The sequence below is a fragment of the Phaenicophaeus curvirostris genome, chromosome 2, assembly GCF_032191515.1.
Source record: "Phaenicophaeus curvirostris isolate KB17595 chromosome 2, BPBGC_Pcur_1.0, whole genome shotgun sequence".
Classification (NCBI taxonomy): domain Eukaryota; kingdom Metazoa; phylum Chordata; class Aves; order Cuculiformes; family Cuculidae; genus Phaenicophaeus; species Phaenicophaeus curvirostris.
Window position 1 is genome coordinate 121,869,789 of NC_091393.1, and position 72,089 is coordinate 121,941,877.

Genomic DNA, 72,089 nt, shown 5'->3' on the forward strand with positions numbered 1-72,089 from the left:
TTAACTGACAGAGAAATCTTCCTTTGTTAACTTCTTCTCTGTGGGAAAATCCTTCAGGCTTTGCATGATCGATGGCCATTTTACTGGTAAAAAAAAAAAAACTACAAAAATTAAACCACTGGTTTACAGCTCTTAACTATTTTATCTTTGACCCACTCAAGATGTACACAAATCATTTGTAATGATTCTCTCAATTCGTTAGCGTGGTAGTTAGAATATAGTACATAGGGCGTGCAAGTTTTCCTTTAATCAGGGTGAGCAATTTATGTTCATGAGATTACAGCTGACTTTCAACCCCCCAGAAAAAACTTTCCACTGAGTAAATCTCCTTCTACATGAGCCAATCCATGTATTTGGACTGGAATTAGTGTCTGCTAGATACCAGTACGGAAAGACTATTTTAATCCATCTGTGACAGATGGCAGACCAGTCATTGGTCCACCTTGCTGTCATGTCTCTACACTTTGTTTTTAATCTGGTCAACAGCGTTTGCCAGGATAGCTCTCAAATCTGCTCCCAGACCCTGACATTTTGTAATAATCAACCTGGTTTACGAAAGAAAGGCATTTAGACAAATTAATCAAATTACTTTCATGAACATTTTCTAAGGTTTGTTCACCAAGAAATTCAGAGTAAGAAATATTATTGCTGACAGAAACCTCAGTAGATGAGCAGTTTTGAGATTCAGAATGCTGAGCAAGGATAAAAATCAGAAATACAGGGTTGTTTTTTTTTACCTGTAGCGAAAGAAGAAAAGGTCACTTGCCAAAAAGACAGCTGAAATGGAATTAGTTTTCAAATTATAAGATTAAAGAGTGTTTGCTTGAAGAGAGTGTTATTATAAAGTGTGTAAAGAAAGAGAAGAGATTAAAACATATGGAAGATCTAATCAGAGCAAAGATAAACTGTGTATCCTATAGGTTATAAGGGTTTCTGTGAGTTTTGTTTGCCAGTAGGGTTTCATAAGCCACAGAATGTCTGAAATCTTATTGTTAAATAAGAGCTTTATTCTCATGTGCAGGAAGCACTCACCTCTTCTTGATTTTGTGCGGGTGTTAAAGGAGTAAAGCAGCTACAAAACAGGAAAGAAAAATTACTTACAGAAATTTCTAAACATAAGTTGGGTACTTTTTAATGTCTAGGCCAGATTCTGCTGCCATTTCAGGTGGTGTAAATCCTCAGTATGGGTGACTAAGTGTTCTCCTTTGCTATTTACAGAGGAGTTTGTGTGACTATTTGCATTGCTTTTTAATAAAAGAAATTACTTATCATATGCAAATCCGGCATTTCATGGTAAACAATGTAGCCTTGGAACTAGAGGGCACCACACCTCCTGCTCTGTGTTGTCAAATGGCTTTCAAAACACATGGCAGGGCTTTCAATAATATTCAAGTGCATTAACCCTTCAATTTCCATTTTTTAATTTTTGTTTTCTCGATTTTGTTCTAGCTCTTAAACTGAGCGGTAAAAAAGGAAGAACTGAAAGGTTACATAAAAGAAAGGAAAAGTCTGGCCACAGTGTTTTGTTATGCTGCTAAAACACTTCCTTTTCTTCCTCTTCTCTCTGTGCTTCCAGTCCCTGCCTGCACTCCTGCATGGTGTGTTTCTATCTCAGATTCTGGAATTTCCATTTAATGTCCTATTATTTCTGCAGCCTGCCAAAATCCCTCTGAATGGCAGCACATTGACTTCTCCATCCAGATTTTGGAGGGTACCTTCTGTGCTGTTGTCCTACTATTAATGATGATATCAAACAGTATCACCTCCAGTACTCAGCCTGAGGAGGGCACTAGCAACTGGTCACCAGCTGGCCTTAACCCCTGCATTTCCATCTCAGTATTTCCTCTTTGTAAGGATGTGACAGCGAGTCTCCCCTAACAACAAATATTCTTTTACTTTATGTAGGCTTAGCTGCTCTCTTTTCCTTTCTTTCCCTGAAAAAAATACCTACAAAACCTAACCTGAACTTATTCTAATTCTTTTCCTTGTTTGTTAACTCATCCTCATCTATAGACTCAGAGTTCATGTTCTTTTTTCTTCTTTTCTTCTTATTTTCCCCCCTCCCCGCCCCCAGCATCTTGAGTGTTTGGACATGTTTTCTATTTAGGGACTTTTGTTTAAATTTTCAAAGCCACTTCTGAAACACAATTTGTGACTTTAACATGTGTGACTGTCGGTTCAGTTCTTCACTTGTGGGGATGTGTACAGAAATGAAGGACTGGCATGATTTCCAGATATGCAAATGCATTCAGTTCACTATTTTATTCTCTATCTCTCCCATCCCAGTTATGTATATTTCATAACTGCTATATGTAGATGTTACATAGTGTGATCCCCTTCAGGAAGAAAAAAAATGTCCTTGAAATACTAGCTACTACCTTTGGGCTTTACGCAGTGCTCCTTAGTCATTTGTTAGCCAGGGAAAATTCCCATTAAAATTAAATTTATTTATAGGAATATGTCAGTTAGATTGAGGTACTTGCATATTTCACCTATAACCTCATGACTGTCTATTTTTCACACTGATAAGATAACCCTAAGCCCCAAGCAGTCATATTTCACCTTCCTGTGTTTCAAAAAGTATTACATTGATTTCCTTGACACGAACCGAAGTAGCTTGATTCCCACTTAAACAGTCTTCAGGAAATTTTTCAAGATACTCATTCAACCCATTTTTCAATGAGAAAGTCTTTTCAATCCCAAGGACTATAGGAAGGGATTAAAAAAGAATGTATAATGTCTATCAGCAGAGAAGTGCAGAACACGCGTTTGATGCTCTCTGTAGATGTGAATTGACACAATGCGACTCTGTGAGATGCAGAGATGAGAAATAAAAGAGCTTGAGAGTGCCTGACCCACCATTTTACAGCTGCATGCTATTTATCACCCACTAGTCAGTGCACAGCATGTGGCCACCATGGTGGTGCTCAGCAGAGTTTTCCATCTGTCTTTAAGAGGACTATGTGATTTCTTTCCCCCTCCCCTCTTCCTCACAAACCACTTTTTTTTTTTTTTAGTACAATCCATTTTGAGAACAGTTGGCCTGCTATTTACAACAGGGATGGTTGTTATAGTCATTGCTGTTGGTCTTTTATTTTTTTTTCTTCAGTTAGGCAACAGTTCCATAGGCAGAAAGACAGCTGGAAATTCAGGATTGCAAATTTCCACCAGGCAAGGACATTTTATAGCCCATGTTCAGAACTTGATTTTAGAATCTGTAGAATATGCGTTAGAAGGGAAAATGTTGTTTTGGCTATTCATGAACTAGACTATCAGTCCAAAAATGCTTTTTATTCCTAATATCTGTGACTTGATCATGCTTTCTCACAGTATCTTAATTACTTGTTTCATCTCCCTCTGCCTCCTTTTTTCATCCAGTTCTTAACAAATGCTGTTCTCAACTTTTATTGAGCTTAGTAGATGTGATGCGCATTCAGTGTCTTTCATTATCAACCCAATAAATGCAAAATGATTCACATCGTCTATCTTAACTCTATTCTGCCTTTTGGGCACCACATTTGTCAATTGATTCCTTTTGAGAGTACACCATTCCTCTTCTCTGTTGCACTCTGTGCTCCTCCACTGATAATATTCAAACACTAATTCACTGATTCTTTTCGGTGGGAGATGAACATTACTGGGGGTTGAGAAAAAGCAAAGGCAAAGAAAGAAATGTGTGCATAAGTTGATCACTCAGGGCAGAGAAGGAAGAGAGGAAGTAGGCTAGACGACAGAAGGAAGTAAATTATTAGCAAGAATGTATTACTGCACAAGAGGCTGTATTAATTTCAGACCTAAACTGGTAATTCCATGGGATGTTGCTGTGAATCATGCAGGCAGACTAGCTTGTATTTCTTCTACCTCAGAGATCTCTGGACTGCACTTGCAATGGAAGGCAATATAGACATGTTCAGGAGAGCACAGCTTGGTTAACCTCTTAAAGGTTGAAAAGGGACATAATTGATTTTTATAAGCAAACTCAGGCAAATAAACCACAGGGAAGGGAAATAATTGTTTAAGTCAGAGGATAACGTTACTACAAGAATAAATAGCTATGGATCACCAAAGAATAAACTTAAGGCAGAAACTAGATTTTATTTTCTAAGTGTTAGAGAAGGAGGGTGATGCAATAAGCTATCTACAGGATTATTTGGGCATAAAGAAAAAGTAAAAGAAAGAGAAGTCACCTCTCAAATGTTTTTTTTCCTTGTTTTTTTTTTTTGTTTGTTTGTTTTCTTTATGGCTTAAAACCCTGTTCATTTTGGGTCAAGTTTATAGTTCTTGATTCCAAAAAGAAATCTCTCCTGCCATTATCAGAAATGCAAGTAAATTAGCTAATAAATACTCACTTTTTATGCCCTTCTCTGTCTTTTGGGTAAGTATCTTCATGTAAGGCTGACTATTTTTAAAAAGTTCTTATATGTAGAGGTGGAAAGATAGAAGGAATGATACAAAGGAGGTACATTGAGGTCGTGTATTATTATCTTCAGGGTTAGAGTGAGCAGATTTTTCCCTTTTTCCAGAGAAACTTTCTTTACTGGAAAATATAACTTTAAGGCTGCTAAGTGATTGACACATTTAGGCTATAGTCAACAAACATATCAGCAATTCAAGGAGAAGAGGAAGGATGGGTCAACATGTTTCATGTTAGCATTTTCATGAAAAGTTCACTTTTTCAGTCTGGTTTTTAAAAGGAGATGTAGGATGTGAGACTGTGGAGTAAAATTTGGGCCAGATACTTTCTTTCAAAGGAAAATGTTAATCTCTCCCGTCAAGTATATAAAGCCTGCCAAAAAGAAAAAGAGAGAGCAACAGGGAATGAGCGCGTGCTCATGCTTACTTTAACTACCTCGTATGATGAAAAATGAGTTCTATTATTTTCAGAAAATAATTAAGCCTGGAAGACCTTTAAAAATATGAAAATCACTATTGTTCTAATCCATAACTCAAATATTTTCTGCACTGTTTGCCTGCTCCTTTAGAAGAACTCTAGTCAAACATACATGGATCTTATGCACAGGGAAATCTTTTCTGTTCTTGAAACTTCCCTGCCTCTACTTCCTGATATTGATATACAAGAAGGAAAAAAAAACCCACAAAAAAACCCCAAATGAAAACTGAAAAAGCAGAGCCATTCTTAAGTCAAGCTTCAAACTTTTCACAGGGAATGGCGTCTCACAACAGTGATCTGTTTCATCGAAAGCAGTAAAGTTTTAAAGCTTTTTTGAAGTTTGAGGGTTGGTACTGCAGAAGGAACAAAAAATACTGTTTTAGACTTGGAAATGGTCTTGGTGGCTCAGTGTTAATGGTATGTGGGGATGTAACAGCTGGGCCACTCTCAATCTCTGTTCTGAGACTCCTAAACTTACCCTTTTCCTAGCATAAACAATGCTAGTGGGACAATTCAGTCACAATATTTTTCCCACTACAGTTGTTATGTTTGGATTTGAGTAGACTGGGCAATAATTTATCTTTGAGTGGGGGAAGGGAGCTGTAGTGCTTCATCAAAATTTTCTCTATATTCCATCAGTGCTTTGCTGGCTTGCACTTGATTCAGACCCTCTTTTAGTTTCACATAACTTCCCAGATTTCTGCTTCTGTCTTATTCCGTAGGGTTCTGTCTATAGCAGGTCATAACTTGGGTCATTACATTTCCCTCTGGGCAGTGGCGAGTGCTTTCTTCTATTTGTCTTATTCAACTGCTGTGAAGTCTGCCCATGGGTAGCAAGAGTTTATTACTTTTTTCCCCTAGTGGGTCTTTTTTTTTTTCCTCTTCTTCAGCTGCACCATGCCAGACTGTGCCTCTAAACTATCAGAACTCCTGCTTCATTGATTTCATTTAGAAGCCTTTTGTACATGTGTCTTTGCCAGAGCATCCACAGTATTATTCTCAGTCACATGCTGACTATAATCCTTTATATTAATGGCACACTATCTCTTCAGCTCTCTTCTGCTTGACCCTTGCCTTGAGCTCTGTGTATTTCTGATAAATATTTTCCAGCATACAATCTTAAAGCAAAAATTAGGTTAATGCTGATATTTTTCATAGTGTACATTTCCCACTTCTCCCTGTCTATTTAATGGGTTTTCCAATTAAAAGGGACCTTCCTGGCCATTCTGTCTGACCCCCTGCATTGCAAGGCTAAAGAAAGCTGCACAGCAATTGCATGATAATGCAATGACAACAGCCCATCTTTTGTGTCCTTCAGCTTTGGGGAAAACACATATACATGCAAATGTTCATAGATACACTCATTCTGTCACTTGAATAAAAGGACGTTGAGAATTTCAAAGACACTTGGAAAAAGATATACATTAAAAAGTTAATATTTATGAACAGGATAAAGTATGGTATGGACTGTCTTCTGAGCACCCACTATTTTCATGCTCAAGGCGAAGTCTTTAGAGGATGGTTTTGTTTTAGTACATATGAGATCTGAAGAATGATGTCTCATATAATCTCTAGTTCCTCCATGCAATAACTCTTAAGCTGCTCATACATTCAAAAGATGCAGCAGATGAAGACCACTGGTGTACTGTGTGCTGATTTACTTTATGTTTCTGTTCCTATCAATATCATCGTTTGTGGCAAGCATGTCCTAAAACATGTCCTTTCTCTGACCTTTGTCTGCCCTTGAGGGTACAGGCAGAGCTGATCATTTACAGATCTGCTTTCATATGGAACTTGGACAAACAGATTTCTATTCCCATCTCACATAGGGTGCATGTTCAAGCAAATATCCAAAATGATAAAAAATATGTCAATTTATATGCAAATGCCAGTGTATTAAGTACTCAGGCCTCCAGGCTTCTGCCAAATTTGCATCAAAGGCTTGGTTTTACAAGGTCTGAGTCCCCTTCTTTTTTTTTCCAGTTGAAAGAATGATCTGGAACATATGCTGAAATTTCCAACCAAAAGTGTTTGTTCAAAATCCAGTTAAGGAAATGACAATTGTTTTTTTCAGTCTTTATTTTGTAATTAAATGCGGTGGAGATTTTTTTGTCTTCTTGCTTTGGAGCCTACATGCTTTACAGTTCTCATCGCTGAGTCTAAAATTACTTGTTTCTTCAAGGAAAGACTGATATTCTTGGGTATTCAGTTCTATCCAAGAGAAACACAAATTGCTGGAGCAATTGACCAAGTTAAACTTGAAATGAAACCTTTGAACAAAATAAAATAGAGTGAGAAATTGCTTTTAAGAAATTATTAGTTGTTTTTCATAGGGGCTAGATTTTTCCAGTTGATCAACAAGTAATTTAGGGAAATTCCATGCTGAGGTTCAGAGACTGTCAGAAAAGCAGATAACCCACAAGAAAAAGTTTCCAGTTTAGGGGACACATCTAAGATACCTTTATGGAGATATGTGAAACCATATCACTGGGGTTTGTGTCTGGATAATCTACTAAATATCTGGATATATGCTTTTGTAAATATATATAATCAGGGATCTAATTAAAGTTTGTCTCCTTTTTAATACTTTGCAACTGCTATTTATGCTATCATGTATAGTGACGAGGGTGGACGAGGTGCTAAGGGACATGGTTTAGTGTTTGATAGGAATGGTTGGACTTGATGATCCGGTGGGTCTCTTCCAACCTGGTGATTCTATGATTGTATGTAGAATGCCATGTTTTCATCCTCTAGGTATTGATTAGTTTGTGTGCAAATTTCTTTGCTAAGTAACCAGCTTTTGAAGCCTTAGACTCTTTAGTGGGGTAAAGATGCTGTATGTAAAAATAAACGTTGTGTGCAACAGGTTATTGTTATGATAGCGTCTGAACTGACTGCGAGAAGTAAAACCAGAGGATACTCCGAGTGTGAGTAGGTGTATATGTATTTTAGTACTGAGATAACCTTCTGTTTGGGACATACTAAATGTCCTATCAGCAGGGAAATCTCTTTGTGATTCTCATCAGGCTGGTAGGGTTTAGTCCCGTTCATGTTTGCACTGGGGATGAAAATGATTGCTTATAATTTAAAGATGCTGTCTTAGAGAAAAAGTGGGGATTCAGTGTATTGTCAGCAACAGATGGAGATCTGTCTGAAAAGGAAATAGATACGAAAACAACAGCAAGTAGAGAGTACACTTCTGTCTTTCTATATGTGGAGGTAAAAAGTGAATGGAATGTATCAGAGTCTGAAAAAAACCTGCACTAAAAAGGGAGATATTAACTGAGACTATAATATTTTTTGTTTTCCACTTTACATAGTATGCATCTTATGAAAATATGTATTTCTTCCTTTTATTTGGTGGGAAGATAATCACTTCAAAGTGAGATTTTTGAAGTTGCTGAAAAATATATAATATTTTGCAAATTTCTAACATAGTTATTTCATTATTTTTATTACTTCTTGACACTGTCCTTTAAGATTGATGGAACCAGACTGTGATGTGCAAAATTTCACAGCAAACTGAATACTTACAGACATCTTCTAAAACTGTGTGCTGCACATTATGTTGTATATTAAGTGGGAGAAGGGAGTAACCATATTCAATAACATTCCTGGGCTAGAAATTGGAATCCTGTAAATTGGAATTTGTTTCCTACAGCACAGTAATCTGCCATCACTTTTTAATAGCCATTAGAATAAGTAATTTTCAGTAGGAAAGGAGTTGCAGTGAATTAAAACTTAACTAATACCTGCAGAATTCACTGAGACTGAGGCTTCTGTGGCATCTGCTTTACTTGTGGATTTCAGAGGAGCAAATGCATGAGTCTGACAAACACAGTTTAATCCTGTTTGATTGTGTGTATGTAGATAAAGGGAAAATGCTGCTGGTGTTTTGAAAAATGAAATGCTTCGTATGTCTTCAAACATCAATGCTTTTCTGCAGATAATTCCTCTTACCTTTCATAAGTGTATCTTTGATTGTATGTTACCTCAATTGCCTATAATGTTTTGGTTTTTTTTTCCCTCGGGATATCATGGCAAGCCATCTTCTGTGCTGATTTTTACCCTGGAGATATTTGAAGCACATAGTTGCATACAGAAAGTTACGTCTTTTGCAAGGGGAATTTTCTCCTTGTCCAAAAATTCTAGTGACCTTTTATGTTTTTCAGACTGACATGTTCTGATAAGATTCCCCATTCTTTTCAGCCATTAGATTTCTTTGTGGGCAGTGGAAAAGTTGGAAAGAATCTACGTTTCTAAGATCTTTGTAGGTCATAAGAATGTATAGAGAAAGAAGAAAAGTTGCAAACTGGTGTTAGATTGATCAAGAACAGTTCATCCCTGGGGTACACCCTGCCATTTCCTATTGTTATTTCTTTATTTTTTTCGCACTGTACTAGAGAGGACATTTATTTTTTGTGTTATTTATTCACCTGAATTCTACACACAGATTTTCCTTCTTCAGTAATTTAAAACCTATTTTTTTAAAAAACATGAATAGGGAATGGGCATATATTTTATGAATTGGATTTGGGGGTTTTTAAAGGCTGTGATCCTTATGTAGATTGTCTCCTAGGAAGAGAGAGGTATCTTGCTCTGTTATGCTTAGAATTTGGGAATCAGAATGAGCAGCGGAAGAGGAGCAATGATTGTCTATGGCTGTATTTTCTTGACAGAAATTTTTGAAAAGTGAAAACAAATTATGTCTATGACTGAAACAGGGATAGTTTTAAGAAGTTTGATAAGGTTTTTTAAAGATCTTAAAAATAAAATATAATAGCAAGTAATAACTTTTCTAGTAAACACTTACATAACCAGTATCACCAGCCTAAGATCTACTAACAGATTGAGATGAAACCTGGCTTCTGTCTAGAAACTAGCAGAATTTATTTTTCCCTTTTTCTATTAGATGTGTCCTTAGAATGCCGAACTGTCACGTTAGCTGTACATGGGATGACAAACAAAAGTGGATTTACTGAGGATTTGTTCATTCCTTCCTGTGCAACTAGAATAATATTAAAAATGTAGAGTAATTTTTTTGCAGAACAATTCCCAGAACGATTCTTTGGGTAAGAACTGGAGGACATGTGATGATGTCAGTGAGAGAAACAGCCTGGGATGTTGGTGGAGAAAGTACCGAGATGGAACATGGTCCCAAGAATGGAATTAAATTGCTGCAACATGTGAGTCTGATTCTCTTTACAAGGAGAAAAAGACACTTCATTCAGTAATTCATCCTTCCTTAGAACAGAAACCTAAAAGATATTAGATACATTGGTCCCTAGAAAAGCCTACTTTCCCCTGTTGAACATTAAAGGTCATCATTCATGGCTCAGACAGAAATTTTCATTTTGCAGATGCTGTCTAAAGGCATATGGGATATTTTCCTACCCTGTCCACATTGAACTTAACACCCAAGCCAGTTAAGTTTTCTCCCCAGTTCTATATTGCAATACTTAGCCTTTTTCTCAGCATAATTGAGAAACAGACTGGTGAGCAGTCCTGAAAACCCCAAATAGGTTTTTGGCTTTTCCATCCTCCCTCTGCAGAAATCAACTCTGCTGTAATCACATTTATGATGGAATAGGTACTTCACAGTCTTATGAATTAAATTATTTATCTCTTTAAAAATATCAGCAGACAAATCTTGAGTTTTAAATGTTGACACATCTCTTGGGAAGCAGGAAGGAAGAGATCAGGAGGATATCACAGTGCCAATTAATGAGGCCAAGCCTTCAAGTAGAACATTCATTAGGTTATGTGGTAGTCTCTGCAAGCTGTTCAGAAATGCAGTCCAAAGCATATTTAACTGTACAGCAATACTTTCCAAAACTTTGAGTATAACTGGAGGAAAAGGAAAATTAAGTAATAGAAATGCTGCACTTTCAAACAGCCTCTCCCCTTTTCTTTGTAGAATAATAGAGAGTCTGAAGTCAGCGCAGGAGCTGTAGGGTCAGGATGAGTTCGACCTCTGTCGAGTTTCCCACATTATTAGCAGAGCAACAGGCATGGACAGAAAAGACATTAATGAAAGGTTGTCCTTTCATTATGTTGTTTCCACTATTACAAACAGATGAGTAATAACCTGATTTGCTATCAGTCTAGTATATGGAGCAGAAAAGAACAAGTGAAGTAAATGATGGAGGGAGTATGAGAAATATGTATGAAAGCAGTGATGGAAAGAAATCAGTGCACTCTACATTATCTTCTGAATTCTACATTTGGGAAAAATATTCTTGTCAGATGAATTCCTATCTTCATTGGCAAGACATGAGCTGGAGAAATGTTTTGCTTTAGAAAGTATGTGATGTTACAGGTTATGGAAGTATTTCACTATATCTTACAAGGAATTTAAAGCCATAAGGGACAGGTTGTGAAATATGTTCCTATACTGAACTCAGTAACCTCAGTTATAAGCTAAAGCACTTAATTCTCAATAGATATAAATATGGATGCGCCATAGGTAAAGATCAGGTGAAACTGAAATACCAAGCATGCCAGAGGCCACTGCAATAGTAGGGAATCAATTGGATAAAATACATCTAGATGAGCTTACAGGGCACATGTATCATATACTGCTGAGTCCCAATCAACCTTATCTAAGGGCAATTCTGAACTGGCACTAAATCTGGAAATGTTTGATCGTGGACATGTGACCAAGAGACAGGACCCAAGGATGCAAGAAACAAAATGTTCATTTCACCCTATTGGAGAGCTGATCCACCCAACTAGTGTCTCATTTCTATGTCAAAAAGTTTTGAGGCGAAATATGTGTGTGTATGTTCATTGGTTCAGTATATAATCTAGACTGCAGCAGGTCAGCTTTGGTTGCAGATGGGACAAAGGAAGATGGAATGTCACGTAAACCTCCTTATACGGAGGGGTCTTGAGGATTATGAATGATAGTTATCACCCTTACAGATCTTACCTACCTGGCTTATTATAGTATTTCTGACAACATTGTGATTGCCTCCAATTTTTCAGTTGTCTTCTTTGGTTTCTTCATAGAAACCTTTTTATCAATATTTTCTTGTCAGGAAATGTGCATTATTGACAGAATTCTTCATAAAAATATGAATGATTCTGTAACTGGTGCTTGAAAGAAACAGATCCACCTTCTGGCTAGATCCAATTGGAGGGGAAAAATTGTTCCTGATCATTGTTGGTATAATACCAACCAGAACCAGAGCAAACTCTTACTACTATTAAGTGCTTGGTACTGAATTCTTTGGCACTTACTGAGTTCTCAGTAATCGATCACGTATCAATTAATCATATAATTGTGGATGGATTTAAATGATTTCAATCTGGTTTATACGAAAATTTGTGGTTGTGCACTTAAGGACATTTTCCCCCCTCCGTTTGGGAGAGATAAGACATTTTCATTGTTTATTTTGTTGAAAGAAACCCAAAATATCAAAGTAAAACCAAATTGATGTGTATAAAAATCCTTTTCCACAGAAATGGAACAAGACGTCTTGTATTTTGCCTGGTTTGCTCAAGATGCTGTTTGCATCCTGCTCTGGCACCTGGAAGTGACTCAGATCTCAGTCCAAGTTTGTGGAAGGCCTCATGAACCTTAACGGACCTCTCAGTAAACATGTCCTCAGCTTAGGGTTCATAGCAGAGCCAATTTATGCATGGCTGCTTCTGAAATACGGCAGTGAAAGAAAACACACTGACCTTTGCTTTATTTATTAAAAAGATCAATCATTGTTCTAATTTTTTTAATGGTATATCCAGGAAAAAAAAACCCAAACTTTTCTAACTAGATTCTAGGTCAGGTACGAGTTTATATGCTTCCTCTGCTGAACGTGGGGAAATGTTTATTCCTCTTCTGCTCAACTGTGAAGACTTCCAGTTAGGTACAGGAGGATGCCATTCTACAAGTAGTGCTTCATTCACTTGGGCTTCAGGGATTTTTATTTATATCACACTATAAATGCATTTATTCATTTATTTGCATTTCCCAAAACTGACTGTTGCTTAAAACAGATAACGTGAAGAGTGTGGAAGACAGATATGTATCTTTGGTGTTCATCCAGCCATTGTGCTTCATCCCAGTGATGGTGGCAATTAGCACCTTAGGTTAAGAATTATAAAGTGCTTGAGGATCCCTCAACATAAAAAAAAATAATGAAAAAGTGCAAAAAGCTATCATTGAAGATAATGTGGCCTTCCTGAATACATGCTCTGCATCACCAATAATAATATAAAAAAAAATGTTCTAAAATTTGGCTTAATGCAAGAATTAATTAGCTTTCAAAATCAATTTCTGGCCAAGGAGAACACTTGGGGGTTCCAGGCAAGGCCGCTCACTAGAGACTGACAGAGAAGCTCCCTATATGCTTAATTGGAAACACTTTGCCAACTCTTCGCTGTTTGCCTCTTATGCTCAGGTTGAAAAAGCAGAGCAGGAAAGCTGTCAAAACATAAACACTTATATATCTAAGCCAGTCACTTTATTTTAGAGTGAGGCTAGTCAGGGAGAAAGAGTTCATGACCCCATAATAAAAAATATCCAACAGGAACAAGCCTAATTGTTTGTTTTCTCCTACCCCTCCAGTACTCAGTCTCAGCCAGGATGTCACATTGGAGAATATTGTACCTTATTAGAAAAGAAATCAAAGTAAGGAGTCTGTTTATAGTATGCAGGGATTTTTTTTTCCACTCCTGAAGCTGTAGTATAATCTGTAGATTGTTTTATTCACAGTAAGTATTTGAATTAATAACAAACCTAGATGATGTAGGAGTCTGCCCTTGATATACCGCACTGGAGGGTTGACTTGGGCAGTTTCCATATATGTTAGTGGAAATGATGTTCATGAATCACCCACACATCAGTAGGGAAATAGACACTTTTGTCTATCAAATGCTTAATGTTCCAGTATCACAAATTCAAATCTGATCTTTTAATATCTGAAGTTATTTCTTCTTCTTAAATATTCAGAATATGAATTATTTGCTCGCTAATTTTCAGTTTGATGTAGTTTCTGTTGGGAGACAGGGTTGTATGGTTTGGTTTTGGGTTTGCTTTTGTTTAGTGAGACTGTTGAAAGTGAAACTGAACCATTGTTCTTGTAAAGGACACCACTGGAATTCTGGAGGGCTCCGGCTACAACTGTATTAATAAAGGATAGAGTGCTAGTCATCCTTCGCAGACACTGCAATTCAATTGTGCATGCTATTAAATAGTTGGAAGGGTTTCTGGCATGCTGGAAAGCTATGCCATCTAGCACTCTACCAAATAATTTCTGGGCTTATTTTGAGAGCTAGCATGAGCTAAGGACCATTCTCAAACAGTTGTCTGGGTGCAAACATTTTGTTTTGAAGCATGGAAGAGTTTAAGAATATTGACTCCAGCTGTTTCTTGACACGTGAATATTTGGGAGAAAGTTTAATTTTGCTAGCATAGACTTAGTCTCTGTTGCATTACACAACCTACGTAGTTCCTAAGCTTCACAAAAGTGGGTACATTCTGTTTCCATTAATAACATCTTAATTCGTGAACCTTTTACAGAGGCTGGAATTGTCTTCCCACAATAAATACGAGTAGGAATAAAGCAAGAGTTCTTACAGGCTCTTCACTGTGCTGAATCTCCTTCCTAAACCCTAAATCGACCAATTAGTGATAAACGTCACAAGTGAATGAAATTGGTGCTTTTCTATAAGCACGGGACTGAGAAAATGGTTGGACTCGATGATCCGGTGGGTCTCTTCCAACCTGGTTATTCTATGATTCTATGATTCTATGAAAAGCAATTTATTTCAGTCCCTCCCCAAGAGGCATAGAAGGACAGGATTCTGTATAACTGATGAATAGACAACCCTTCTCTTCAATTTCTTGAATTTGTGTTCTAGATGAACCATAAAGATGATATTTACTGCTTGTGTACAACAATGGCTATGGTTACTTTCAAAACACTGACTAAGAAATAATTGGCTCTGTGTTACCCTCCAAAGTCGTAGTCTCTACACTGTTCATTTTAGCAAAACTTTACTTGAAGGCTTGGCTACCAGTGACGGTCTGGGCAGTTGTGGCTTTGTACTCTAGGGGATCCATCTGGTGCTGCTGCCAATTTATTTGTTAATGCTTTACTCTCAACAGGAACTAAATATTTAAAGTTTGTGACCTGCTCTATCTCCAGCAGCCTGAGTCTTCTAATTTTGATATTATTTTTTGTACATACTGCAGCAAAAGAAAACACGTTTCTAAATAGTTTTTTCCCCTTTCCTTTTTTCCCCTCTGTGGTTCTCCAAAAGGTTAGGTTTGACAATAGGAATATAGTCACAGATACTCTAGGCAACAAATGAGAAATGTTCTTTTGTGACCTTAATGTTGGCAAGTGATAATAACCAGTGAACCATGAAATACTGCTGCAATATTGTTCATGACTTTTCTGTTTTCTAAGATTAATTTTACATTCTGAAATGAAGTGACAATCATTTATTATTCTCTTTTACATAGCTTCCACCGGGAAGCAAATATGAAAAGCTTAATTTTCTAGTCCACTTGCAGCAGTGTTCCTAGTGAAGAATCAGATATATGTTTAAATATCCCTTGTTTAATGTATACAATATAATCCTTTTGTTTAGGCGTAGTCAGAAATGTCTGGTTTAGGAAAGAGAAGGCTAATGTTTAGAAGCGGAAATTACTTTTCTCTCCTAGGGGTTAAATAGTTATAGTGCTAATTATTAATACACTACGGGTGTGAACTTTGCAAGAATATTTAATTTTGAGCTAATGTTTTCTGAGAACATATCGTACTTTCCTAAATAAATATTTTCCCTTTTCTCCAAACTATGGTCTCTTTAAAATGCTGCAAATGGGAATTTAGACACCAAAAACTTCTTGCTGCCAGCAATTTCTATTCTACAAGTAGATTAGAGTAACATTTTCATCAGAGGAAGCATATATGGTTCTCATATCAAACCTAGTCCAGCTTTCCACGTACACCATTATCTTTTCGTCCATAGGCTGTTGGTAAGCAAACAATTTTAGGCTTTGATAGTTCAAGTCTTACTCATCTTGAGTAGCACTTACCCATATCAATGCTTCTATTGACTGCAGTACTATTGCTGCTCTGAAATAAATCAGGCGAGTAAAGCTAAGAAAAAGAAAACTCTTTAATTTCAAAGTCAAATGGGTGGGAGAAAGTAGATAGCAATATTTTTAAAGTTAATGTGGTTTGTTTTTTTCCTTCAAAACATGTGTGTGGTTAGGTATTAGGATATAGTTATTTAAATAGTTAAGGGCTTGATCCTCAGAGGAGCTGACTACCAATCATTTCTAGTAGTGTTAAATTTCTCAGAAAAGTATTTCAAGAAGCATAGCACCGGCCAAAGATTGTTTATCTGGAATGGGATCCATTCAGAATGCAATCAGTACCCTTTCTTCTGGAAAACTAGATAGTTTCCAGATCTGGGTGCATAAAATTGCACACTGGATCTTTGGTCATCTCAGTTAAATCAGGCTGATTTCAAGAGGGAGTGGATGGATTCAAAAGGAAACTTTGCATTTTGAACATTGGATCAGAACTAGGGGAATTACTTAAGCACAGAACTAGGTGCTTGGCATCGAGAACTGCCAGCAGAAGGATGCTGATCTATGTACACTGTGAGTTAGGGGCCAAAGATAAGGGCCCAAAGGTAAGGGGCTGTGGTGCAACCACATAGAATCATAGAATCACCACGTTGGAAAAGACCCACTGAATCATCAAGTCCAACCATTCCTATCAAACACTAAACCATGTCCCTCAGCGCCTTGTCCATCCATCCCTTAAACACCTTAAGGGAAAGTGACTCAGCCCCCTCCCTGAGCAGCCTCTGCCAGTACCCAATTACCCTTTCTGTGAAAAATTTTTTCCTAATGTTCAGCCTAATACTATGCTTCCAGTGTCTCTTGCACTGACTAGTAATAACTGGTAGATCAAACAATTGCTAATAATTTTGGAGTCTTAAAACAAACAGATTAAAGAGAAATCCTGTGTGTTAATATTCTGATAAGTAGCCTAAACTCCAAGGTGATGTGCTGCAACATGACTCCGGTGGGATCCAGCTGTTCACACATTGCAGGATGTTGTTTCCTGGTTTAACAATAATCCCTTTTCTGGAGTGTTCTGATTAGATAATTATTAAAAGCAAGAGTGAAATGTTAGATTCACTATTATTAGTTACCAAAGAATCAACTGCCAGGAATTAGATACAGTGCTGCTGCCACTAGATGTGCAATAAATAGTGTTTGTGTTAAGAGTCAGAGATTACTCTTGTTCGAGACAGCTCTGCTCATTATAACTCTACTTGAGGAGCCTTCTTGAAGATTCACAGCAAAGCCCAAGCTAAGACTAAATATAAAGCCAGCATCCTAGCGGGATTTAAAACAAATAGGAGATAAAGGACCCTTCTTTTATCTACTGAAATGGCCACAACTTGAAGTGGATAATTTACTGAATTGCATTTCATTTCCTTGTAATATAGTACATGACATACAAGCAAGATTAGGCACTGAGATTCAGAAGCAATGAAACAGAAGTCTGTGGGTGCTCAGTGGATATTTATATATTTCTTTAAAACATGTTTTATCTAAGGAAATTAAAATGAAGGCTATATGCTGTTATTCAGAAAACAGTTTTATGGCATGATCATGGATTATGTAATCAAGACATGCAGTGGCTATATCTGAACTACTCAATTTTCACTATGCAATTCAGTAAGACTGCCAGAAAGGAGGTGTATACAAGTGTGACTAGAAAATGTATTTTCCATATGGGGAATACAGAATTTTCCTCTAAAGTTATTAAAATTGGCAGAGCTAGAAATGGAGTGCACAGGACAGTTTTGGAGGCTTAGTAAGAGCTCAGTAAGGAAGAGACACTAATCAAAATGACGGGAAGTATTGGCTTGTCTAGCTACATTTTCCCATTCCTATTAAGACAGTATTGTCCCTTGTTTCTCTATTTCACAACAGTTTATGTTGACATGAGATGTTCCAGGTGTTCAGCATATGTTGTTCCACGTATGCTTTAAGGGAAACTTTCAGGCTAGAGTCATATGATAATTAGCTTTGTATGAAAGTGTTTAAGTCTTCAGGTAGGTTCTCAAATGCCCCATGTCTGCTTTGGGGGTGGGTCTCACTCCTAAGCTGTTGAATCATTTGGACACTTTGAAACTTTCATCCTACAGTGCTCTATAACAGCCATCCACATGCACTATCCCCTAACTCATATACATTTCAGCAGGAATTTTGGACATACAATCCTGTTTAAAAACAATCTTCAGTTGCAGGACATTTACAAAATGTGCAGATATCATTTGAGTGCTCATGGATGGCAAAGAACAACACCCTGCATAAGGTTAGCAGAGAAAGGATAGCAGCTTTTTTATTTGAAGATCCATTTCTTTGCTACTGGTTGTAACCGGCTCTGCACTGTACATTCTCTGTATGAAAACTCCCAGCAAACAAGAGATGAAAACTAATTGAAGGATCAATTTCCTGCTCCAATTCTAATGATTCATATAGATTTTTTCTGATATATAAAGAAGCTATACCTAGACCTGAACAAAATGTAAAATCAGGAAATTATTGCATTTCCTCAGCTGGAGATAATTTTTTTCCTTTCTTCCTAGGAAGCAAGGAGTTATATTTTGCTGGAAATAAACAGATTTCTCTGAGTGGCAAATGAAACTTGTTTGTCACAGCAGAGGGCAGCGCTGAAGGTCAGAGCAGAAACTCTGTTTGCTGTGACACATTTTCTTGAGCGGGATCATCTCTCTGTGATTGACAAAGCTGACACTTGCAAGAAAGGGACTTAAGGTGAAGGGGCAGCAGATTTCCTCATGGTTCTGGGAAGGTGGGGGGAGGTAAAAGAGGGACTGAGATTAAGGCCATCTAAACACGAATTTAGCATCATAAAAAATAAATACCTGGCTACGTGACAGAGCCCAAGGTTGAGCCCTTAGAGGGGCAGATAGAGGAACAGATGCTTTCCAATGGACTTTAATCAGCTGCTGCCCCAGTGGCTTTCTCTACCACTTGCTGAGGTTCAGGACTTTTATTTCTTTAATGGAAATGCACAGGGATCAAAGAGGTGTGTGATATCTGGGAATGAAAGAGAGGATTTTTTACCATTAAAATAAATATATTAAGAAAGGATTTTGCAGTTAGTTTCACTAAGATGAGACCATCCAGACTAAAATCTTACAGCAGAGTTCCAGTGTATCTTGAAATCATCAAACACTGACTTGAAAGGTCAGTTTCTTGGTATTTCTTTGATTTCGCAGCAAGAATTTCTCCTTCTCGTGATTTCTCTCCTATCTGCCATAAATTCCTCTCCATGTTTTCCCAACATCTTCTGTTTCAACATCATTATTTAGACATTTTTTGTTATATGCCAATTGTATATTCAAGCTGGAAAAAAAAGATCTAGAATAAACTACCAAAGGTCTGATAAAAAAATCTGCTTATAAAATCTTAATCAGAGAGGAGTCAATGTGTCATTGGCTGCATGGCTGCATTTATATACCAAGATGGGAGAAGGTGTAAGCACAATGAAGGACAGAATTAGAATTCAAAATTATAAGATGCCCCCATCACTCCCCAGCAGCATTTACTAGGATGCACTTCCACATCATCCTTTCTATGATCTCATACACTGACATTCAACATTTCCTTATACCAGAGACAGCAACTCTAAAATATATGACTTTGCCTATCACTATTACTGTGTCCTACCTGTTCTTTCAGAATGAAGATTTGCATCTTCTCCCAGGTCTGTTGATTCCATCACTGTCCTATTTAATTACTTCCCATTATGATATGTTTGAACAACCTTGGTTGCTTTCAGCCTTAACTTGTTGTTTCTTGAAGGATTTCAGGGGTGTAGGACTATGTGGTGTGAAGGGGTGGGTAACTTGATTTTTTCCTCCTTGAAATTATTACTTGAATGACTTTTCCTAGTGCTTCTTGAGTTCTGTATGAGTAATTCTCTGGAAGAAGGGTGATTCTAGAAGACTGCATTTGTTGAGGTTTGTGACCTGGTTTTGAGATCCACATGGCAGGATGGAACAAGGAATGGGAGTGAAGACGGAAGTGTTTTTCAGCATCTGTGAGTTCCACGTAGTGGTCATCAAAGCCTCTTACACATGGTCTGCTGCTATAGCTGTGTGCGGAGCTTGTTGAGCTCAATCTGTACATCCTTTTGACTTCGGTGAGGTTTGAATCAGGCCAATGCGCTTTTCAGTTTTATTCCTTTCTAGATTATTCTCCAGTTTTTCTTGTTATCCTCAGTTCATTTTTTTTTTTTGTCACTGTTATTTATCATTATTTATGAGCCCTAAGAAACAGCAGTTTCAGCAAAATAAGACTAACTTCTAAGACTGGGTGCTAGCTGTCTGGTGCAAATTCAGTTGGGAAATATGCTTCTACTGCTGTTCACCAATCTCAAACTCCTCCTGTAAATCTTAATAAGGTCTCAAATCTGGCAAGGAGGGATACCCGTGGGAGAGCTTTAATGATTTGACAGTACTAAACATGTGTAGAGGACAAGCAGGATGCTTTGTCTCCAGACTTGTAAAATGTAAAGCGCTACTGAATCTTGTCAAGTTACAGACTTTGCATACAATAAATAACAATAACAAGGCATTGGAAACAGAGGTGGAGAATGTGAAAACTCCTTATTATCAAGGCCAATATGTCTTTACGTCAAAATTGCACAGAATGACACTACAGCAGGGAATTTAGAAGTCAGAGGATTGCTATAAGAGAATGAAAGGTTGGGACTTTGTTTCTGTATTTACTTACATTTTGCTTTTGCAGGGACAAAGATTAACTTCTACATGACGACAGAGCTCCAGATTTGCTTATATACCAGACATTATGTTTCTTTCTCCACTTGTCAATTTGCTTTCTCAAATAACACACATAACAATATAATCTGAGTGCTTCCCTGGTGAACCAAACATTTTTATTACATTTTTTTTGGATGATTTGATAAGGACCTTGTTTTATCATCATTTAGTCTTTTTGTCAAGGAAGACTTATGCATGTTTCTCAGACAGCTTCTCTTTGCAACTCTGCTTCTTCACTGCAGTTGTGATAGCCCTAAACTAGAAATTTCTAAAATTGGAGAACAAGCTGATATGCTTCATCCAGCAGAGCTGCAGGATATTTTTCATGATTGCACATATATTGTGTTGATTATGATGAAGCCAAAAGATTTTTAAACAGGGAAAAAAAACAAGGTCAGAAAACAATAGTCCTCTGCTTTCAGCAGCCTGTCAGAAGCTCCTGAATGAGATTAAAGATGAACTTGTCTTACAAAATTGTTATTATTCTGAGTTATACTAGAGGAGGGTGAGTATTTTTCCTCTTTTACTGTGCAGTTGCTTTGATATTTACTGTTTTTAAAAAAAAATGTTGATTGTATCTTTATATTGCAAAATATGAAATATTTGATGCATACAACTATTTTTTGTATATTCATCGTATTTATTACAGAAAATCACTGCATTGTAAGTGCTGCAACTCTAGCTTATTGAACAGCACCTGCAATTCAGAGCTGTCCTGTTATAACGGCTCAGTAAGATGGGAACATGGAGAGAAACTCAGGTACAAAGCGGGACAGATGTATAATTAAGCAAACTAGAGGCAGAATAAACAAATGAACAGAGATCTTTTGGATTTCAAGGCAAGGACATCTCTGTTTGTTAACGGGAAAGAAGTCTTTGTTTAGACTTCATTTTCTTTGGGATTATCATTACAAGTGATTTATCCCACAAGACAAATAACTGTGTAACCACAGTTCCTTATGGTCTTCGTATTGGTAGGGATTGTGTCTACAATTTTATCCACAGCAAGCAAGGTTGGTTAAATCTTCAGCAAGAACTCCTCATCCTAATTTCCTGGGGTTCAGAGAAGAACATTATCATGGAATAGAATTCAGCTGCCAAGTCTGCCATTCATTCTTTATTCCATCAAATTATTGAATTTCCCCAGCTTCCATTTGTTACAGTTAGCATTTAACAAAAGAGATTTTCCACAGCCTCTGGCCTTCAAGAGAACTTTACACAAGATTTCCACTGCAGTTGCTGCAGAAGAAAGGCCCAAGGAAGATATTTGAAAGTTTGGATTTCTGATAAGCGTTTTTAAAATAGATGTCATTTACAAGGAATAACACCAACATTAACATGACTCAGCTTTGCAAATGATTCCATTAAACTGCATTAAATTCAACAGCCAACATCCTTTTAGAGAATAAAAATATATTAGTTGTAATTAGTTCTCTGATAAAAGTAAAACAAACTAAATAGAAACAAGGCCAATTTTATTCTTCCTAGGAGTGTTCACAAATGCACGTCAGCTAATCCACTTTCAAGTCACACTTTTAGTTAAGTCAGGTTCATTTTCCTGATTGCCCCTATTTAGACAAGTCTTTGGAAATGGGCTCCAGTTGCAAAGCTCAGGTTAGGATGTGAATGTAAATTAGTGAACTCTAAGCCTACTATTGGGATCCTGCCTGGGTCAGGCCAACATAGCTTTGCCCAGTTAACCTCTTTTACCTTTCAGCAGCAATGCCTTTAACATCATTTTGCTGTTATTAACGCTGCCCATTTTCTGTAGCTTCTTGAGCAAAAAGGCATTGGGCTCTACTGAGCTAAAGCCCAGCAGTGGCTAATAGCAAGGCTAGTGGCACTGCTGCTGAGGAAAATAGCAGTGACAGCAAGAAACACAGCTAAAATTGACACTGAGACTCTGACACAGTAAAGATTAGTTTCCAGTGAAAATTACTCCCTCATGTAAGCCAGCAGAGAGACCACGAAGGGGATCCTGCCACTAACATCCCCCATCATGGAAAGAGAAACCAGGGAGTTTTATTCACTTTATTTTTTTTTTTTCCTGGTAGTCTGTCTCTGCCTCCCAGAGGTTCAAATCTGCTGTTTCAAATCCTTTGTTTCATTACACTCCCTGCAAATGCACATCACTAGTGGCAGCAGCACCTTGCTCTTTCACAAACAGGTCTGCACTTTCTGCCAGGGAAATGCATACTCTGGGAGTGCCAACCACCACTTTGCAAGCCAAGACACCTCTTTACCTGCACTCAGCCTCAGCTCAATCTTTGTTCCTCATGTGCTTGTGTGGCATGCTATGGGCAGGCTTTTTTGAGAGAAGAGACTATCTGAAGCACTTCTAGAAGAATAAAGTCCTGACATATGTGTGAAAGAGAGGATCTGAGGACGGTTGTGCAAAGAATTGCATGAAGATGGGCAAGAAATAGCATAAGGATCCATTTTGGCTTGAAAAGGGAAAATTATGAATGGTACAAGGAGATTTTGTGTCTCCCATGAGAAATGGAGTGAGCAGCATTGCTGCTGTGGCTCTGAGCAATCTAGATTTTTGCTTATGATGTTTTTATTCCCATTTGCAGCCTCCAGGAATTCTGGTTGAATAGGCAACTTCAGATCAAAGCTGTTCTTTTCAGGGATAATGTGGTCTGAGCTCAGGAAACGAGATCTCCCATTCTAAATTCCGCTCAACTGCAAGCAATACCTCTCACAAAATGTGGACTTCTCAGATAGACTGTCCGAATCACACTCTAGCAGTGCTCTTTTTTTCCTCATTTAAATATAAAAGGGGTTTAGGATGACTAGCTCATAACCAGGCACAGACACCGCGGGTGAGATGACTCACGCTGCCTCTGATTAACTCTGGAGCCTTGGCAAGATCCAACCAATTCCCAGACTGAGCACAAGAACAGCAATGGAGAATCCTGTGATCACACACATATATAAGGTTACACAAGTACAGGATTATCTACCTCATGATTGAAGCCCCGTTCTGAAGCTGTGGGAAGGTCCCCACAACATATCGATATCATCTTGTATTACATCACACCACGTTCCTTTTGGTGAAGGCCAGAGCTGTGATGTCAGCATATTACTCCTTTGATTTCCTTGCCTTAATGTTGCTTTAGACCAGCAGAAAATGTTCTTTTGTGATGAGCATCTTTACTTGTCCTGATGTGTTCAGTTCACAGTTGCAAGTCTGAAAAAAGAACATGAGGTCCGTGAGAACTGAGGTTATTATTAGTGTGAGAAGCTTATGGTAGAGTTGAGCCTGAAAAATTTATAATCAGTAATTAGTTCTTGTTCTGATGACCTAGAAGCTGAATCTTCTTAAAATAAATCACAACGATGTAGCTGATACATTTTGATGCTAATATTAACTATCATTCTGGCTCAAAATACAAGACACAATAGGATTCAAAACACCTGCCCAAACATCTTTGTACTGCAATAATATACATAACTGCTTTCAGGGAGAGAATGAATGAGGTTTAATCTCTGGAGCCTACAGCATGGCCTAGCCAAGTTGAATGAGAAAAAAAAAATAGTACAGATACATCAATGTAAGCATGGATATAGATACATTATTTGCTTTTTCTCAGGGGTAAGGTAGCTGGGTTTTGACACTGATCTTTATATTTTTTATTTCTCAGGCAACTGTCTACATGCATTTTATTCAGCTCATTGGTGGACTTATTAAATTTCTTATTCCTTTCATACAGTCTCGGAATTCTAGCTTATCTCACTATCCATTACATACTGACATGAATACAAGTTTGCTTTTTCTGTTGCTGTTTGCTCCGCTGGATTTAGCCCTCCAAGTTTCATACTGAGAGCTACAGAAATTATGGGAGCAGGAGCTGATTTAAAGAATACATGGACAAAAAGACATAGCATTAATGCACTGATAAAAAGAAGATGTAAAGCAAAGCTAAAAGAAATCTTGAGAGATTTTCTTAGATAAAATGCCATAAACTAGGCTGGAAATTGCATCATAAATTTCATCTGTAAGAATGCCATTAAGAGTTTCTTCCTGAATTGGAAAAATACAAAGAAGTTTCCTGTTATATTAGGTGCAGTGGTTGAACCTTGAGAGATTTGAAAGCAAGATTTGGGCAGAAGGACCAGTTTCTTCTTAATAAGTCCTGAAATTCAGGATGGTCTTGTGCTTTAGTTACTAAATCCTCAGTGTTCATCTTAGGTTCTATTCTGTCTTAGTCATGTATTTCCTACACAGAAGCACTTTAATATCTTTCTGCTTATGTTTTTCATTTCTAAGATAGAGACAAAACATCTTATCTCTCACCTCCTTTTTAAGTCTAATTTAATCTGTATTGTGAACTCTTAGAGCAAGGAGTATCATTGACTATCAGTTTTATAATGCACATTATCTACCTGTGGTAAAACCTCAACATCCTTCCACAAAAGTAAAAATAGTCCTAGAAATGAGATGAGAAAACTTCAATAATTTGAGTTTTTTTCTGAAGCAGCCATTTAGGGCATCACATGACATCAGTGTGTGTCTTGTTAAAGATTTAATCATTGTGTTAAGTGTTTATGTATGAGTGAGAGAGGTATGTGTGCACGTATCTATCAAGACAGATAAATAAGATGTCTGAGTATGGATGTGCAAGTTCCCAGTCCTTATGGAGGAAGGCTGAAAAGATAGTTTCCATTTGCCCTGAAGACTCAAATATCAGAATGAATTGTAAATAATTTCCCAAATATATTTTTCCCAGTCTTACAAATTTAGAGCACATTACATTGTCTGAGGTCCCTGTATCAGTTCAGAGCACAACCTCTCTTAATACACATATGGCAGCCAAACCTATTGTCTTTTTCTTACATAACTGTAGAAGAAAGATTAGAAAGCATAATGAATAGGATTTCTCTGCATTTCTTTCTCCAGAAAGACTTATTGCTCAGTACTGTTCCTCTCAACTGAATTTGCCTTTTCCTAGACCATGCATACTTACTTTGCACTTACTTGAGTGTTTTCCAGAGGGAAATTAAATTATTATTTTCACAGGAATAGTTTTGTGAGAATTTATATATATATATGTGTGTGTATGTATATATATATACACACACAACTGATATAAAAGAAAATCTATCAGGTTTTTAATATTAACTATCATACTAAATAGAATTTGGTTACTATTTGGTGTATTAACGTTGATCCATGAGAATAAACTTAAGACAGTAGCTGTTGCCTCTTTCTGACACAAGAAATGCTTGTTTATGAAACTATTTTTAGTTACCTAGAAGTGATGATAACTTGGAATATGGCACCATAGGGGATTTTCTTTCCTGTGTGTCAAAAAACACTATGTAAACCAAATAATTTAATTGAAATATTGGAGAACTTAAGGACAAACAATTTTGGGTTTCAGTTTGGGGGGTTTTCTTTGCTGTTTTTATTTGTTTGTTTGTTTTATGAAAGGACTACAATATGTGGTCTTGCTTTCATGTAGCTTAGCAGAGTGTGTATCATGAAGGAGGGTGCATATATGAAAGGGTGAAAATGAAATCCTAAGTTAGAAGTAGTGAAGGTGAAGTTGGGTTGCAATTGGTTCTCATATCGAGGCTCTAATCCTTAAGGAAAATAATTACTTAGAAAAAGAAACATCATTTCAGATTGAGGCCTTTATTTTTTTCTCAAATCTCTTTTCTTGGGACAGCCCCACCTCTTTAAACAGATTTCAATTGCCCACAAAGAATTTCCTAAGTCTTAACTCAATATCAATCAAAATATCAATTTTTAATGCTTCTCCAAAGGGTTAATGGATCCTCCACTCTGGCTTTAGAAGTGCTGATGTCTCTTTAAGAAGACAAAAAAAGATTTATTTCTCAGACAGGAAATTAAAGCCTTTACTGAATGTGAATGTAAATTTAAAGTAGGAAGTTAGTATTCAACGACTAAGAAATCATTTACCTGTTGTGAGTGAAGAACTCCATGAGGAGTCGTAGGGCATAGTTCAAACCTTGGTACATAACCTTTTATGCACTGAAAAGGTATATTTCATACAAATAGGCACTATGAGAACCCATCTTTAAACACTTAATATGAGAACAATATGTGAACCTCACTCTTGACGGAGAGAGTACAATGAGATCCAATTAACTTTGGGGTGATGGTAGTTTTGACTTGCTGGGATCGAAGGACAGTATGATAACAATACAGAAATAAGGGCTTATCATTATCTTGAGGATTTGAACAGAAAGAAAAATGCATAGTGCTAACCACGGCCATTTTTGAGTACTATTATCAGTGTAGGAATTCCCTTTCATTCATTTTTTCTCATTCTTCTTAAAAATGGGTTTCACATGAGAGAGAACGAGATCTCTACAAAGATGTGCACCTAATTTGAAGAATAAAAAGGGCATCCATTTGAGCACTGTGTACAGACATGTCCATATGGTTGCGTTGTCAGTGTGGTTAACTGCATCTGGAATTACAAAAAGCTTGTGCCCAGCTGCCCTACATGTATGTGTAGAACACATATATTTGTATATACCCATAAAAGGAAGTTGTAGAGTGTGCATTTAGAATAACTTTGAGTTTATATCTATAATACCTGTGTAGGCGATTCGGAGTTCTTGCTCCTATCTCACTTTTAGTCCTTTTCAGCTGTATTAGCAACAAAATTTTTGTCCTAACTCATTACACCTATGCAGAAAAACAGTCTTTCCAATAAGTGGCAAACCCCAGCTTGTGTATAAAGCTACCTGATAAACTGTTCTCTTGTCACCAGCCTTCATTTTTTTGGCCTTTTTTTCCTGTCATAGTAATTTGATCTTTCAAATTAGATTAAGCATCCTTTAAACAGAATTAGTGTTTATTTCCAGATTTGTCTGGCTCTTGTAGAATAGGCCGTTATCACAAAATTAAGGCTTAACTTGAATGACAGAGGCTTTTACCTATCAAAGTTTCTCGACAAACTTACATCAACATGGAGATCACTTGCTTAGACTATGGATTTTCTCTCTGACATTATCCAGCTGTGCACTAGTCCATTCCAATAACTCAGATGTGCAGCCACTAAGCTGTGAAGCACACAATCGAGATCTCATAGAGGCAAAAATGAGAATCTCTAACAGTGTTTTTGAGGTGTTAAAAAGAGATTTTCTTTGATGACATCCATGTTGTTCCACAGCTAAAGTGTTGATGCCTCTTCACTTGTACTTAAAGTCTGTAGGTTTTAATCTCCCTGTCATTCTTGTCTTCAATCCATGCTTTGTTTTAAACTCAACTGAAAAAGAAGAACAAATTTGCTGTCCTGATCATGTATAACCACACTCAAGGTATTGAACTTCTTGGCACAAATAGCCAAAAGTATGAGCCAACCGAGTAACTGTATGCAAAATTATGAGCCTGCAGTCTCTTTTTGTTAGTGCAAAATGGATTTTGGAGTACAAATATATAGGATCAGGGAATATTTATATTAATACAAGTGAATAAAATAGTCAGCAAGAAAGGACAACAGAAACAGAATACATCTTTTGCCTGAGGTCTTGTTAATTTTAGGGAGACAAAGCGATCCCTGTTGTCAAGGGCTTAATTTTGTTGTCATGATTAATTTAAAACCTAGTCGAAGGTTCAAGTAATCCCTTTTACAAGCTAAATAACCTAATGTCTATGCCTACTTTTCTATTATTAATAGATATCCTCAAGTTTTTTCCGAAGTCTTCTATAGATGCCTAAATGTATCTGTAACTGATAGAAGTTTCAGTGATTCTTTCAGACAGGATTGCGTCAAACTTGGAAGTTGAGTGTCTCATTGATAACTTTTTTTTTCATATGTCAAATTTATCCTTTCTCTATTGAACTGATTTTCTGTGGCCTTTCCCTTTTCTAAAAATACTGTGTATTCCATCTGCTTGGAGCAAAATCTGAGTCCCGGTGGAGTCAATTTTTGTCTTTTTTTACAGCCTATTGTAAGGGACTGTATCAAAGGCTTCCAGGAGTTTCCAATAAACTATTTTAACTGGCTTTTCTGTACTGACTCTTTTGTTAATGCAATAAAAGAATTCTGTCATATCAGGGCACGACTTGCTTTTCTTTAAACTGGATTGCTTAATTCCTGCTAACTGCTGTTCTTGTGTGCAGTTTGGTTACTCCGTCTTTAATTAGCATTTCAGCTGCTTTACCAGGTACTGAGGAGAATCTATTCTGATTGCTATTGCTAGGATCTACTCCTTTTTCGATCTAGGTACATCATTTACTACTTCCCAGTCTCCTGCAATATAGCTGAATTTAATGAGCAACTGCTTGTGGTTAGTGTCTCAAAAGACAATGCTTTGTGTTTATTTCAGCTATTTTCTACCCCCTGGAGAGACTTAATCTTCACTTACATCTAAATGAAGATAAATGTGACTGATTAAGTTGACAATTAGTGTTGTTTATGGAAATTATTTTTCAAGTGTTTGCAGTTCCTAACCCAGATTTCGGTTCTACTTTGGGATGTCAAAGGTCTCTATGAAAATACAGTGAGCTTTAATGCCCAAGGCCAGGCTCAGACCTGGAAGCTTAGATGGAGTCCATAGATAGCTCTGGTATAGACTCACTGTGTGATATTTGGCAAGTCACTTTATCTCACCATGTCTCCATTCCCCAGGCAGCAGCATCATAATCACCTTATTTACCAATGTGCTGTCAAACACTCTGGTTAGAAGGTTTAACATGTTTCTCCTTAATGGATAGCTTATCCATGCTCAGAGCTGATCATTTCTGCAGTAAGGGTGAGTTTAAGCTGCAGTGCATCTTATTTAGGGTGGTACTTTATGAGTTCAGCCCTCTCACTGTGGTGTAAGCCTGGAGTCACAACATTCTAGGCAGTGGAGATGAACAGGATTTTCAATTATATAATTCTTATTTGAATTTTCCTCTCAACAGCATTTCTGGAGATTCTTAACATATTAGTTCTGTTTCAGTTTTCTGCATGAAGTATTTCCCTTTTTACACAAAGCAAGTCCTTTAGGTCACATAAACACCAAATTGATAGAAGCATGGACCTCCTCTTGTGATAATGAAGAAATCATCAACACTAATTCAAATTCGTATTTTCTTCTCAATCTTTGTATAAGATGAAAACAACAAAGCTGATTACTTTGGCTGTGTGACTGCCTTTTTTTTCAGGCAGTCAGAGGAACAAGTGCCAGTGAATTTTAGTTATAAAGGTTAGGAGACAAACTGAACAACAATAAAGTAAATTTAGAAAGAGCTCTAAACACAGTGCTAGCCTTACTGAATCTATATGTACTGCTTACTATCTAACATTTTACATACACTAGAGTGAGGATTTAACTAGAGTGTTAAAAATCTATATAAGTACTTCCCCAAATTCTCCTTTTTCTATAAAGCACCTTTCCATGCTTATAGCATAAACAAGATTTTGCATGCATGCCTGCTATGCAAGGTTTGCTAGAGATGTGCTTTTATTTTATTCAGATGCTGAGTATGTTTGTTCCAGCATTTTCCCCTGTGAGTTCTAATGATTTTTATTTTCTCAGTACAATGCATATAATAATGCCTTGGTTTAATCAAACCAGCAGAGGGTTCAGCTACAGAAATACCTGTATTGTAGCTCTAACTGTATGTTGCTCAGGAAGGTCACTTTTGTAATGTAATTTTAGATCACCAGATGGCACTCTCGCAGACAGTATATCAAGTCAGAAACCCTATTTGTCAAAAGGGAAAAGAATATATAACTCTCTTTACACTTCTGCTTTTTGTAATCTCACCAGGTCACACCACTCTGTTGTCATGTTCTTGATACCGTCTCACAAATTTATTTTCCAGCTCCTGTTCCTGCTCTCTGTTCAATTCCAGTATATGTTCTGCATATTTGTCTGTCTATGACTTTCACATCTCCTAACTCTCTCCTTATTACCTGAAACTTTACATTATTCAGGTTAAATGGAAAGCTCTTTTTACTCCCTTTTCTTGCCTCTGGCTCAGAACACCATCATGCTTTCTTCATCTCAAGTTTCATATAGGTGTTAAAGTTGGATGTTTTTCCTTTCTTTCCTCCTCATTCCTGGCTGTTCCTAGTTCCTCACTGGACCAACACTGAACAAAACCTCACATCAAGTTGCATTTTCAGTAGCATCTGTAGAATCAGTTGAATTCAGTAGCAGTAGAATTCAGTAGCATTCAGTAGAATCTGTTGGATTCTCTAAAGCCTAATTCAGTGCAGAACTATGTGCAGACTGGTGCAGTGGGGCAATGGCAGAAGAAATCTAGTCATGTCAGACCTGTGCTAAGGTGCAGCAGCTTGGAACTTTGCTTTCTTGTTTAGCAGGAGCAATATATCTAGGAAATAGCCAGCTAAAGGCAGTCTGTAGCAATATCCCTGACTGTACTGAGTCTGGCTGGGACGGAGTTGATTTTCTTCGCAGCAGCTCGTATAGTGCTATGCTTTGGAGTTGTGACCAAAATATCAGTGTTTTGTCCATAGCTGAGCAATGCTTGGTCAACATTGAGGCTTTCTCTTTTTCCTGCTCTGTCTCCCCAGCGAGTAGGCTAGAGGTGCTCAAGAATCTGGGCAGGGACACAGCCAGGACGGTTGATCACAACTGACCAAAAGAGTATTCTGTGCCACATAATGCCATGCTCAGCAAGCAAAAAAGGAAGGAAGGGAGTTTTGGTATGGATAGCTATTGCTCGCAGACTGGCTGGGCACTGGTCTTCTTGTGGGGGGTGGTTTTGCATCTCTTCTTTCTCCCTTTTTGGTTCACGTATTAAACTATTTTTTTTTGTCTCAGTGTGAGTGCTATTGCTTTTGCTTTTCCTCTTCTCTTCCCAGTCCCACTGGGTTGGGGAGTGAATGCATGGCTGTATGATACTTAGCTGCTGGCTGGATTTAATCTACCACAGTGATTCAACACCTGTAGCTAGGTGATGAGCACTGTATTAGGTCTGGGGGGATTGAAGAAGGCATAGTCCTGCAGGTGAAAACATAACCAAAAATGATTGAAATATTTGTCTAGTTTTAGAGGGGCAAATCTCATCTCCTTTGCTTCAGATCTGTCAGGTCTGTACCTCTCATATCCTTCTATTGGATTAAATAAAATGCAGTCATTATGTTCTCGTTCTGATTAGTTCTGAGTACAGTGCTCCCACTCTTCCCACACCACTACAGTAATTCCTCTTCAGTGACATCTTTCTTGACACCCGTTATTTCCCCACAAATATCCCTGTGCTGTTCTTCCATATTGTCCTCCATTTGTGGAACAGGCTTTGGTTGGTCACTTCTTTCCTCCCTGTCAAACAGCTTGTCAGTCCTCATCTATGCTTTGACAGGTCCTCTCTGCAGTGATAAATTTCCCCCATTAGGAGTTACTGCAGAGTCTGCAATTCCATATAATAGTATGCAAACAACACGTCACCTTATACAGAGTTCTCCGAGCCATTTCCCCTTCAATGGCCATTTCCTTACATTTTCAGAGCAATGCGTGTAATTTATTCTGTATGACTCTTATCAGCTGCAAAGAACAAAATCCACATGTAGATCTTTTAAAATCTGGGGGTGCTTTCACAAGTCTTAGATTATCTATCACTCTAATCAGCTCAATAAATCTGACTACACATCCTTCAAATAAATAATAATGGGTTTGCCTGAAGCTTTTACTATTTTTCAATCTGTATCTATCAGCTGAAATTTTAAGTGCACTCAACAATTTTTATTCTGTTGTTAGGAATTATGTTATTGCTCGATGCAATAACATTAATTTGAATGATATGGATATAAAAGATCCTTTGTTTCTCACACAGAGCAGTTAAATTGTAAGACAGCGTTAGTTAAAAAACAGTGTCATTATTATGAGAAGTTGTATATCTTATTTTTTTTTTCTTATTCTCATCTTTAACAGGTTCTGAAAACATTCTGGGGCTAAGTTAAAGTGACGTTTCTAATACTGATGAGACTATGGAAAAGAACTTCACTATCCTCTCCTAAAAGTTACATTTTCTCCAAGAATATTAAAAGCTGGCCAAGTTAGATTACCTGAAATCATGATTTTTCCCCATTTTTTTCAAAATACCAAGATTGAGTCAATTCAGATTAAGCTGCACCACATGTAACTAACCATGTAACTAATTGTACATAACCAGAGCTGAGATATCTGAAATAATCTGCAAGAGCCTGAACACATCTGTGCTTAGACACACCTATCAGTTCATGAGCAAAATTATTATTGTGATGTCTTTAATTTTAGTCACACATGTGAGCCTTTACCTTCCTGGTGCTGTTACCCAAACATTTAAACCAACAAAATTGATGTTACTGGCATGGCAAAGACATTTTACAGTCTTGTTGTGTTTAGTACATGAAATGGAATTCATCCTTTGTCAATTTAGAGCTTGACCTCAAAACACCCTAAGTTCCTAAACTTTTCAGTGCTGCACATACTTGTGCAGCACCTGACTTGATGGACATGATGGTGGGAGAAGAATTCCTTGAAGAACAAAGTAAAAGAGTAATGAGAGTGTAAGAGTAACTGAGGAACTGGCTTGAAATACAGACCTATTTGGTTTTGTACCCAGATGTGCTAATCCTGGGAACTATTGACCTCTGATTGTCTGTGTCATCCAATTGACATCATACATCGTTTAGAGAAAAGATGCCTCTTGTTAGGGGTATTGTCAGGCTCTAGAGCAACTGAGAACAGTTACTACCAGTGTGCAAAGAAATCCTGAGGAGATGTATTACTAGTAACAGTCTTGGCTGGGGCCTTTATTTGTAATAAAAATTATAAATGTTGTTATAAAAGGTGAAGTCAATGAGAGTTGTTGTGTTTACAAGGAGCTCTGACTCACACCTGTAGATAGCAGATCACCAAAACCACGCACCACTTTTGCAGTTAGGGGGAAGCAGGCACTAAATCAGCAACACAGCATTGTTGTGTAGTGCAGGGTGTTGTTGGTAGCATGAAACTCTCATATAAAATGTAAACCTGATGCCTGGAGACCTGTTATTAACAAAGACCAGCAGTCCATTTTTTTGAGATATCAGAGGTATTGACTCTTAACAGTCTGGGTAAAACCCAAACTGTCAAATAGTTATCAGAGGCATACAATGCATTTCTAATGAATGCAAAGCTGATAGCAAGTCATTTTTAGGGATATTTTACTACAGATTTACTATGTTGAAAGGATGTGAAAATTTATGCTGATACAGACACTTGGATTGGAGGGATGTATTTTCCATGAAATACTTAAAAATTAATATCTGCAAATTTGGTCAAGACAGATAAGGCATTGGAGGAAAGTATAATTCAAAATTGGATACTGTATCTTTTAATATTTCATTAGATTTCACACAACTCAAAAAGGAACACTATTTGTCATGGAGTTTCCCACAACATAATACAAATTCCCTAAGTCCTTCCAATGCTTTCTGGAAAAAATTTTCTATTGTGGCAACTAAAATGGGTTTAGATCTCCAGATAAGCCATAATCTAGGGCTGCCTATCCTCACAAGCTGAAAACCTAGAACCATCTCCATTTAAGGGCATTATTTTTTCCCAGCAGCCCAGCCATAGGCACTAGAAATAAAACAAATAGCAGTTAGATATTTAGCTCATACTTAAAAACCGTCAATAGTCAGGAGTTCAGGACAGGGAGGCTCCACTGAAATTCCCCAAAAAGATTGTGTGAAGCCTGAACAGCACAGAGTCCATCTTTTCTGCAAAGATCAAAGTAACTTTACTCAGATAAGAGAACACACATTCGAGGCTCACCTCAGACCGAGCTGATAAAGAACCACAGGTTACATTTTCCAGGAGACAGTCTTAACATCAGTAGATAAGACTCACATCATATTAAATGCCAGATTTTAGAAATAATGGAGTCTATAAGTAAGGAGGAGCCTAACTGTAATACAGTGAGATGATGAACCACTAGAGACTCGTTCCCAGTAAAAGACAATCTTTCTGTTTTAGTTCAGTTCCTTCCTCTCTGACAAATGTTACCCAGCCTTTCTCTGACTTTCATCACAGATATAATTTTTTGCATTATAATAAGTTAGATGAGTCCGCCAGTCTTTAATAAAAATCTTTGTCATTCTGCATTTTACAGGGGCCAAAAGGCTTTTGGAAATTAGAAATGTCATCTACAACATCAAGATGAGTTAAACAGAATCACAGAATCACAGAATCACAGAATAACCAGGTTGGAAGAGACCCACCGGATCACCGAGTCCAACCGTTCCTAGCAAACACTAAACCATATCCCTCAGCACCTCGTCCACCCGTCCCTTAAACACCTCCAGGGAAGGTGACTCAACCACCTCCCTGGGCAGCCTGTTCCAGGGCCCAATGACCCTTTCTGTAAAGAATTTTTTCCTAACGTCTAGCCTAAACCTCCCCTGGCGGAGCTTGAGGCCATTCCCTCTTGTCCTGTCCCCTGTCACTTGGGAGAAGAGGCCAGCACCCTCCTCTCTACAACGTCCTTTCAGGTAGTTGTAGAGAGCAATGAGGTCACCCCTCAGCCTCCTCTTCTCCAGGCTAAACAACCCCAGCTCTCTCAGCCGTTCCTCATAAGGCCTGTTCTCCAGCCCTTTCACCAGCTTTGTTGCTCTTCTCTGGACTCGCTCCAGAGCCTCAACATCCTTCTTGTGGTGAGGGGCCCAGAACTGAACACAGGATTCGAGGAGCGGTCTCACCAGTGCTGAGTACAGAGGGAGGATAACCTCCCTGGACCTGCTGGTCACGCCGTTTCTGATACAAGCCAAGATGCCATTGGCCTTCTTGGCCACCTGGGCACACTGCTGGCTCATATTCAGTCGGCTGTCAACCAACACCCCCAGGTCCCTCTCCTCCAGGCAGCTTTCCAGCCAGACTTCTCCCAGTCTGTAGCACTGCATAGGGTTGTTGTGCCCCAAGTGCAGGACCCGGCATTTGGCCTTGTTAAACCTCATGCCATTGGACTCTGCCCAGCGGTCCAGCCTGTTCAGATCCCTTTGCAGAGCCTCCCGACCCTCCAGCAGATCGACACTTCCACCCAGCTTAGTGTCGTCCGCAAACTTGCTAAGGGTGCACTCGATGCCTTCATCCAGGTCATTGATGAAGACATTGAACAGGGCTGGAGCCAGCACTGAGCCCTGGGGAACCCCACTTGTCACTGGCCTCCAGCTGGATTTCACACCATTTCCCACCACTCTCTGGGCCCTCCAGCCAACCAGTTTGCCACCCAGGAGAGTGTGCGCCTGTCCAGCCCAGAGGCTGACAGTTTCTCAAGCAGAACGCTGTGAGAAACTGTGTCAAAGGCTTTGCTGAAGTCCAGGAAGACCACATCCACAGCCTTTCCCTCATCCAGTAGCCGGGTCACTTTGTCATAGAAGGCGATCAGGTTAGTCTGGCAAGACCTGCCTTTTGTGAACCCATGTTGACTGGGCCTGATCACCCGGTTCTCTTGCATGTGCTTCATGATAGCACTCAAGATCACCTGTTCCATGACTTTCCCTGGCACTGAGGTCAGACTGACAGGCCTGTAGTTTCCTGGGTCCTCCCTGCGGCCCTTTTTGTAGATGGGCACAACATCAGCCAGCCTCCAGTCCAGTGGGACTTCCCCAGTCTTCCAGGACTGTTGGAAGATGATGGAAAGGGGTTTGGCCAGCACATCCGCCAGCTCCTTCAGTACCCTAGGGTGAATCCCATCCGGCCCCATAGACTTGTGACTGTCCAGTCGGGCTAGCAAGGCTCTGACCACCTCCTCTTGGATCATGGGAGCCTCATTATGCTCCTCTAGCTCCTGGGTTTGTACACAGACGGAACGACCCTCCTTACGACTAAAGACTGAGGCAAAGAAGGCATTAAGTACCTCAGCCTTTTCCTCATCCCCTGTTACTGTTGTCCCTTCTGTGTCCCATAGGGACTGTATGGTCTCCCTAGTCCGCCTTTTATTATTTATATATTTGTAGAAAGATTTTTTGTTATCTTTCACTGACTTGGCCAATCCAATTTCTAGCTGAGCCTTAGCCCTTCTGATTTTTTCCCTACACAATCTCACTTCCCTCCTGTAGTCCACCCAAGAGGCCCGTCCCTTCTTCCAGAGGCCATAAACATTTCTTTTCTTCTTGATATCCCTCAAGATCTCTCTATTCAACCAAGCTGGCTTTCTCCCCTGCCGGCTTTTTTTCCGGACCACGGGGATGGCTTTCTCCTGAGCTGCTAGGACCATCCCTTTGAAGAGCTCCCAGCCCTCCTGGGCTCCCTTGCCCTTGAGTACTGTCTCCCATGAGACTTCACCAACCAGCCTGCTGAAGAGATCAAAGTCTGCCCTCTGGAAATTTAATGTTACCGTCTTGCTAACCACCCTCTTCACTTCACCTAGAACAGAAAATTTTATAATCTCATGGTCGCTTAGTCCTAGGCGTCCACCTACCGCCACATCCCCTACAAGGCCTTCTCTGTTCACCAACAGGAGGTCCAGGAGGGCACCTTCCCTGGTTGGTTCATTCACCAACTGTGCAAGGAAGTTATCTCCCACGCACTCCAGGAACCTCCTAGACTGCTTCCTTTCTGCTGTGTTGTACACCCAGCAGATATCAGGCAGATTGAAGTCTCCCACCAGAACGAGAGGCATCGATCTAGAGATTGACCGCAGCTGTTTATAGAAAAGCTCATCAGCTGCTTCTCCTTGGTTGGGTGGTCTGTAACAGACTCCCATCACAAAATCTACCTTCTGGTGGGCTCCTCTGATTTTGACCCACAGGCACTCAACCTCCTCATCTCCACAATCCATCTCAGTGATGTCCAAGTCCTCCCTTACAAAGAGGGCTACCCCACCTCCTCTCCTACCCTTCCTGTCCCGTCTGAAAAGCTTATACCCCACCATAGCCGTACTCCAGTTATATGAGTCGTCCCACCACGTTTCCGTGATGGCAACGACATCATAGGCCCCTTGCCCTATGACAGCTTCCAGCTCTTCCTTCTTATTTCCTATGCTGCGTGCATTGGTATAAATGCACTTCAGCTGAGCTGCCGAGCCTTCAGCCCTCCTAGAGGGAACAGGGTTCGTTCCCAACTGCCTGGTAACTGGATCAGTTGACACCAGAGTGCCTGCATCTCCCTTAGCACCCCGAGGTGTGTTCTCCCCCACTTTCTGTGCGGTGAGGTACTGGTGGTCCTCGCCCGCGCACCCTCTCCCAATCACCAATTCCCCACATCCAGGCTCATTCCTGTCTAGCCTGGGCTCAACCCCCTCCCTCTTCACATCTAGTTTAAAGCTCGATTTATGAGCTTGGCTAGGTTTCTGGCAAGGGCTTTAGCCCCCCAACATCCTTTCATGTTCATTCTCACTTGCTCACTTCGAGCTTTTACTCTCTGTTGTCCTTCTGCAGCTGCAGTGGTGCTCTTGTTGACAGGGAGAAGTGACAAGATGCATGGGCGAAGAGGCTGATGACGTTCTGAAGGAAAACAGAAGATCAGCTTCTGAACAGACAGCAGCGAGAGTTTTGAAATAATCTGGTTCACTGAAAGGTTTCAAGGGAGGAAAAACTGTGTGTGCAAGAAATATGCTGAAATGGTTGTAGTGCTGACAGCCTGAATAGCCCAGGGAAGGAAATGAAATTTATGAGTCATTGAACATCCCAGGTGAGTTCTGGTGATTTGCTGAACAACGCAGCTGCTCCACATCTGGGTGCTTTAGGCACAGTACTCCCACTCAGTGCCAGCTCTCTGCATTATCATCTAGTGTGTCCTCAATACTTCTTAAGGTTAACAAATTCATAGCCAGTGATATGGTTGCAATTGCAACTGCAGGCCTTGGGGGGTGAATGAGATCAGGATTCCAGAAGTGCACTAGTAAGAGAGTTAGTGATAAATCTAGATGAAGGAAGGCAAGCAAAGAAGCATTTTTATTTTCATTTCATTAATAAAATATTGAGATAAGAGAATAAGTCTAGATATACAGTTTTTTAAACACAGAGCTCTTGCAAGCCCATGTTCTATCTTTGTCTTTGAGTCTTTCTGGAGATAAATCTGTGATCACAACTCGAAAATGAGTAAACTCTACTGCAAGGGATGTCAAAGAGCTTGACTCTGCGTTATCCTTCAGGGCAAGCCAAGAGGTGGCTCTTTCTCCAGCATATGTAAGTCAAGTATGTCAAAACTACTTCTGTTGCCATAATATGCTGTGGTTTCTGAAGAGGCTGGAAATCACTCCAAATGGATTGTCATTCCACAAGTTTCATTGTATATGGTGTCAGTGAAGAACCAAAAACGTATACATAAGCTCAGCTGAACAGCTAGACTGTTACAATATTCATAACATACACATTTTTAATGTATAGACCAATTTACGGAATTTAAAGTGCAGTGAAAAGTACATTCTTCACTGGGAAACGCTGCATGGTCACCAAAGAGAAGGGTGGAGGCTTTTGCATCTCATTGAAAAAAGAGCTGTTCACAAACCAAATGTAAGAGATGGCACCTGGTATAAGAAAAAACTATTTGCTCAGCTGCTAACATTCCTGGACATTAGGAAAAAATTCTTCACAGAAAGGGTCATTGGGCCCTGGAACAGGCTGCCCAGGGAGGTGGTTGAGTCACCTTCCCTGGAGGTGTTTAAGGCACGGGTGGACGAGGTGCTGAGGGACATGGTTTAGTGTTTGATAGGAATGGTTGGACTCGATGATCCGGTGGGTCTCTTCCAACCTGGTTATTCTGTGGTTCTGTGAATCTGTGATTCTGTAAAGGGAAACACCATTTTCTCTAAATAACATGATGGCTGGTCAGTCTTCTATTCAGGAAAAAAAAATAAAAGTCTTTTTGGTAGGAAAAAGAAAGAAAATCTTCTGTCTTTCACATGGGGTTTCTACATTTGGCACAGAGCATGCAGGAGGCTGTTGCTCTTCTGGGCCAGCAGCTGGCAGTAAGGGAGGAAAGATACAGGGCATAAAGTGATGAGTCTGTCTGAGATTTGAGAATGGAATCCCTCCTCTTTTAACCTGAGTTTAACCAAAGATTGCTAGATGTCAATGGTGATAAGTAGGCCCATCTAAGCTCTGAATTATTACACTACACCAGGATGACCAGGATGTGTTTCATAAGTCTCTCCTGACTTGTAGATATAGTAGTGAATAGTTTAGATAGAGCAATGCAGTGGGATCAGCTTAAAAATCTAGACACGCAAATTTAGGAATCTTTGTGCAGACACATAAGTCTGAAACACAGGTGTCTATCAGTAGGTGAATACAGGCATGCAAGAGTCCAAAGCTCCAGTTATAGTAAGTAGAAGTCTAATCAATGCAGCCACTGGAGCTTGGAAGCAAGTTTAGTTCACCCTGAAGTAGATACGAATTAATTGCGCATGAGACAGTGCCTGTTGGTGCCTGGTTTCATATATTACACCTTGCAGCAGCTGATGTAACTCATGCAGGTCCTGTGTACTAAACGTCAACTGGAAAAGGTCGTCTCAAATCGCACTAGGTGTCTCATTCTATGCAACTGAGCTGTGCGTCCCTGCTGGCTGGCAGGCTGAAATCTATTGAGTAGTTCTCCATAAACCCCATTGTGCCTCTATGCACCTTCATTTGGATGTCCTTAACTTTCAACTGAATCCTTGCTCTATTCTTGCTCAGCAGAATCCCAGTCCAGGAACTTGTCCCAAGAATTTTGCCCTAAAGACTTGGTTTCACAAAAAGTAGTCTGGAAGTCTTGAAATGCTTCAGTGGAGCTGAAAGCCTGTAAGATTTCATGATTTCCAGCTTTAGGGCTGTGAGGTTCAGAGCTAGCCAGGTCTCTGTGAAGGTGCAGATAATCCCTCACTGCTGGACATGCTGATCTAGACCTCAGGCAGAGGTGTGCTCATTTAAAAATTATTTTGATGTCAGCAGACAGAGTTGAAAAAGATGGGAAAAGGCTCATAAAAGTGACAGTGGCATTAAGTCAGGAAATTGGGCAAGAAAATGTCTGTTTCTATGACTCCTCTCAAGAGCTCCATATGGAGCTTTACTTGATTAAAAAGCCTTTCCAAATGGCAGAGCCATGGCTGTTCTGGGCAGTGCTGGGTCCCCAAAACCCAGATATGTCAGAAAAAACACCTACTATTCATCAAAGAACCACTGCATCCAGGAAGTTTTGGGATGAAATTCTTCATACAATTTGGTATTTTTCTATTCTTTCTCAGGAAAAAAAATAAAAATCCCATTAGCTTTAGTTTTCAGTGAGGAGAGAGACATTCACTTAAGCACAAAGCTTTTTCTTTATCTTAGAAGGAAACTGTCTTCTGTACTGTACATCCTAGCTCTAAATTTACTTAGAAATATATACATACACAAGTAATGCTGAAAAAGACAGCAACATGACTGAAAGCTGGAGCAAAGACAAGACAATTGGTTTCACTGTATCTTTGTCTGCTAAGGTGCATTAATCTTGCAAAAGCAAAATGTTATTAACGGTAATTTGAAAGAAAGAAGTAGGTTACTTTCAAACTGATTTATTTCTCTGGGCAGCATCACTGTGTGCTAGGGCATTTACAGCTACAGTTCAAGGATAATAATGTATGCAATTTCTAGCAAGGCAGGTAGCCAGACATACTTTCAGGCTTGATAGACAAATGTCTGTTTACCATGACTTCTATTTTCAAAATAGTTTCTTTGTATTTTCAACATCTGTTGACAGAACCCTAAATATAGGAATTATGCTAAATCTTTGCTCTGACTGGTATGCTTTTGTGATATGATCTATTGCAGAAATATCAAGTTGAAATTGGATCAGGAAAGCAGACTTGCAATTGTGAGCTATCAAAACGATGTAGTGTTGTTATACAGTATAGTTTCAGAAAATATAGTGGCAAAAAGATTGCTGTGGCTATTTTTAAGTTGTGAGAACATAAAAGTAGAGTCTTGCAAGGCTTCTTTTTCCAATATTGCAATTTGAGATTTTATGTTGAGCAAGGAAAATATATTTAATGGGGATGAAAAAAAGTATTTTTTAGGAGAAAAACTTATAAGAATGGTTATTCAAACTAAAATATCAATACTTGTGAGTTATTTTTCTTCTGAAGCAAAGATCATGAAAGGGACAGTGCGTACTCAGCCAATATTCAGCACAGTAATGGAGCCATTAGAGTAAATCACTGGATTTGCTTCATCAAATACCCATGTAAATGATTGTGTTAATGTGTCATCAGCTTAATAATATTCATTATGAAACTGTATTTCCTCTCCAACCCAGACAAAACAGGACTTGGTCAAGGAGATTTTGTGGAGCTCTGTGCGGACAGATCCCATAGCAGGACTGATATGTGTAGCCGAGGGGATCAGATTATCACTGTAAGCAATGATATTGAGTTTCTGAAAGCAGAGTTAACTAGATCTAAGCCACTGTTTGTTTGCTTCTATGTGAATCTACTTTATTTTCCAGTGGTCCAAGCACATAGTTACAGCAAGGGCTCACAAAGAGCTATTTCAGTCTGTTCTGACATCTTTTCCTTGTGCTTAAAAGAAGAATGTGATGTTCTATGTACATGAAAATTCAGTTTAAATATAGCTAAAGCTATAATGAAAGTCATCAAAGAAATGTAAAGTTCCCTACAGAGTCACTCTTAAGATAAAAATCATACTAAATTTTAGTCAAGACCTACATAGCTAATAAACCAGAATGTCATTTCACAGTAAAGTAAAATGGAACAGTTTTTAATCCAATTTACATTTGAGAGAACATGTGTTAGATCTGCTCTTCAGACTTGGCCCATTCCCTCTCAAAATGCTCACCAGTCTGTTATAAATTGCCTCAACACCATATTCCCTGTTTTTCTTTGTGTAACTACAGGGTCTGGGTAAAGTCTAGTTAGGATTTTCCAGTTCTAAATCTATCCAAATCTTCCTCTGGGAATCAGAGGCTCCAAGGAAGCTTTCCCCAGATCAGCCTTTGGGCCTTGAAAATGTACCCTTACCTCTCGTACTCTCACATTTGAATATCTGCTCTTTAGGAGATTTTGCATTAATCTCTTCTTGGACAATGCAGCAGGAAAGTTGAAAACACAGGAAAGAGGTGAAGTTTAATTATAGTCATCTGGTTTGGTGTAAATACTTTCTCTGGACAACATCATAATCTTGCTTTAGATTAGAGGAGGTTAAATGTATTGTGATCATGACATAAAAATGAAGTTCCTGAATTGAAAAGGGAAAAGAATTCTCAAAGGAATTTGTAATTTGACAGAGATGTATTTTGCCATGACATTTCTTCCAGTACTCCACTCACTTTGGGCTAGGATTTTGCACCATATGCTGCAAATGCTGTTTCAAAATTTCTGGTTGTTGGACACCAAAGTGTAAGGGTTATTGATAACAGGAGCAGACATTTAATTATCCTACAGCACATACTGAGGGACTTGATATTGAGGGAAAGAAAGAACAACATCTAGACTCTCTCTGAATAGTTTCTGCCATAGTAACTTTATTGAGTGCAAATAGGACTTCAGGGAGGATGCTCATCTGTGTAAAGAAAGTTATGACAATATAGTCTGAAGGCAATTGTACAAACGTGTTTTGCAGCAGTTAAGGAAGAATTAGAGCAGAGCTTAATTCCCATAAAATCAAAGTACTTTCAGTTTTCTGTCCCTTGAATTCCTTAACCATATTTTAACCTGAGCAAATTTTCATCAGTTGCAGAAGCCATGCTCTAAAACAAAACCATAAATCATAAAACAAATACCTCACCTATATTTCCCTTGTTTAACTGTATATTTTCTGCAGTCATGCATACATCCTTCTCTTTTTGCAATGCTAACTGAATGGGGAAAAGGGGCAGTAAGTTGGTTTATTCTGGAAACAGCAGGTAGTTTGATCTATTTTTACTGCAGATCATTTCCCAGGACACTGTGATTCTTATATTTTTAATCAAATGTGTGAATCGAAAACTGTGCTGTGACCTTTGGAAAAGACACTGCAGGATATCAGCTGAAGCTGTGAATAGTTTTAGCACAAACAGGAAGTTGACTTAGTTGTTCTGTAACAAAAGGCTGCGGTAATTTATGGAGTAGGAGTTGCAGTTTCAAAACATTTTTAATTGCTATATTTGATCTGCTATGCAGTTTGTGTGGCAACAGCTAAGAATAAAATGTCAGTGCCCATGTTCCAGCATAAATTTATACAGTGTGAAAGCGAAGAACCCTGTTGATTCCAGGTTTTCTTTTTCCAAGTGTCTCAGATTTGTTTGAATTACTTTCAGGTTAAATAGGAAGTGAAGAAGTGCTCAGTCTTGCAAAGCAATAAGTACATGCATAAATTCGTTCTTACTAAGTCTACTTATGATGAAAAGAAATTTTAATATATATGGAAAATGAAATGGGAAGGGATTTCATGGTGACCTGTGTACCTGGGATCGCTTTCTTTGATAAATGTGTCCCTCAATGTATTAATACCCACTCTTTGCTTTCAAATTATTATTATGGTAACTTAGGCCTACAAAAAAATTCCATAAGTTTCACTTACAAGAGTGAATTTACCCAGATGCTTTGGAATACATAAGTTTTCTAAGCTGAAGAAAAAAAATCCCTCACTGTCATATTTTATAAAGGATTATTTCAAAAAATTCAGAACTACAATTATGTTGTCAAATTCTCATCAATAGTTTATGGAAGACAGACTTATTTTCACAGCATACCTTTCAAAATCTCTAACTTATTTACTTACCTAGAGGACAATACACAGTTTCAGTAGCTACATGCTGCTTCTTGGTGATGTCTGTGATACATAAAGTGGGCATCCGAGTCTTCCCATAGACCACAAGAATGAAATATAAATCCTATGTGAGCCAACTCCTGAGTGATTTCCAGAGACAACCCCTGATTGATGACAGGATCAAAAATGAGTGATCCAGCTGGTCCCTTTTATGAAGCTGATAAAAGGAAATTCTATATACAATAAAGGATTTAATCTATCCTGAAATAGATTATCATGTTCATAAACAAGAAGGGTATTTTGAAGATAACAGTAATTACTTCTTCTTTGTTTTATCATTGTATAGAAATTGCTTAGTTTACAACAGGGAAAATTTACCTAGAACTCAAAATTAAAGATCCTTTTCATAGATATTCAACTAATATTTAAATAAGAGTTCGTTAATCTTTTAAACTTTATTTTAAAATTAATTATAAATGCACATTTTTAGCTGCTTTGCAACTAATAAAATGAGAAAGTTCTCTCTTTTCATTTTGATGTACTCTGCTCTATTATCGCTGTCATTAAAACATCTAGTTTCAGGAACAGCTGTTTAAAACCTTTGTAAATCAGTTGATAAAACAGCAGTTATTTGCTTATAGCAGCATCAAAATGAAATGTCTTTTAGGGCATCTTTCATGTCAAAATTCTGTAACAGTGACAAGAAACTCTCGTGACATTTTTTTTCAAAAACTTTGTACATTTTTTAAACTTAGAGATATTTTAGTGGTTTCTTCTATGTTTGGTCTTAAGGACAAAACTGGAAGCTTTCACTTTCTACAAGGAGAAAAAGATGGAGAAGAAAACTGACAGCTGGGAAAAATAGATGAACTACTTAGTAATTTTCACCTCGTAAACAATTGTCACAATGCTGAGAAAAGATTTTTCTCCTGATGAATAAGTTCAAAACAATACATTTGCATTTTTTTGCATGGAAAAGTCTCGGTAATAATTGCATGTGTAGTCAGTAGCCAGGATTCTCCTTTTCAAAATTCAGACTGCAGCGAGAATTTTAATAAAAGAAGTAAGAAAAAAAAATGCAAAGTACAGATCTGAGTCTTCGACTGCCCCCTCCTTTTAAAGGCAACATTGTCAAGTCTGGTTTATTGCTTTTTGTGCCGTGTTGCTGTTGAAGGGAAATAGTTATGGCTTGTGGCTTAAGACTGCTTCTCAAAACTTGCGTGGAACTGCAGAAATGAGAGTTTGTAGAGCAAGCAGTCACAAGCCCAAAACTACTCCTGTAAGAGCCACTGGCAAAATGTACATTGAATGCAGTGGGGCATAGTCAGATCTCATCATAGAAGGTGGGTTTTCTATTGTTCTATTTCAGCTTGAAGGTTCAAAATCAGAAAGTAGAGGTTTTAATTAAAGTTACAGAGTTTGGAAAGAATGCTAATCTTCCATCAGATATTTCCAGAATGAGTTTGAAATGCCTTCTGTATGTAACTGTCTACTGTTATGGTCAGATTCAATTCCTTCAGAACCTCACTTATTCTTCCATGCTCATCTTTCATTCATTCTTTCTTCCACTTCTTCTTGGTCCTCCTTTTCTGCCTTGAAATCTTTGCCTTCTAGCTGAAGCACTCTGAGATACCAGGTAAGCAGTTTCAATTCCTCAATTGGAATGAAAGGTCAGTTCAGAAAAACCATGTACACTCTAATCATTGAGTTCTGATAAAGCAAGGTCTGCCTAAGTGCAAAGGCTTCTTTTGGTGGCCCTAGAATAACTTTAGACTCAATACTGATAGTGCTACAAAGAGTCAAGTTTGTATTCCTTAATTCTATAAAAATAGCAAAGATCACATAATAGGAAAGGGTAAATGTATCAGAGTTGGCTGGACATTTTCTCATTGTAAACCATTTCTTACTAAATTCATTTTCAGAGAATGGTTCACTGAAGTCTGAAAGATCTAGTTTACTCCTATTGAAAACAAGACTTAAGTATCAACAGGTGTCAGAGAGGTTTACTAAACTTGATAACAATGAACTCAAACAATCCAAAGCTTCCCATCATCATCTTGCAGATCAGGAGCCTTCGAGCCCCAAGTGTCTTTGCTGCAGTAGCAATTCCTGTGTCACTCTCCTGACTCTGCACCAGTGATGTCTAGGGTCCAAATTACCTCTGTTTAAAGTGTGGATTTCCTATCGATGGAGTGTTTCCTGACTCTGAAATACTCAACTCTATTTAACATGCCAAAAACTCTCTAAGTCTGTGAAAGTTCAGTTAACATTTTTGGAACAAGAGAGATACTGGGAACACCTGGAAAGCCTAAGTTGGAGGTTGATTTTAGAGAACAAAACCAATGAAACCAAGCACCACACAAAACCCCTCAATGCTACAGAAGTATATGTAGGAATCTTTTTTCATTATAATTTGAGATACTTTTTAAAAAATATTGAAATGTCTAACGGGACAAAAATTCCATATTTCGACCATTTCAAGAGCATAGAATTCACAAAGGAATTAGGGTCTTCATGAATAATAGTGTGTGACTAAGAAAAGACAGGACTACTTCTTTGTGCAGTCAGATCCGCAGCATTAAGTCCTGGAGTACCACCCATCACAGCTGGATACTACTGATTTGTTAGACACTATAGAATTTGAAAAGATGACTTTTGTAACAATTGACGTTGTAACAACTGCCTGGGCCATCCAGTCCTTTAGTGAAATACCTTTTCAAAGAATACTCCCTCTCTCTTTCTCTCTTCCCTACTGTTTCTAAATGTGTTGTTTATATTAGAAATTTATAATGCTGACATTTAGCATTTGACAGTGAAATATAATGTTCTTTAGGTTAATTACCCTTCCTACACACAGTGACAAGTACTATAAGATATAGTATATAGAACAGCTGGGACATTTTTGTGTGGGATTTCAGAAATCTAAATCTCCTATGAGTAATGTGAACAACACTTAGCGTGGGAAATGCTTTATAACAGTATAAAATGATGAGTTTAATTAAGTGCTATATACAAGCACTATGTACTCCCTCAGCCCCATTAAAGCCTGTTCCTTGTTACTGACTGTGCTCTGTACATAAGGAGAGATTCAATGTTTGCAAAACAACTTCAAGTGGTCAATATGCAGCCTTATGGACTGCATCCAGCTCCATTGATATAACTGGAGTGACTTCCATTGACTTCAACGGGATTTGGATCATGGCCCTCAGAAAGTGATTTCAGTGCAGCACCGATTAAAGAAAAGTTCCTGAAGCATTTTGAAATCTCAACAACTAAAGATTTGTTAAGAAATCTTTCTGAGTGACTCTAAGTAAGGAGCCTGACTGTATGTTCCTTTCCTGAACAAAACCCCTAAATTTAGTCAAGGAGTGATGCCAACTAAGAAGAACAAAAATGTTGAGATATGCAAAGGAACAAATCATGTTACTAATATTTAGTTTTGCTTTTTTAGATAATGCATGGTTTCTTGATTACTGTTGAAAATCACATAGAAACTGAAAGCATCTACTGACAAATGAGTCTTCTTACTGTATGGTTTTAGAAGCACGAATGACAGGAGATAGCCAACCCAAAACTGCAGCCCTTAGACAGAAAGGGCTGCAGGGATAATGTATTAGAATTTCTATTTTATTCAGGCTTCAACACTAAAATCTATGGTCTCCATCGTTCAGACAGCAAAAGACCAATGCAATGTGTTATAAAACATAACTTCTAAAAGTAAATAAAACCTAAATGTAAATAATGAAATCACTCCAAACAAGGAGGCCTCTTGATACCTTGGAAGATTACTCTGTTTTTTTTTCTTTTAATTTAGAAGGACAAAGATGAGAAAACAATTTAACAGCAGTAGCATGTCAAAAATTAACTTTAATAGATGAATGAAAAGATGAGAAAATGGGATATTGTGCCAGTTGCCATACTTGGCAGTGATAGCTTGACAGTACTGCTGGGAGAACAACACAACAGAAAGGAAGCAACATCTTTCACTTCAGCTGCCAGGTTTCCCAATTTTAGGACCTCAGAATTTATGGAGACACTTTTATATTTCTGTTTTCCTGATCCTATGAGTCCTGAAAGCCGGTTACAACACGGGACTTGTGCCCCAGTGTAACTCTCAGGCTCATCCTCCTTTATCTTTGCCCTCACCCTCAGGACTTTTTCTATTTGAATGAAATCTGGTTTATTTTGGTCAAAAACTATTTATTTATTTTTCTGTCTCTTTTTTTCTTAATTTCCTTGATTTTCTCTCTTGTAGGAAAGTCTTAGCTTCACATTGGTTCAAGCTTGCCAAGTCTTGGACTAAGACTATGTGCTGTGCTTGTATTTCTCCAGCAACAAGGTTACAAATCAGAGTCAACAGCACAAACTGAAGCTTTTTTTTTACTTCTCTTGGCTATTTCTCCTGCTCTGTTTGTGTATATTCTTGTCCTGTTTTATTTTTGAGGGAGCAGATCCAGGTCCCAGTAAAAGAGACAACAAATGCAGCTCCAGCCCATCTCAGCTACTTTTTAGTTTTATTTTCTCTCCCAAAGGGGGAGTAAATATCATACTAATACTGCATAAGACGACACTACCAACCAGGGAATTTTCCTCATAAAAATACTCTGCAACTAAAAGAAAGGGGAATAACGGATGCTGTTAAAATAAAAGTTTCCTAAATACTTTACATAAAAGACACTTTGCCTGCTTGTCTTCTTTATCATCCATGAAAGATTTGAAAGAATTCAATAGTGATCATTTGCTGTGAGATTTATTTGGCCATCTGTCCGCGCACCCAGTCCCACAGAGCACTGAGCTCTGCAATGAGAAAGTCATGACAGAACCTTTGACCCTGAGCCTCTGTGCTCCAAAATGTGAGCATTTCACAGAACACATGGCATCCTAATCCTGACCCCCCCACCCCTCAAGGTGTTTTGGGGATTACACTGCAGCAAGAACTGTTCCAAGGTGGATGCAGTGCACATTTATAATTTTTCTAATCTTGACGCATGCATTTCCATCTCTTTAGCGGAGAAACGTGTCTTCTTTTGCTTCTTAACTAGGGAAGGTGACATGGTTTTCTACAGAAATTATTATTTCCTCTGAACAAGGGTTGGTGTGGCAGAGCAGGTACCATTGTACAGTGGCATTTCATTGGCTAGAAAGGTTGTCATGCATCACTGGTGTCTACAGTGTTTCAACTGAAAGCTTTGCATTATTTCTAATGGCATAATAGCAAAGGCTCCTTGGGATGAAGAGAACTGAAATGTGAGGCTGTATCACTGCCGCTTGTGACAGCATGAGGTTTGCCTACTGTGCAAAAACACAGGTTATCAGCTCAAACCTGAAATAGAAAATGCAGATATTTAAGAAAATGTATAATTTATACACAGAAGCTACTGGCGAAACAGGGGGGGGGTGTGAAAAAAACCAAACAGCTCTGCTTTTCTTTTGTCTAAGAGATGTAGAGTATAATGCCACTTCTTTTATTTATATCCCGTGTTTTGGAAGGGCAATAGAAACCTGCACAGATGTGACTCATCTTTGAAGAAGTTTTCAGTGCTGAAGTTCTTTCTACCCAGATATGTTTTTCACAGAAGGCAATACTTTGTCCTTTGCACAAGGGCCAATAACATGAATGGGTAGTACATAAGTCAAAAACAAGAGCTGAAAAGCAGTAATTTGCTATTTTGACTTTTTTGTTTGCCTACAAGTGCATAAAAACTGCTTTGCTGAGTAAAACCAGACCAATATAGGCCTTTATAGTCTACTATCTTGTCTCTAGAAATGGCTAGAATACTGAAAATAATGTTAGAATGCAATTTACACATGCAGAGACACATACACACAGAGGTATGTATGCAACATCTGTGACATTTCCTCCATCTGGTAGCCCACATGGGTGATGATCTCCAGCTCAAGGCCTTCCACAGCCGGAGAGGTACCTTTTCATGAAAGCAGAGACAGGAGGCAGTGCTGATGTATCATCTGAATCAGAATCAGAAAGGGAATGAAGAGTAATTATTATAAAATCATAGCATAGTTATAGAAGCAAGTGTATTTCTATGGCACTTTCTCATGGAGCTGATGAGCAGGCAAACCCATCCATCAGTTCTTCACTGTAGGAAACAGGAAAATTCCAGCTGATGACAAGGATGTTCACAGAACCTATTGAGCTGTAAATTTGTCTTATTCTGTGCTGGACAGAAAGATGGAGGAACATGTGACTAAGCAATGTCTTGAATCAGATGCCAGGAAGAGTTCATTTTTTATACGCTGCTCCCTTGGCCTTTTTAAATTGGGAAGGGATCCCAGAGGTACCCAGCCATGTAATCTACAGCAGAGAAATTGCTATGAGCCCCAAGACAAAGCTTAAAGCACAAGATGTGAAGATGAACTCATTTCTTTCCGTACTCACAGGGCTATTTCTGAGTCAAGCTGCACTTCTGTAGTCAGGAGCTGTAAAGGATTCAAGGCACATGAACTGCCACCTCAACTGCTTATAAGCAACACTCAGGGATTTGGAAGAAGGTACCTGTGTCCAAGGATGCTAGTCTCTCTGCGATTGTCTCGCTGTCTGTCATCTCAATTCCTGAGAGGGAAAATTAACAAGAGGAACATATCTGCTTACACTAACAAATTTGACTGATTTTAGCATATTTAAAATAAGCAAAGAGAGCAGGTATCCATCATGTGATCTTTCCATTTGAATGGAAAATGTGCTTTAAATGGGGTCTAAAGTTTTCTTTTAAGCTGGGAGTGCCCTATTATTTGTCTTTGTTTAGGATTTTATTTCTTTTTTTCCTTCCCTTCTCTACCACCACATGCCCCTGGCACACATATATCTTAGGGCTGTGAGACCTCAGTGCTCATGGTGAGTAGACTTCATAACTTGCTTAGAGGGAGGCAAGAGCTGCTTGCTGTGGTCTCTTCACCTCTGCCTGACTGAGGTCATTCCAGTTCATTCTGATTACAGCTTGCACTGCACTTGCCTAAGTATGAACTCAGCACCTGAATTGGAGAATAGCTGGGACTGGGCTGTCATAGGAGGAGCAACTTGCTTGGCTTCCTTAGACTGGGCTGACAACGATTTAGCACAGAAAGGCTAAAATAATGGCACAGAGGTTGTGCACCTTTTATGGAAGATAAATATGGATAGAGCAAGTCATTAATTTTCTTCTTTAAAGTTCTACAGATAGTATGAATGACTCTTGCAGGATGAAAGTCTCCCCAGGCTGCAGTTTGTATGCTAAGAGAGGTACATACTTTTATTGAACAGTTGATTTTTTTTCTATTATGTATTTAAAGGGAAACCAATGAAAAACATGACAATTCTGGGCATTCTGGAGCTCCTCCGTCACTTAACAGGAAGTTCCTTTCTAGCATCATCAGTCAAGCAAACTGGCAGTTCCACATAAAGACCTCATTTTGTGGATCTCCAACATCGGGGAACTCGGTGACCACTCAGAAATTTCACTGAGATTATTTAAGAGTCATTCTGAAAAAGAAGAGAAACTTTTTTGGGGATTACAAAACAAGCAATCTTACATTACTGGGCCATTGATACCAAAAATGACAGCAAATAAAACTCTCTAAGAGTTGTTTTGGAGTTTTAGGAAGCACGTGTCCTTTATCCAGCCTGGCCAATGTGAGGGAGTGATCTCCATCAATCATGTGCCACAGGACAAAGTCTAGTTACAGAATATATTCCCCACTTACATGCATATGTATAAATTTCCCCAGAAATCTTATGCATATTCTATTACTTTCCGAGGTCTAATTTTAATGTTATGAAACTTTGCAACAGTCAAAACTCTAATTAATTTGGAGCCAGCTCCAGCTCTCTGCTTGACCTTGGCTTTAATATAGATGAAAACTCCAAACAGAGGTGATTACAGAAGAAGAGACATCTGTTCAGCACAGATCATACTGAACACAAGTCGTTATCATCTTCAAGGAACAAAGTCTAGAAAACACTGTTGTAAAGAAAACACTATCAAAGGGACACTCAGTCTAACTTTTAAAAAGCACAACTGCTTAAACGAAACTTAACTGTACTTTAGCTTAAATGAAAATATTCCACTTTGAAATATTCCACAAATTGTATCACCGTGATGTGCTGATCCCTTCAAAAATACCAATGCTTCCAGGGGGCCTTCTGGTGAAGATTTCTTCCCGAAGAAGAGAAATGTGAACTAAGCATGTTTGGGCTTTTTACAGCACAAGGTCTGCCTACTGTGCTAAACACAGGTTACTCATCCAAACTCAAAAGAGAAAATGCTGATGTTTTGGAAAATATATGATTCATACACAAAAGCTGGGTTAAAAAATTGTGGTGTTTCCAGTATCTAACTAGAATCTAATTATCCTAAAAAAATTTGGCAGCATTAAGCTACCCAGCTGTGAGTAGCCTGTGACTCATATTTGTTACCCAGAGGATATTTGTCTAGCATGTTTTCCATTCAAAAGGCAATATATTATGTGATTGTCCAGGATTATTGCAGGTGAAAACGTGGTACTAGAAGATATGAACTTGATTTTTTTTTTAAAAATATATTTTTCATAGGATCTCACTTATTTAGCAGAAGCCACGTGCCAAGCAATTTAGAAATGTCAAATAATTAACATGCAGAATTACATTCTATTTTTATAAATGTGGATTGTCTGTGTTCTGGTTTAGCTGCTCTTAGAAACATGCATTAAATGACAGGTTCCATATGATGAATTTAAATTGACAGTAAAGTACTGAAGGTCTGTTTTATTGTGGTCAGCTCTTTTGTCCAACTTTTGTTTAAAAGCATCAGAAACCACACTGCTCACATTTTAGCAGGAGGCTCCAGTCTATGTTTCATACACACACACTGAAATCTTCATCCACGCTGACTCTCACTTTGAAGTCTAACAAACTTGTCAGGGTTGTCTGTCTCCATGGCTCTGATCTTTTCTCATTAAACAAGCCAAACGAGGAAACATGGAGATTGTAATCGTCCCTCTATTAATAATTTCATTTTAAACTTAGTGATGACCATAAGCAAGATATAAGAATGGTAATTAAGTTGCTTTTTTTTTTTCAGTTACATGTGGTATATGAGCAATGACAATTCAATCCCCTAAAGGTATAAATGCTTGTAAACCTGACCATGAAGGGCCCTCTCTGGCACTTTGGCTCTGTTCTTGTAACTGTTGGCTACTATTTATTTGGTGGGTTGATGTGATATGTGCCTTGTCTGCTACCAAGTAGGCAGAGACAAATCATTTGATTTATTCAGGTTACTATGGAGCCATAATGTAGTAAAGACTTTTAGTCAATGGTTAAGGATTCAGAACACTAAATGAAATCTAAAAATAATATCTTTTATTAGTGATACTTTGAACTAGTTCTTGTTTTCTTTATTTAACATAGCAGATAAATAAACTACTTGAACAATGTAATTTTTAAGATCATCTGAGGCAAAAATGGGAATGGAAAAGATGTAAAATTATATATATATTTTATTAGAAAAAGTATGCATGTTTTGTCTTTAATAATTGTTATCCAGTTTTTTGTAATTTCCATTTTCTTCCTTTTCCTTATTTGTTCTCCATTTGCAAATCGAGAAAGGAGAAGAAAAACAGGTGAGGAAAAAGTAAAAATGAAATTTACTTCTTTTTGTTTACCACTTCCATTGAAAAAAGGAAAATGAAATGCAAAACATTTTCAATCTCAGAAGATGGTAATTTTTTCAACAAAAAATGCACTCAACAATGCATTAACTCCAGAAATACCTCTGGCTCTCTGTCTGTGTTGTTACTGGATTTTATTCAGATCTTGTCATGATCCATCAATTAAAATTGCTGCCCAGTTCTACAGGTTTCGGAAATCAGGAAATAGAAGGGAGGAAGGAGGACAAAACCCAGCCCAGAACAGAAGTAGTGCATCATAATATATATTTACGTTAAAAGAGAAAAATGGAGAAACTGGAAAAATCTATGCAATCACCTTTTAAAAGATACATTAGGATTTCATCAAAAGTTGAAAAAAACGAAGCTACTCTATTAGCAGTAGAGATATATAGTCACGCTTGGCTACATATCTAAACATTCTCCTACATTTCATCATTGGCTAAGGACAATGTAGTTTAGAAACATCCATCCGCTCTGAAAAAATGACTTTGCTTTCTTTCAAAATCCAAAATGACTAACATACATTTTTCTGATACCGTTCCTACTCTCTTCTTTATAGCACTCTTCAGTACAGTTTGTGTTCACCTAAAGGAAATAGCTATTAGCTAAAATAAATATTTTAGAATTGCATTATCATAATGCATTCATAAAGTTACCAGAGGAATTCAGTTCTAGAGAAACTTCTAAAGTGGGGAGAAAAACTCCCTGAAATATATGTTTTTTGGAAGAAAATTGATATTGTATCCCTGATCTGTCCTTTGGCATAGATGCATGAGCCGGAAGGCAGGTAGTACAACGAGAGGTGAGATTTTCTTTAGGTTTTGCTACATTCAAATATTCCTCTGTCTTTTAAAGATTTCTGGCATGGAAATAATACTTCAAATATTTATTTATTACCTCAGAATTTTAAAGACTACTGTAGCTCTGATATTCTGAAATACTTCGACTGATTAAGCAACCAATGTGCACTGGTGATACAAGCTTCCACATTTGTGAAAGCCTCACTTCTCCCATATGCCTGTCTCATTTGTATTGAACAGCCAAATCCCATCTCATTACTTGAATGAAGATTATAATCTCTTGGGGGCATGACTTTGTCATATATTTGATTTTCCACGTGCTATCAGAGTGCAAATAAATGATAATGCTCTTTATTATACATATCAGGGCGGGGGAGAAAAACAAAAGCCACGTTTGCATGACATAATGCAAAGTTTACATTTCTCTCAGAATACTAATTTCAGAATGAAAACAACTCCAGTCTCAGGGGCCCAGGGAGCCAGTCTGTTTCTTGTTTTAACTATGACCCCATGCCAAAGATAAAAGGTCATAAATAATATAAGCATGCACAATTTGTGAGAAACATTTCTGTATAAGACATGTTTCTTAAAAATCCATTCTTATGGTTTCATCAGGTACACAACTGGTGGAATTTTCAAATAGATCTTGCTATGGGTGGGAAAACAGCACAAGTCTTAGGAGCTGCTGCTGCATTCCCGAATGGAGCCTGTTATGTCCAAAAATCTTTTGTGTGAGAAAAAAGGAAACACTCCTTATTCATAAATCCAAGAAATCTTAACAGCCTCATTCAAGAATTAGTCTTAATTCAGATCTAAATAGCATGTAAAAAGAAAGAACGCTTTTATGTTGAAAAGTTTCAGTACTAGTATTTATAAAGCTACTATTGTTATACACACACTTCTTTACCCGGAGTTATGCACACCCTTCCACTCTTCACTGTGTCCTTAGCCCTGTACCTAGGATCCACTTGGGGTTATTTTTGTATGTCTGCTGAAACTCACATACACTTTGTTTTTTCTTCATTACTCTGCAACTCTACATTACGATTGAATTTGTTGATGGCTTTTATGTATGCCAAGCAAAATTTTTCTATTTTCTCTTTTTACTCCTAAGACCAATGTAGTCCAGCTCCAGGTCTGCATTTTTCAGTTGAACGTTGGTGACTGGTTTACAGCAGTGGGATTTCTAGTGACAAACCTGTACCAAGTCCCATGCAGTTACTTTTCTACACCATATCCTGCCTCTCCACTACACAAAGTCTCTGCTATCATACCACGGCTGTATTCCTCTATAATATTTTATTAGAGTTATAAATATCTTGTTCTGCAAAGAATCATAGAATCATACAATAGTTTGGGTTGGAAGGGACCTTAAAGGTCGTCCAGTTCCAGCCCCCCCGGCAACAAAACACAAAATTATCCTGACGAGCCCTGAGACCTTGCAAATTTAGTGGAGAGGGTTTGGCATTTATTAGCAAGAGGAACATTGGCGTTCCAGGCTACAGCTTTCCAGGTCTTTCAGCATTCAGTCTGTGCACCTCACTGCTCTTGGTTTGTTTTGCCTTTATCATACCCCCATGAAACAGGAATGCATTGTTGTTCCATTATCTCCCCAACTGAAACACTTCGTAGGTTTCATTGCTTCCGAAAGGTTAAACAGAAAGTTTTGTGAATTGAAATCGAGTGTGATACACTCTAGTTGAATGTCTTCCCAGTTAAAATATGTTACTACACAAAATGAACGGAGAATTTCTCTGCAACCGTATATCCTGATCCTGAAAATTAACAATTAACTATTCATTTTTAAGTCATGGTTTTCCTCTTTATTTTAACATTACGTTAAATTTGACATGAAAGGTTTTAATGAAGGTGTGAAATATTTGGCAGTTAAATCTAGCATATGCTATAACACCTGTTAATTTCAACTGTTCACTTTAAGCTGTTACTTTATTCTTGGCATTTAGTCCAATTCATACTGTGATTCTTAGTCTGAAAACAAAAATAAGTCTAAGCTGCTTCTATATTCCCTTCTATAGCAACTTTTCCTTAATATATTGTAATTTGGCCATTTTTTTACCATTATGCATTTGTAAGGAAAGGGTGTTAAAATCAGAATTGCAACCTCATGCCGCAAAAGATTAAACTAAAGATGAGAAAACATTGAAGTTAATGATAGAAGATTTATCTTGAATTTTCCTAGGAAAGCTTGGATAAGCTCAAATCCTTGGAGCCTTCTGGTAGCCTACGTCCATTTAAATTATATTTAAATGTAGGCCTGATTAATATTTAGATACTGCTAACATAGAAAGCTGTCTTTTTGTACTACAGTTAAAATTTTAGCAACAGATATGTGATTAAATTAAAGTATATAAAGATTTATCTTTATCCTAAGATGACAGTGAGCCTTGTGCTCATTGCAGTGTTAATCCTAGTGGTGGTTAGCAGCGGCTGGTTTAATTGTGTTAAGAATTCCAGGACTGCTCCCAACAAAGTCAGTTTTATGTCAAAGTAGGAAGCAGTCCAGTGTTCAAACCTGATTCACAAAGAAGATTCAGCTGCATTGTATAAACCAGACTAAGAAAGTATCTCTCTTTTCCATGTATATTAAGTACTTTAATTACTCTGTAAATATAATGACAAAAGATATGCCACGGCTAAAACAGGCTCTATAATTATGAACCTAACAGTAAAGACATAGCATATTATACAGAGCTAAGACACCCTAAATACATAAATAGCATCATAAAAGAGTCCTCCTCAAGGTCACTGTGATTTTTTAGATTTCAGAGCTGCAACATTAATGATCTGAAATTCTTGGTGTTGCTTTCCATTTCTGAGACTTGAGAAGTGTAAGAGATGATATTTTCAACTCCTTGATTAAAGGGATCAGTACATCCTACCTGTTGAGACTAGAATCTAGGATGCTTACACACAGGTACATTATAAAGTCCTAGTAAAATAGGGTTGGAGACTTCATGTCAATCCCTTCACTGTAAGGCAAAACCAGCAACACCTGTAATTTTTCAATGTGTAATAGACTGGAACACGGTATGTAGCCAAATAAAGTAACCCAGGAAATATCTATGTTTAAGAGACATTGTCCCCTCACGAAGAAATACATTTCCTTTATGGATTTACTATCTCTTATTCAAAATAAGTGGCATATTGCATGTCAGGAACATTTTCTCCTTTTGATTTAGTTGGTTATTTTTTTCCTTTGTAGATGGTTAATTTATGCATGAATATGCACATATGCGTGTCTTAAATTTTCAGTTCCAGAAATATTTGCTGCACTAGAAGTACTCTGGTTACATTTAGCTCTGGCATAGTATTTTTGAAAGAACTCTGTATGAAGTCAGGAATTCGAAATCTTCGGTCACATTTTTGAAACCAAAGAAGTGCCTAAATGCTGAACACTAGTTTTTTTTGAAACTATGATCCACGCTGAGAGATGAGCTCGCTGAAAATTGTGACCTTGGATGTCAATTTACCCTGAAAATAAAAGACACCAGAAAGTGAACCCCACCATGCAAATTAAATTCCTCAAATGTCCCAAACTACCATAATAATTCTTCTTTTAAAATAACCACGATTCCAGTCTGATGAGGGGTTTCACAAATCATAGTTCTCAGACTTCATTACTAATGAAATTTGTTGTCTAGGTTTGGCAGCTGTGATTGCCACGCAAATGTGAGCCACTAATTAGATTGATTGTCTATTTGATGCCTGCTGATTAGCTTATGAAAACCCTCTGTATTCCTGACTTCATGATAAAATGTTCCTGACTTCATGATTGCTGATTGATGCTCAGAAAATCTGATTACTGTCTTGAATAGCCAAGTAATGGCTCTGTCAACTTTCCAGGGATATAGATACTCACCTGACAAGGATGGTAGGGTAGGATCTTACGTTTATTGTTGACTATTATATGTTTAATTTTTTTTTTAATTTAAATGTTCGTGGCACTTCTCTAAACTATGAAAGGTAGATGTTTAGATGTGGGTCCAAGATCTGCAAGTTAACTATCAGGTGTCTATTTTCTGACCTTGGATCTGGAGCAAGTCCAAAAGACCCAGGAACTATTGGAAGCAAATTCTCTGATTTGCAATTACAATGTGAGAGACATCTAGTGACACACCATTCAGCAATCGGGTTGTATGTGGCAGAGAACAGGACGTTACTTCAGATTTTTGGAGCCATTTTCTGCAGCAAGTTCAAAGAGAAGATGTAATACCATATAAGCATCAAAGATCTTAAAATCATTGGCTTGGGCTGTTACATGCTCCACAAACTTACTGCCATGTGATATTTTGGTATTACGCTAGTCTGTGGAATACTGTACCCTTGGACATACATTTTGTATGCATGTCTTATGAGTTCATGAGTTAGGTTTCCTTTGGTTTCTGTAACTCTGAGTTCTTTGATGCTTATGTCAACAGAGGAAGCAGTGATTTTGTACAATACGTGCACCCTAACAGCCAAGAAAAATGCAATCTGTAAGCAGGCCCACAGTGCTCACCAAGGTGTATTGAAATTGATGTTGTTTCTTCAACTGTGGCTTAGGCAAACATTTATATAAAATAAAAATTGTTAGATGAATATCTATGTTAACAACAGATATAATCCCATAATGACAATCTAATTGTTAGAAGTGTATAAACTATACTATTACTCTTCAGAAAGTAAGGAGACTAATGACATTGTGCTTACGACAAGTCTGATCCTGCTAGATATGGCAGAAGTAATCTTACTTACCAATCAGATCCTGTCCCAGTCAACTTCCGTTCTGTAGAACAGATTTCCTAAAAATATCACACATAGAGGGTAGTAAGACTGAAGGGATGAGAATGCAGAGATAAGCAACTGAGCTTCTCCCTCTGGAATTGGCTCAGCCATTGATTCGCTGTGTGAACCTAGGCAAGTTGTTTAACCTTTAGTGTCTTCATTTCCCATGCGTCAAACTTGATATTCTTGGTGAAGCACTACAAATGCAAGTTGCCATGTAATTACAAACCACCTTTACTTGCCACCAACATAATTTTGGATGACTTCAGTACGTTGTCAAAAGCCAGTATCTTGTTAAAAGTTAGTTGCATGGTGCTTTTATGGCTTACAGAGTGTCAGTGACCATTAAATTATATTGAAAGGCATACTTGGTTGATATTAGTGACATTTTCTTTGACTTTATTTGATTTATTTTGAAAGCCATTAACTTCAAGAAAATGAATAATGTAGCAAAACTATATTATGCCTTAACCATAATGTATAAACAATTATATGCAAATTAATTAACGTAGCAAAGGTCATGGAGTTGAAATAGTGCAACCTTTAGAATAGATCCATTGCAATAATCTTATTAATATCAAAATACATTTCAAGTCCTTGTTGGCCTTTTAGCACTTTATTGTGTATGTAGTAGGACTATTGAATGAAAAAGATGTTGATATTTAGATTTTATTACGACAGAAATCCAGTTATGTGTAAAGCCCAAGGTACTTTAAAAAGGCTGATTACATACATTGATTGATGATTGGCTTCAGAATAGTTTTCCTTCGCTAGATGAGAAAAGTGATGGTTTTGACGCTGCTTATTCAATCAAAATGTTAATGCAACAGGAAGCATGGCTGCCTGCAGATTCAACAAGCCAGGAAAGAACCTAAATTATACACCGTTTGCCTCTAACATACATTTATGAATAAAATTGATTGTCGCCCACCTCCAACCCCTATGCCAGTTCTAAGTCTCAAATACGTTTTTGCCAAGTTACAGTCAAACAAGAGATTTTGAGGGAATAAGGAATTGTTTTTAGTATATAGTATTTCATTTGAACTGAAATTATATCTATGCTTTAAGAGACCATTTTCTGTAAGAGGTTCAGGTAGAATAAATGCATACAACTGGAACAGCTTCTGCACACAATGAAAAAACTTTTTACTTTAAAAGTTTTAAGTTTCCAACTGAAACGTTTGTGAAGATGGAAGATGGTCTTTTAATCAAGAAAGTGGAGTGAAGAAGTTAGAAATGAGCAAGAGTATAGCAGAATTGTCTTATATGGTAAATTTTAGCTGGTGAAAGATTTTTAGCTTCCTACCAACTGAGACATCCATCAGTCATTGCTAATGATTTCAATTGATGTCATAGATTTCTGTACTTGGCCATGATTTGCATGCTTTTCCTATTACACAACTTTTTGGCTTTTATTTCTGGGTCCCACAGGAGAACATGAAAGCTAATTAACAGACTGTTATGAAGACATTCTAATTGCCCAAGTCACAAGTTCACTTGAGGGAATTTCAGTTCTGGGTGCTTTGACTATATCTTTTTCACAGCCAATAAATGTGTCTTTTAATAACCCATTACATTAATCTAAATAAACCATTTGATCATCCCAGTATTTACACCTCTGCTGTCCTTCAGGGAGGTAAAACAGTAAAACAACTCGAAGCGCCCGTGAGCCAACAATGTTCACTAGGAGACTCACACTAGAATCTCCGTATGATCAAGAACCACTACAGCCAACAGTAATATATACATATGCTCAGAAACCTCAAGGGAAGGACAAATATTAAAGAGGAGAGATGGTGATGACTATCTAGCCCACCACAGGGGAACTGGGCTAGATTGACAGTTGGCTGTGAGCTAGAGCTCTTGCCAGATTCTTTCCATCCAAACAGGACCCAAAATCACACAGCATGGGTATGTCACATGTTTGATCATCTGAAACAGCCCCAGTTTGAGAGCTACAAGGAAGCCACAGGCAACACAAGTCACAGTTCACCTCCACGCTTTAGAAAAAGTCATTTAAGTTCAGTTATTTCAGTAAAAGCAAATATCTGCCTCACAAAGAGAGCTTGAAATAGAACAAATAGACGCATAGATCTACAGGAGAAAAATGCCATATTAGGCAGTGTTTGATGAAGAGAGCTAGTCAACGTATTTCCAGTGTAGCAGGTTGCTAGAAGAAAGCGTAAGATTAACAACACCTAAATGATTTTCAAGAATGTACCAATTTCATCTAAACCTTGATAGGAAAATTACCAATATGAAACATTTTGATAAGGTCAAAACATATCATTTTGACATTTACTTTATATTATCTTTTAATATATAGTAAAAGTAATACAGATGAAGCAACTTTTCCAACTTTATCAGAACAGCAGATTTCTCCCTCATCAAAACGTAATGCTTCAGAGCAGCTGAAACAAAGTTTCTCGAAACATCGTGCCTTGCAGGAAAACCTTGGATTTTGACTTTTGTTCCTTTTTAGAAATAAAGATACATTTAAAGTCTGAATTTTGTACTCAAAGAAGTTCCATTTGGAAGACAATTCTAACAAAATGTTCACCTTTTGATCTCATAATATATTATTTCTGAATCCTATGAACTGTTGAACAGCTCCTGACAGCAGATGATGGGGTTACATTAGACCTAAAGACTGGAATTTAGTTTTTGATTAGGATACATAGATGTATGAGTTGTTATCTCAAACTGAATTCCCCTAAAATGTGTTGAATTAAAATGTAAATATTCACTAATGTGAATATAATATATACAATATATTACATATTTATAAAAATACTATGAATATTATATAGAAAGCTCCAGGGAGACCTTATAATGGCCTACCAGTACCCGAAGAGGGCTACAAGAAAGCTGGAGAGGGACTTTTTACGAAGGCATGTAGTGACAGGACGAGAGGGAATGGCTTTAAATTGGAGAGGGGAAGATTTAAATGAGATATTGGGATGAAATTCTTCACAATGAGGGTGGGGAGGCGCTGGCCCAGGTTGCCCAGGGAAGTTGTGGCTGCCCCATCCCTGGAGGTGTTCAAGGCCAGGTTGGATGGGGCTTTGAACAATCTGATCCAGTAGGAGTTGTCCCTGCCCACGGCAGGGAGGTTGGAACTGGATGATCTTTAAGGTCCCTTCCAACCCAAACCATTACCTGATTCTATGATTAATAAAAAATAAAACGTAAAAATTCTGAAAAAGAGAGTCCCATATAATTACTGGAGGTGGTGATGAGTAGCTATAGGTACTGAAATCATGATGTGATTTGAAACATAAACAAGCAAGAATTTGATTTTGAACTATCAGGAAAATCTACAGATAGCAGCTACCTAGATTGGGTACCTTCTTTAACAATACTAGCTTAATTTTGTAATGCACAAGGATATTAATCCACTCAATATAAATCTTTTCAATAACACTAAAATTCTGAAATGTTAGCAACATGCAGGCTATTGCTTTCCTGTAATGCGATTAAAAAGCTCTAAAGTTTCAGCCAGACAGCATGTTTCCTATGAAATAATTTTATCATCACATTTGAATTTTCCTTTATTTTTAAACTTATTAATATTCTGCAGTAGATACTCAGGGTGAAATTAGAGATCACAGCCTGTAGTTCAGTGCAATGTGTGCCAATAATACCATGGTGATGAGCTTAAACTCTTTTGAAATTCTAGTCCATTATTTTTTCTTGTTTACACAGAAAACACAGATCCTGAAAACACAGCTCTGCTCTATATACTGTACAAACCTGCAAATCTGTACATGTTCCTCAAACTTGTATAAGAAATATCAACTCTTATTTGAAAAGCAGACATTTATTATCTTCCCTGTAGTAAGATACAAGTTTTGAAAGTTGTTATCCTCTGGAGGTACCTAAGGAAAGAAAGAGAAGGCAAGAAGTGTTCTTTTTTTCTTTCCTTCTTTCTTTTAGTTTTTTTTTTTTTTTTTCCTGAACTACGCGTTAGAGGGATGCTTCTAGCTATTTTCTGGATCCACAGCACCGAGGATCAAGTAACTCTGTCAAGGGCTATGGGTACAGCAGATGTAAGGCTCTGTTTCCTCATAAGTGCAAGTTACCAGTGAGAAATCTCTGTGCCTATTACCGTCTCACTGGCATTCCCAGGAGACCATGGGAGACTATTTCATGTAAAACAAACCACTGCATGATTCATTTCATTGTTTCATTTCAAGCAGAGGAAAAGGTACATTTTGATTTTTCAGAAAACCTTGCCCTTAAGCTCAGGTGGTGACGAAGTAACAAAAACACTTTGTTTTGTTTCTGTCAAGTTTTATCTTCACAGTTTGTTTTTTTACCACCTAAATCTTTTGTGGTTTGTACTGCAGGAGCAGAACTAGGGTGAGACATCATGTAAAATCATATGGAGTAGCTTGTGAAGTCCAGTCACATCTCACTAAGTACAGCACAATCTGTTAAGAGGAGGAGGTATTGTATGAAAATTATATATCTATATCGCTATATGCATGTGTGAACAGGTAGAACTGCGGGATGCGTCAGATGATTTTTGTAAGAGCACCTGTTTGGAGAAGCATTTTTTTTCTCTCTAATGACAACAGAATGAATATTGAGAAGAAAAAAAAACACAAGAAAAGAAATAATATAAGAAGCAATTCATACTATTCTTGAGCTGTAAAGTTAACTAAGATAGGAATGTGCTACATTTTTCACCTTCTGAAGGACCATGTAGAATGGATATGAGATAGACTGGGAAAAATAAAAGATATTCTGGTTTAAGTTAGTGATTCTCCTCATGAATGTTGAGCTGTGAAGTCTCATTTTGTGGTAGATTTATTACAGAGGTATCAGTGAAACGGATCACCACATAAACAATCTTGCTACTCTTGATGAGTTATTTGTTAAGAACCAAGAGCATGTTAAGACAGGACTCAAAACCTCTGAGCCTCTGTTGCATAGTTATTGTCTCATCTTGTAAACTGGATCTCAGAAGTCTAAGGCATTAACAAAACTATTGTTGCTATAAGCTTAAATAATCACTGATGGTCTAAAGGTTTAGGTCAAATTACCTGTCATTTGCTTGCGGAAGAAAAGAAAATCTGACAGCAAAAAAAATGAAACATTTCCTTCATCTTTACTTTTAATGCCTCCTGTTTTTCTTCTTTTATGCTCAGAGGAGTCCCTGCCTTGCACAGATAAATAATATATTTCCATCATCGCATGGCTCTTGTTAAATCAGCTTTGACTGTCTTTCTGTCTACAGACAAACCTCTGGGCTAACTGGCAAGGCTGCGTTTTGCCATCTCTTGAGTTAACAGCCCACCATGAAGACAGCACAGGCCTAATAGCTCCCAGCAAGACACATGGGTTACTTCATGATGAGCTGGAAAGGAATGGTAGGATGACATCTGCATCAGTGGATTTCAAGCACTTCAAGTCAGCAGGCGCCCATGCGTCTGTCCCAGCTGCTCTCATGCCTTAACATCATTCTTCTTCGTATGAGATTTCTACGTAATCTCATTTCCAAAAAAAGGAAACCCACATGTGTGCTCCAGACATGAACCTAGGTTTGCTGCAGAAGTCAAGATAAAACTAGGGTCCTCAGGGTGCATCTCAGCAAGCTCTAGAAATGAAGTATAAACTCATCCAATAAGCATCCTCAATGTGCAACTGAGAGGCAGAGTATGTCCCGAGAGTGCTATAGGACTGAGTAAGAGTGGACAACACTAGTGAGGGTACTTGAGTGTGGTCTTGGAATATAGACACATACTGCAGAGAGAGACTAATTCGGCTGTTAAAGCTTGAAAATGAGGAACTTATGTTACATCTGAATAAACACATATGGTTAAAAGGATTCAAATGTCGTGTTAATTGTCTTTTTCTTATTGTTTTCTTTTTTCTTTGAAAGGAGAAAAGAAAGAGAACTGAAGGCAATTTGCGATGCTGCAGCTCAAGTCTGATCCTGTCCCCTGCTAGATAAAACAAAATAAATGTACATAAACAAGGAGAGAAAAGAATAGTGAAGATATAAAAGGTGGGTCAGGTACTTCCTTCCATAACACTGTGGTTACAGGTTAGCAGCACTGGAAAATGTGAACTTAATTCTAAGAAGACAGTATTAGCTGAAGGGATAAGTGAGTAGAAATACATGGCTGATGGAAAACTGTGGAAAAAGGGGAGTCTTATGTTACAGGTGACATTCAATTTCTAGTGAGGACAACGGAGGTGTCGCAGCACCTAGTTCACAACTTCTCTCTTTGACACTTAGGATGTATTTCACGACCTGCCTGATGAAGTCAGAGTTGTGTTGAGGAAGATCCCAGAAATTTGGGAGACAATAACAGCAACAATGATAATAAAAGTTGCTTCTTACAGATTGATTCAGTCCCAGTAACTCACAAATATAGTCCAAGGATACCAATCTTACCTTATTAGAGTCAAGGAATTTCAATAATTCCAGCTGTAAACATTTTCTCTCATGTATAAAATCTTTCAGTTCATTATTGTACTAACCTTTGACATTACCAGCGGCTTAGATAACCTCTGATGATAGTTTCCTTCCTCTGAATTATCACTTTAAATGGACTGCTTTTATAAACAATTACTCTCCACTCATCCTATAGGCTAATCTAAGCTTCAATGCCCTTAGGTACCCCAAGGTTTATCACCAGTACAAAAATTTAGCTCAGGAAGGTACATTCAGATGATTTGATGAGTAATATAGGGCATCTGATCAGCAGAGTGGTTGATTTAGTAGCACAGGTCTTGCAGGGACACAAGGGCTGTATCCCTGCTTGTGCTGCTTTCTGCTTTTCACATTTGAGCTCTCTGTGGCGCTGCACTCACAGAAGGGCTGTTTGGATGGGAAGGAACCAGTTCCAGTAGTTGGGAAAGTTTTCTACATCTCAACCTTCGTACTAGGTGCTAAGAGAAGGAAAGGGGAACACAGTTTTAACATAGTCAGTAAAGATCAGATGCACAGCACAGTGGACTCTTGGCGCAAGGAGAACTCTTTCTTTCTAGGAAAGACAGGTGGGTTTTATTGCTAGATCAGGGAAATGATCTCTTACTTTGGAGGTGAGAATTCAAAGCTTCTTCTGACTTGTCTTGCAGATTATGAATCTTTTTCTGCTGCAAGTTAGCATACCACCATTTGAGCTAAGGTGTTACATGTGAATGAGTGCTAATATTATCAGCTTCTCTCCCTTGAATGCCACTGGCTATTAAGAGTGCTGTGCTTGAAAAATTGCGCTAGACACTTAGGTGGACTGACCAGTGACTTACATGTTGGGTTTCTGGCAAGGGTCGTTGGGCACTGGAACAGGCTGCCCAGGGAGGTGGTTGAGTCACCTTCCCTGGAGGGGTTTAAGGGATGGGTGGATGAGGTGCTGAGGGACGTGATTTAGTGTTTGATAGGAATGGTTGGACGATCCGGTGGGTCTCTTCCAACCTGGTGATTCTATGATTCTATGATTCTACGGTTCTAAGTAGATTGAGAATAGAATAAGGATTGAACATAGCAGGACTGATCTCTGATCCACCAGGAAAAAGAGTAACAAAAGGTCAAAGCATCACATATTAAAAAGGGGAACAAATGGACAGAACAACAGACTTAAATCTATGTAAACCCTGCAATTTGGCTTTGTAACTGAAAGGTACAAATATTTATTTAGAAATACATAACACGTCAGTTGCCAGTAGATGTTGTTTGTGAATATGTAGTTAAGTACTGTTTTGTCAGACTAAAACCAACTCCTTGTTATGCACAGAAATGGGCTTTTGTTCATAGATGTTTACAAGCATTTCATAAGAAGTGGCTATTCTTGTCTTTCATAGAGTAAGAAGTGAGACAAATTGTGACAGCTGGCATTCACAAAGAAAAAAGAGGGGTTAGAAAGAACCTGAATTGGCAACCCTGATTTTTATTTAAGCTATCTTTACAAATGCATGAGTCCTACTAAAACAAGAAGGAAGCTAAGCTGAATTTGAAACTAGCATATGGTTCATTGTTTGCCCATCTAAATGAAGTTGGAGTGGGGCTTCAACTTGTCAGATTATGTTATAGAGGACATCCAAGATTCTATTATATTCTTATTAGCTGTCCAGAATTTAATGAGCTCAATAGAGATAGATTGCTTAATAAGGCCCCCTCAAAGTATATTTTTTCTGTCAGGATATGAAGAAGTAATTTGACCGATCTTGCTGTCCAGGAGTTCAATTTTTTAATCACCCAGATGTATGAGAAAAACCTCTTTCTCAAGAACATCTACAGGAGTCAGATTTTTCTCAGTTATATCATTTATATACTTTCAGTAATTACACTCCATTTACTGGGTCATGGGAACTGACATTTAACTTTGAAGTGAAATGAATAACAATGACTTCACCTCTAATAGTTTCCTGGTTACTCTGACCTTGCAAAATTACATTGTGATTTACTTTTTGTTATATGAATTTACCTATTGTTTTACTAAATACACATGTTGGGCAGAATACAAAATAATAATCAGATAGAAATAACTAAATTGTTACCTCTACTTTACACAGATCACTAACATGACCTCTGTGAACCACTTATACTCTCATCAGAAGTGTTTTGTTTACCAACATATGAAATGAAAAACTGCTGACTTAAACTCACTCTGTGGGCCCTTCCTGAAACTTGGTGAACAATTCCAATTTGCATTTGAGAGCATATCCACAGTGAATTATGACATCAGCAAGTTACATCCAAAGTTGTATGCATATTCCTCCTTCCATGACAGAAAAAAAAGAGATTTTTCCAGAAACCAAAGGCTCTCTGGTTACTTAGAAACAGTAAGAGAAAGCAAACTCCCCAAACCAACTACAAAACATTATTATGAATAATTTTTAAGATAATATTATTTACAATAATAAACTGCTCAGTGACTAATTTACAGTATTTGTAACTATTTTACTATTGCCTGTGAAAAGCACAGTAATCTGATAAACACATGTCCTTGGAGCACGTCTAATTTAGAAATAATTAATTATTGTATCAATTTTTATATAGTTATCCTTTGTTTTAATGATGACAAAGAAAAGCAACAATTGTGTGTAGATAAAGATTAAATTTAGCCTTAAATTCACCAAGCGAAACTGAAATTTTCTTAAAATTTAGATTTAATACAGTGGAATTAATGACATTAAAATCTCCCGAATGGCAGTAATATTATAAAGTCAGTTGATTTTCTGAAATTCAAACCTTTCACAGCAAGCTGTTTTGGATAGATACGGCTGACATCCTAGATAGAGCTCTGCTTTCAGACACCTTCTGGACTCTGTTCAACTCTGAAAGTACAAAAACTAAGCACCACTCACATATAAGATTCTGATTAACACTTACATCCTCTTTGATCTATTTGTTTCAGAAAGCCTGGGACCCAAATATATCTCTAGCAGAAGAGATTCCTGCAACCTCACTGAAATATTTGGTAGTGACTGTTACAGGCTAAATGTTAAGGGTTTTAAGTACAATTGTAGTGTATGACTAGGTGGAGTTAACTTGAGACTACAATAGAAATCTGTGGGTTTCACCTTATCTAAGTAATATGGTAAATTTCTGCTTTTCACAGGTGCTACATCATGTTTAATATCATCTCAGAAGTCTTTTTTTTTTTTTTTTTTTAAATCTGAGGTGTATTCTTTTTGCTTCTTTTAAGCACTTCATGGTAAGGCACTTCTTGACTCATGGCATTAGTATAAATCAGAAAAATACTTACATATAGAAAACAAGCCTAACCGAACAGCTATTCTTTCTGTTCTGTGCTAGAAAGTTTAAAATTACCAACCAATCAAGCAGATCAAGACTTCAAGTCTATTCTGCTTTTCAAACTCTTGATCTTACAACCTTTATATTTTTCTATGGCCCAGCAAAGGCCACACCTGATGTATTGTATAGAACACAAAAACAGGCTCCCAGAAGTGCTTCACCATGGCAGTGCTTGGGGGTAACCAATGCATCTTTGGAAAAAGGCATAACATTTCACAAGGCACTTATGGTAATTATCCACTGGAATAAAGTCCTTATGTGTCATCTAAGAGGCCCTAAGTATGAAAGTGGTAAGGTGTCCAACAAATGACTGTCAAAACTCAAGGTTCAATTGCTTCTTCTCAGAGTCTAATTTTCTCTTACATTATCTGTTATACTATCTAATCAGCCACTAATGGCGCAGAAAGTGCTCCCTACACACACTTAAAGAGCTTTGTGTCCTCTCTAGCCTTTCACATGAGAGCTTTCAAACCATATTTCACGTGCATTTGCTACTTCCCCAAATCATTTGTCTTCTATCAGATTAAATCTTTTGATTTTTGACCATTGAGATGAAAGATTGAACATGTTATCAAGTTACTTCTACTTTTTGTTGGAGTTTTAGTTTACTCTTCTTTCCCCCCTGAAATAGCTATTACTGACAGTAGCACATGAGATATTTTTATTGGAGATTTGAGGGATAAAATATTTTGCCTCGCAACACAACAAGAGAACCCCCAAGTGGGATTAGTGCCTCATTCTGCTATGTACTTTACAAACATAGTAAGAGACAGTCCTTGCACCAGTGTTTCCAATAAAATAAAAAAAAAAAAATAAAAAAAATCCACCAAACCCACAAGGTAGAGTATGAAATATATTAAAGCAGGGTGATCTAATTTTAGCAACAGGGAGCTTTGTGGCAGAAAAAAATGAAAGATTCAGTGAGATTTTTTTTTAAAAAACTAAAACCTTTGATAATTTATAATACAGAGTTGGGTGGCAGAATATTAACTTTTTATTGTAAAGATACTAATGTGGAACCTTATAATTCTACTTATAGTTTAAAAGTGAGTTTTCATGTAATTTCATTGTAATTTTTACTCATTTATACAATTATTTGGATGGTTTTGATGAGGACAACTTGACTTTTTTTTTTTAATATATGTTCATTCAGATATGTGAGATAGAAACTATGGAGGAAGATTTAATCCACATCTGGATAGGGATGCAGAAAATAATAACTGTTATGGAAAAAGTGAAAGAATGAAAGAGGTAGTGATAGTAAATAAAAAAGAAATAACATAAGATACAGGAAAAAAGTGTATTCATGTCCATTTTTTTTGTTGGAAAGGTGCCTGGAGTGTACAGAAAATATTACAAGAGATTTAGAAAATGTGGTTTGTTTAGTCTAGAAAAGTGAACATTAATAGATTGGCAGTTCTTCAACTGAAATATTCTCATTTTTAAAAAGAGGAAAATAACTGCTTGTTTTCAAATGTTCAAGGAGAGGAACAAAATCTGTTTAATGTACAACAAATATGGTCAAGCATTGGATCAGTCTGCATGAGAATGATACAGAATCTGTGTTAAGAGGTTCTTTTTGTACAGAAAATTTAAGCAAGCATCTGTCTTTGTGGTTGGGGTATTATTGACACTGTCTGAAAAAAATTATTGACTTGAGTTCTTCACAGTTTTCTGATTTTCTGATTGTATTTCTTTGCCAGAGAAAGGAACTTTAGGAAGAAAGACAAAACTGAGGTGCAATACAGAGTCTAAATTCTGATCAAATATTCCAGGATAAATGTTTAGTTCTACAGATGAATTGAGGTTTCTATTCAGGAAGCTTTCTTGCTTGCTTTTGCTATAATAGTTTCCCAAGTGACTATGAAACTTAATAGCAAAGGGCTTGATTGAGACTGTAGTTTCCTCTTAAAAGTCTCAACTGAATGTATACTATGATCTGTGCAGAGTTATACCTGCTTCACTCTCATTTGCTTCACTCTCCTCAAAGTCTGATAAATGCAGATGTGGGACTGTCATGATGAATTGGGCTTGTGTGGCAAGATTTTGGTAGTGGAGGGTCTACAGGGATAGCTTCTGTGAGAAGATGCCAGAAACTTTCCCAGTGCCAGCCAGCTCCAAGATGGACCTGTCACCTGCCACTGGCCAAGGCAATAACATATTTAAGAAGGGGAGAAAACTGCTGTGCAGCAACAAGCAGAAGAGAGGAGTGAGAGTATGTAGGGAAATAACTATGCAGTTATTAACTGTGAAGTTCATCAAGGTCAGTGAACACGGAGAGGGAGGAGGTGCGCTAGGTGCTGTAGCAGAGATTCCCTGCATAGAGGTTAACGATGGAGCAGATATCCATCTGCAGCCCATGGAGGACCAGAGCAGGTGGATGCACCCAAAGGAAGATGTGACCCAGTGGGGAGCAAACGCTAGGGCAGATTTGTTGGTGGGACTTGTGACCCTGGAGTAGTCTGCTCCTGAAGAGCTGCACCTCATGAAAAGGATCCACACTGGAGCATTTTGTGAAGAACTGCAGCCCATGGGAAGGATCTATATGGGAGAAGTTTGTAGAGGACTCTCTCCAGCTAATGGGCACCATATTAGAGCAGGACAAGAGGGAGAGGAAGCAGCAGAGACAACATGTGATGAACTGACTGCAACTCCCATTCCCTCTCCTCCCACACCACTCGGGGGAAGGAGGTAGAGAAATTAGGAGTGAAGTTGAGCATGGA

General features: G+C 37.9%; 1 long non-coding RNA gene across 1 annotated transcript; it reads left to right on the forward strand.

Annotated features, from left to right (window-relative positions):
- The first annotated feature begins 21,060 nt into the window (after positions 1 to 21,060).
- LOC138717561 (uncharacterized) lies at positions 21,061 to 42,066 on the forward strand. The gene is made up of 3 exons (XR_011336899.1): positions 21,061 to 21,245; positions 38,080 to 38,332; positions 41,918 to 42,066. It is a non-coding gene; the product is annotated as an uncharacterized lncRNA (long non-coding RNA).
- Positions 42,067 to 72,089: the final 30,023 nt, after the last annotated feature.